Source organism: Dromiciops gliroides, chromosome 2 (assembly GCF_019393635.1).
Source record: "Dromiciops gliroides isolate mDroGli1 chromosome 2, mDroGli1.pri, whole genome shotgun sequence".
NCBI classification, from domain to species: Eukaryota; Metazoa; Chordata; class Mammalia; order Microbiotheria; family Microbiotheriidae; genus Dromiciops; species Dromiciops gliroides.
This window is the reverse complement of record NC_057862.1, coordinates 160,299,301-160,364,267: the sequence shown is the minus strand read 5'-3', so window position 1 is coordinate 160,364,267 and position 64,967 is coordinate 160,299,301. Positions and strand designations below refer to the sequence as shown.

The following is a 64,967-nucleotide window of genomic DNA, read 5'->3' as shown; positions in this document are numbered from 1 at the left end:
GGAGCTTTGAATTCATGAAGAGAGCAGAACCTTTAAGACCTAATGATTGTGTTTTTTCCCCCTTCTCCTCCCCCTTAATTGTAAAGTCCTTAAGAAATGAGTTAACCAATGAAACTGTTTTTAGCATATGAAATCCAGTGCTTAGCATAGTGACTTAGTGTTTGTTGGATTGAAATTAATTGATGGAAGAAAATGAATTTGATTGTCATTTCATGAAAACAAAGTATCTTTAGCCTAAGTTATAAGTTATTGAAGAAATAGAAAAAATATTTTTCATCTAATCTGACATATCTCTTCTATTGTATTCCATTTATTTAACCAAGTTCCTACTATGCAGAAAAGTTCTGTGCTAGGTGATATGCTATATAGATACTTAATCCATACATCTATGGATGCAGCAGAACTCATAAGAAGACAGGCTGAGATTATTTTCCAGCCAAAGACAGCTTACAAGCTCGACAGGAGAGTGGGCTCCTGTGCTGGACTGGAAGTAGAGTCCAACCACTCAATCACAACAACACGGGTGCAGCTCCAGGCAGGCTGTGCCAGAGAAACCCCTGAGCCTCTGAATCAGCTACAGCACTGGTGTCTTCTGGAACTAAGCTTATGGTCAGGTGAGAGGGCTGAACAGCTGGCCAGGGGGGAAATACAGGGGTGTCTGTGAGACCTAAGGAGGAATTCAGTAATCCTACCCCAGAGGGGAGCCAGGAAGAAATCTTGAGCAGTGGGAGACCCAGGTTGGGGAAGAACACAGGATCATTGGAGCTAACAACCATAGCACACAAAGTTTTGCTGCCTGGTTAATTTTTTTTAATCTTTTTTTTTTGAGGCAATTGGGGTTAAGTGACTTGCCCACGGTCACACAGCTAGTTAAGTGTTAAGTATCTGAGGTCGGATTTGAACTCAGGTCCGCCTGAATCCAGGGCTGGTGCTCTATCCACTGAGCCACCTAGCTGCCCCTCGCTGCCTGGTTAATTAGCAAATTGGCCTGAGGTTATCTATAGACCAGAGAACAGACCAGAAAAGTGAAAAACCTGCCCTTCCTTAAACCAAAGCACCTGGGACCCCCTGAAGCTTGGGACAGTGTAGCTTGGAAATAGGGCCCCACTGTAAGAAGGAGTTAAAAGTCAAGTAAAAGATGGGTAAGATCAAAAAGCAGAGAAAGTTGCGACCATAGAAAGTTTCTTTAATGACAAGGAAGATCAAGGTGCACCCTCAGAAGAGGATAGCAACATTAGGGCTCCTACATCCAAAGCTTCCAAGAAAAATATGACTTGGTCTCAGGCCATAGAGGCACTCAAAAAGGACTTTGAAGACAAAGTAAGAGAAGTAGAGGAAAAAATAGAAAGAGAAATGAGAGTGATGCAGGAAAGTCATGAGAAAAAAGTCAGTAGCTTGAAAAGCCAAATGGAAAAGGAGATACAAAAGCTCTCTGAAGAAAATAATTGCCTAAGAATTAGAATTGAACAAATGGAATTTAGTGATTACTATTGTTGCAATAATCAACCTTATGGGTTCATCGTAAGGAAATCTCTCTCTAAAGTAATATATAAATCTAGTTTAATATAAAAAAATTGATGAGCAAGATACTATCAGAAAGACCTGCATGAGCTGATGAAAAGTGAAATCTACTGTATACAAAATAACAGTAATATTGTGAGATGTTCTGCTATGAATGACTCAGTTATTTTCAGCAATGCAATGATCCAAGACATCTCTGAAGGTTTTATGAAAAATGTAATCCATCTACAGAGAGAGAACTGATGGTATTTGAATACAGATTGAAACATAATTATTTTTGTTAGTTACTTTATTGGAAACAACAAAAAAAATGACGAGTAGGATGCTATCAGAAAAACCTGGAAAGACCTACATGAATTGATATAGAGTGAAATATCATGTATACAAGACAACAGCAATAGTGTAAGATGATCTGCTGTGAATTACTTGGTTATTTTCAGCAATGAAATGATCCAAGACAACTCTGAAAGACTTATGAAAATTGCACTCCATATACAGAGAAAGAAGTGATGGTATCTGAAAACAGATTGAAGCATAATTTTTTTAATAATTCCTTAATCTGAAGTTTTGTTTTTGTCTGTTTTCTTTCACAACCTGATTAATGTGGATATGTTTTGCATGACTACTTATGTATAATTTATATCGAATTACTTGAATTCTTGGGGGATGGGGTGGGAAGGAAGGGAGGAAGAGAAGTTGGAACACAAAGTTTTAAAAAAATTGATGTCAAAATTTGTTTTTCCATGTAATTTGGAAAAAATTTCTGAATAAGAAAAAAGCATATTGTAGCTTTCAATCAAGATGGCTAATGAGGTTAATATTCATCACTGCTTTAGGCACTCATGAGAAATGATTTTAAAAGGCCATAAAGTATCCTGTAATCAAGTCAAGTTTTTAGGACATTGGATATCAGTCAATAGTCTCTGTCTTGTAGGATTAGAGATCACTCTACTATCCAAAGTTTCTATAAATTCAAACAATCCCAAAGTAGACTAGGCTTTCTTGGATAGTATTATGTTGCTTTTTACTAAGTCTTTAAGTGAAGTCTATGTAATCACTTATTGAGGATGTTTGGCCAGATCTGATTTAAACTAGATGACGTCTAATTGAGATTTAGTGATTCTATGATTCCAGATTCTTAAAGCATAATATAAATTTAAGTTGTTATTATTATTATTATTATTATTATTATTTGTAGGCCAATGAGGGTTAAGTGACTTGCCCAGGGTCACACAGCTAGTAAGTGTGAAGCATCTGAAGCCGTATTTGATCTCAGATCCTCCGGAATCCAGGGCCAGTGCTTTATCCACTGTGCCACCTAGCTGCCCCCTATTATTATTATTATTATTATTATTTAAACAATGTATGTATGTATGTGTGTATGTGTGAATATATATGTATATAATTTTTTCCTAAATAGGGTCATCCAAAAAGTCAGTATAGTTTTAAGCTCTTAATGCTTGAAAATGAATTAAGAATTTTGGAACATCTAGTGTATGTATGTGACTGACTAGATATAAGATAGATAGAGAGGCAGCTAGGTGGAGCAGTGGATAGGGCACCGGCACTAGAGTCAGAAGGACCTGTGTTCAAATCTGACCTCAGACACTTGACACTTACTAGCTGTGTGACCCTGGGCAAGTCACTTAACCCCAATTGCCTCACCAAAAAAAAAAAAAAAGAAAAAGAATCACCCCTATGGTAAATATCCTTTGTGGGTGGCTAAATGAGAGAGAGAGGGGGGGGGGGAAGAAAAAGGAAAAAGATGGATAGACAGATACAGAGAGGTATGTACATACATTCATGTATATATAATAGGGCCTTGAGAGATCACACATCAGATTAGTTTTTATGGAAGGGAGGGGAGGCCTATATCAAAGGTCAGAGAGGAGACCCCTAAAGTAATGGTCATCTACTTAACACATTTGTCCAGGGCTGCATGTGGCAAAGATAGTAAAGTGGTTTGTCATTTACTTCTCCAATTCATTTTACTGATGAGGAACTGAGGCAAGCAGAAGTAAGTAACTTGCCCAAGATCACACATCTCTAAGTGTCTGAGGTCAGGTTTGAACTCAGGAAGATGAGTCTTCCTGCCTGGTGTTCTATCCACTGCACCATCTAGCTGCCCCTAAGTATTTGACCTTAATTTTCCACTTTGATTATTTACACTGCCTTCATGAGATGTAAGGCAGTAATACAATGTGATCTACAGGCAGAGGACCTGGGTTTGAATTCCAGATCTGCTATTTACTAGCTCTCTGATCTTGGCCAAGTCACTTCAGTCAGCCAGGAAGCATTTATTAAGCACTTACTAAGGGCTTGGGAGTACAAAGAAAGGCAAAAAGTCATCCCTGACCTCAAGGAGCTAATAGTTTAATGGGAGAAACAAACATGAAAATAAGTAGATATGCCCCCCAAATAGACAAGGTCTATGAAGAGAATCTCAGAAGGGAAGACACTAACTAGCCCCAGGGGAAGCTGGGAAAGGCCCCCAGCCAAAGGTCTTTCACTTATCTAGCCCTCAGTTTCCATGTCTTTTTTTTTTTTTTTTAGTGGGGCAATTGGGGTTAAGTGACTTGCCCAGGGTCACACAGCTAGTAAGTGTTAAGTGTCTGAGGCTGGATTTGAACTCAGGTCCTCCTGACTCCAGGGCTGGTGCTCTATCCACTGCGCCACCTAGCTGTCCCAGTTTAAATGTCTTTTAAAATTAGGGGATTGGACTAGATGATCTCTAAGGCCCCTTCCAGCCCCCAATTCTATGACTCCGTGATTCAATTCGCAGACAATTGTAAAACATTCTTCTTTGTTATGTAAATATTGAACAAACTACTTTATAACCAGAAAATCCTAAGGGAAGGACAGGGGTGAGGAAGAATTTGTTTTAATCAACCAACAAGCATTTATTAAAGCATTTACTATGGGACAGGTACAGAGCCAAGGCTGGAGATACAAAGAAAAAGCAAAGACAGTCTTTGCCCAAAAGGAGCTTACATTCTAATGAGGAAGACATCAAATTTATAAATCAATACAGGGGCAGCTAGGTGGCGCAGTGAATAGAGCACTGGTCCTGGAGTCAGGAGGACCTGAGTTCAAATCTGGCCTCAGACACTTGACACTTACTAGCTGTGTGACCTTGGGCAAGTCACTTAACCCCAATTGCCTCACACCCCAAAAAAACAAAAATAAAAACTAAACAAAACAAATAAATCAATACATAGAATACAAATATAGAATAGATGGAAGGTAACCTTAGTGAAGAAGCAACTAGAAGCAAAGGAGAGCAGGAAGGCTCTGGAAGGAAGGAGTGTTTGAGTCTTAGAGTATATACAGCGAAATGTTTAAACCCTCTTAAAATTTTACGTCTGGCTCATGCTAATCTAGGTTATTCTTAAATCAGAGGAAGGCACCAAGATATGTAAAGGCCTTGTTCCATTTGGGGAGACAAGTCCCAGTTGGAATTCCATTAATTGTATCCCAAACCTGGTACTTTATGAACAAGTAACCATGTATACTTATGTATAAGTATGGACAAGTAATTATTTTATGTACAAGTAATTATTTCTGGGGCCCTATTGATAAAAAAAATCTCTTCATGCAGCTCTGTCTCAAAATGTTTGAGGGAAAGATGTAGCAAGAAATCCCTTGTAGAGCTGTAAAAGCCACAAGACTAATTATGTAATGATATAATTGTCAATGTATTTCTTATCATTAATGTTTTATGTTTTCGTGTCTATTTTTAACTGATAAATGCTTCAAGGTATATTTTGTTTGTGAGACATTAGGTAAAATTACATGGGATTTGGTTCATTGTCATCTTTGGAATTTTGAACACGATACCATTTGAAATACTAAACCTATGCTCAGGGGTCATTTTTTAAAATGGCACATTTTGAGTAATAAAAAGAAAAAGAAATGGAGGAAAATGTTTAGGGGCTTTCTCTTAATTTTCCAGCATACTTGATAGTTTTAACATATAACGTTTACAGTATTCACCTTCCTGAATTAGGGTTGGGGGTTGGGGTGGGGAAGGGATAATTAGCAGGCAATCCTTTTGGCTCTTGGCCTTTGCTTGTAAATGTTTTCTTTGGCAGCCATGCTCTTGAGAACAGGAAGTCACTCCCTTGTTACAGATTTAAGACTTTCTTGAGCCAAATAACAGAAATTTAGATTAGTTCCTTATTAAATGGAAGGAAAGTGTAGACTTTTTGTTTTTGCTTGAGATAAATGACATATTAACAATGAATTTCATTAATTCTTTCCCTCTATCAGTCCTAACACCACCTACCCAAAAAACAAAGACAAAACCAAACACAAACCAGTGATGCTTCCTAGGGGAAAAACACACCAAACTGGTTATGTTGAAATCCAATCCTAAATAAAAGGACAATTTTGGTTCAACAACTTGCGGTTGTAATTGTTATTGAGGGAAAAGGAAACTAAGACTTTTCAAAAATTTGACCCCTTTTTGTTTGGGTCATTTGTTATAAAATCTGTGAATCTATTTTGAAATCAAATATATTAAATAAAATTATAACAATGGTAATATACTTGTCTCATTTTTTTGTCGTATTCTCTTTATGTTAGGATTACATCTTGTCTGTAATATCAGGGTTTAAAATAACAAATAGCAGAAACTTCTAAGCAAAGCCTTGTAAGATTTTTTTAATGGTTTCACAGATATTTTTGAGGGGTTTTATGATTAATCTTCAAATAGTGTCTCCTGACCTAGAGTCAAAGTCTTTGAAGTCATTCAAAGATGAAGGTCTAGACTGAAGCAGAGGAATGAAGCAACTTGCTTAAGGCCACACAGCATTGCCTGAGACCTCATTATGAGGACTCTTCCTTCTTAATTTATCTTGGGAACCTTTATAAGATAAAGGTGAGGACAATCCTACCATATTTCAAATATATGACTTTGACCAGTGGATAATGACATTTCTATGGCACTCACAGGAATGTCTCACAAAATAAATGGTTTAGGTTCAATTATCCATTTCTACTATCTAGTGTTTTGAAGAGGGAACATTTATTCCTTTTTCTCAGGTTCACTTTTAGTGATATTCCTCTCACATCATTTATTATAGTTCGGTTGTCTGGCACAATTTGAACAATTTCACTTTTTACTGAATTCCAAGTTCATTACCTTAAAAATAACATTAAATTACTTAAAGCTGTCATTTGATTTGAAGCAAAAATGAAATTAAGCCTAAGACTTCTAGGTGACTGAAAACATGATCCAGTCCTATGAGATATGTCCCACTGTAGGAGTAACAAAGACTGATAAAGTCAGGAACTTAATCGGTCTTTGAAGGAGTTTTTAAGGGGGCTCCCTGCTTCTTACTTTATTGCATGTCAAATAATTCTTCTTTACATGTAAAACCTTAAAGAGATGCAGATGTAGCCAAAGAATGTATTTTTAAAATAAAATAAAATTATGGAATTTTAAGTGGAAGGAGACTTAGAGATCATTGTGTTTAACTCACTTAACAGATGTGAAGACTGAGACCCAGAGAAGAGAATTGATTTACCCAAGGGTCATAGAATGACAGAGTCTGGGCTAGATTCGAAATCTTTTGCCTTTGGGTTCAGTGGTCTTAACACTACAAAAAGGCACGAGATTAAGAAATTCCACCTCTCTCCATTGTCTAACCTAAAACAATTTGGGTAACTATTTTTTTTTTCTTTTCTTTTCTTTTTTTTTTGTGAGGCAATGAGGGTTAAGTGACTTGCCCAGGGTCACACAGCTAGTAAGTATCAAGTGTCTAAGGCTAGATTTGAACTCAGGTCCTCCTGAATCTAGGGCCAATGCTTTATTCACTGTGCCACCTAGCTCCCCCCCCACTATTTTTAATAGTATAGATGTAACTCCCTTTATCACATATTGAAAAATTTTTTTACTGCATAATTAAACATACACACTTTTTCTCAGGCACTTTCTCTAGCACATCACTCCTATAAGTTTTAAAGGTGTGTGGGGGAGGATTAACTACAAAATAAGGGTTGGGATAAAGATGAGGGATTCAAGCCTGGATCATTGTCATAAGATTTTCCTCATTGGTGGAGAGAATTTTGCCTTAATGTATGATGTACACGTGTGATATACCTGTGTGAGGAGCAGAATTAGTTTAAGAGCTTGAGAAGAAAGATTTATTTCTTTCCTACTTTGAGAAAGGACATAAGATTTCAGACTCTCTTCAGGGAGAAATATATGGAGGAAGAGAACAGACTTTGGAAGACAGACATGTTGAGGAAATCTGACCTCCCTAGAGACTTTGAGGAATGAGATGAGGGGAGATCAGAGATCTCTCTTTCTCTCTCTCTCTCTCTCCCCCACTCTGCCTTTCAATCTTACTCCTCCTAAGGTGAGTATTCATTCAATCTATGTGTTTTCTGGTAGACTCTAGTCTACATAGTATCCCTTTTTGCTATCTGCTTGAATAAATGTGTTTATTCATTGTTGGCTATTTGTGATGGTCTTTTGTGTAGCATTTGGTGAGAAAGGGGTCATGTCTTCAGATATAAGGTATACTCCTTCCTTTTTAAGGGAAATAGCTTGAACCTAAAATAATTTCCTCTATACTAACAATGTTTTGGGGAACAGATATAAAGCTAGCCCTATGTCCTGTCTCTGAGGAAAACAGATTAGTCAGCCTCAGGGCCTCTTCTGCTCTCCTCCAAGGAAAATCAAAGTCTCCTTTGGAGTGAGGCAGGTAAGAGTCCAAAGATATCTATTCATATCTCCCTGTGAGCCATATTTAGACAAACCCATATGCATGTATGTATACATATATACACATTTGTGTATATACATATATGTATGTATGCATACATATAAGCACATATATAATATACATATGTGTATATGTGTATGTATATGTGTGTATATCTATCTATATCTATATATATATATATACACACTTTTCTGGGCAATATATACATTTTACACATTATAAAAGCTTAAACATTTTATCTGTCCTAAGAATCATGGTCTGCCATTACAATTTCAACCATTGGGAAATCTTACTTAAGGATAAAGGATTGAATTGAGACACGAAGGATCAGATATACTACTCTCAGGTTGAATGTGGAGGATATGCCATCACACTGTTCATATGTCCTCTGGGTCATAATCTGTGTCTTGGATTCCAAGTATTGCAAAATCAAACCATGAACTATTTTATGACACCCTGGGGACACACAGTCATGGCACCCAAGTTCCCAACTGCCTGCTCTTCCAGAGAACAATATGATGTAGTGAAAACTACATTGTATTTGGAGTCAAAAGACCTGGTTGCAGGTTCTGTTACACTTACTGCTTATGTGATTAATATTTAATTTCTCCCAACTAAAGAATCCTCATCTATAAAATGATAACAATTGCTTGCCTCAATGATGATTTCATCCTCCAAATGTGGAAGAAATGACATGGGGAAATTATATTCTGGATCTGATTCTCACTAACATAGAAGGTCTGGTTGTTGGAGGGTAGAAATGATGGGAACCTGCAGAATCATTAATCTATCCTAACGTTTGTGATAGAATAGGGAAAACCTGGGGAATAGATTGACATACAATCAGATTTTAGGAAAGCATATTCCAAAGTGTTAAGAGGAAAAATAGGTAGGATTCCATGGAGTAAAATACTTTGGGGAAAGTCATACCATGAGAAATGGAAGGGGCTCAAGAATGAAATTCTGAAGTCACAAAGAGAAACAACTTCACTGTGCTGGTGGTTGCATTTTTCTGAAAAGACTATTGTATTTGCACAAGCATCAACCAAAGTAGATTTTTAAAATGAAATGTGAAGGAAATGGAAGCAAAGCTAAGTAAAAATAGAGTTTAAAAAGCTAATGCTCAGAATGAGCTGAGGCTGGTGAAGGAAGCTAATGACAACAACAAAAAAATTTTTTAAAGCTCTATCAGGAGAAAAAATAAAGATCAAAGAAAGGATACAACCTTTACTTGGAACAGATGGGATGATGGTAACTTACAACCTAGAGAAAATAGAACTGCTCAACTGTAATTTTCTTGGTTTTGTCTCCAAAGGAGAATGGCCTTTACACTGGAAATGAGAGAACAGAAATGACTAACAGGAAGTTATACTTGAGATGGGTATGGAGATAGTAAAAGCCCACCTCCCTTCCCCAGAAGAATTCAAGTCACCTGGCTCAGGTGAACTACATCTTAGGGTGCTAAAAGAATTGGTAGATTTGAGTGCTTATGTGCTGTTGATGATCTCTGAGAAATGATGGAGAACCAAAGAAGTACCACAAAATCAGAGAAGGGAGATCATTATCCTGAAATTCAAAAAAGGGAAAAAAACATAAATGGCAAACTTCTTATTTGTCCTTCATTCCCAAAGAGGGCTATGACATTGGAAGTGATGTTATAATTTGCAGGTGTGAGATTTAAAATTGGATATTAGATCATAAATCTCCCCTACTTAACTTTTCCCTTAATTTATCTCCCAGACTAGTAAATGGAAGAAGCTTCTGGTTTTCTAGATAGAGCCTTTATTGTATATAAGGTGTTGTTGATTAGAAGGATAGGAAAATAGAAATACAGTACAAATCGTCTTAAATCTAGGCTTAGTCTATATTCCTTATAAAAACTCACCAAACCGAAAAGGCCACCTTTGGAGTGAGGGAGACCGTCTGTGCCACGCCGCCAGGAGTCCCGCCAAGCAGGCAAAAAGGCCTACTCTCGTTCTCTCCACCCCGGAAGTCAAAAAACCCGGCAGGCAGTCTGACATGCGCAGCAGGCGGACTGTACCCGGCAGGCAGTCTGACATGCGCAGCAGGCGGACTGTACCTGGCAGGCAGTCTGTTCATCTCCTCCCCAAAAGGGTGGTCCTTGAAAAACTGGCGTCTTTCAGTTATCCTAACCGACTGTTAAAAACTTTCATATTTTACCACACAGGGAATTGGATTTAAGTGAGAGAGGGTTGTTTGAGGTCACCAACCTCACTCTCTCCTCCAGAGCCATCTGGATCCAATGGCAAGACATAGATCAGAATGACTAGAGATGGCCCTGAATGTTTAAGGCAACTGGGGTGAAGTGACTTGCCCAGGGTCACACAGCTAGTAAGTGTCTAAGGTGAGATTTGAACTCAGGTCCTCCCAACTTCAGGACCAGTGCACCATCCATTGCACCACCTAGCTGCCCCTGACAAACTATAGGCCAACAATTAGCCTTGATTCCTGGGGAAATTCTAGAATGGATCATTAAAGAGATGGTTGATTTAAGATCATCAAAGAGAAAGGGAAGTGGCGATTACAAAGAGCCAGCATGGCTCTCTGCTATACAAATTGAAGATTACAATCAATATCATGCCTCTTAAGATGAAGGGAAGGGAATGGAAGTAAACAAGAATTTGTATAGTGCCTATTATGTGCTAGGCATTTTTTTTTCAGGCAATGGGGGTTAAGTGACTTGCCCAGGGTCACACAGATAGTAAGTGTCAAGTGTCTGAGGCCGGATCCAAACTCAGGGACTCCTGAACCCAGGGTCGGTGCTTTAACCACTGAGCCATCTAGCTGCCTCTGCCAGGCACTTTTTAAAAACAAATATTGGGGCAGCTAGGTGGCGCAGTGGATAGAGCACTGGCCCTGGATTCAGGAGGACCTGAGTTCAAATTCGGCCTCAGACACTTAACACTTACTTACTAGCTGTGTGACCCTGGGCAAGTCACTTAACCCCAACTGCCTCACCAAAAAAACCCCAAAACCAAAAAAAAAAATTTTATCTCATTTGATCCTGCCTACTGAGAAGTAGGTGCTATTATGAGGCAAAGGCTTCTGGATCTCAATAGATCAGGGCATAACAAACTAGCCTTATTTTTTTTACAAGAATATTAAACTAGTAGATAGCAGGGTTGCTCCAGATAAAGTTCATCTAGATTTTAGCTAAGCTTTTGACAAAGTATCTCATGTTATTATTGTGGAGAAGATCGATATGGATTAAAGAATCATACAGTTGGATAGACTAAGAACTGGCTGGCCATACTCAAAGAGTAGTTGTTAAGGGTTCATGTCAATATGGAAAGAAATCTCTAGTGGAGAACCCCAAGGATCTCTGTTTGGCCCTGTGCTAGCTCTCATTTTTATCAATTACTTGGATAGAGGCATAGATGATATGTTCATCAAATTTGTTGATAACACAACTCTGGGATGTCCAGCTAACACACAAGATGACAGTTAGGATCCAAATAGATCTTGACAGGTTCAAACATTAGGGTGAATTTAATAAGATGAAATTCAAGTAGGGGAATATATAAAGTATATATAGGGTATAGAAAATTAGCTTCACAAGAATGAGATGAGGAAAACATTGATAGCAATTTTTTTTTTAGGGCAATGGGGCTTAAGTGACTTGCCCAAGGTCACACAGCTAGTAAGTGTCAAGTGTCTGAGGCTGGATTTGAACTCAGGAACTCCTGAATCCAGGGCCGGGGCTTTATCCACTGCGCCACCTAGCCGCCCCAAAATGTTTTGTTTTGTTTTGTTTTTTTAAGTGAGGCAATTGGGGTTAAGTGACTTGCCCAGGGTCACATAGCTAGTAAGTGTTAAGTGTCTGAGGCTGGATTTGAACTCAGGTACTCCTGAATCCAGGGCCAGTGCTCTATCCACTGCACCACCTAGCTGCCCCCAATAGCAATTTTTTAAACAAAAAACTGGGGATTTTTGTGGACTGCAAGCTCAATGTGAGTCAGCAACTTTATGGAGCAGTCAAAAAAGTTTCAGTCTTGGGTGGCATTGAGGGCCATAGCTTCCAAGGATAGGGAGGTGATAATCCCACTGTAACCTGCTATCATCTGAAGCATTGTGTTCAGTTTGGGACACAATGGTGTAAGAAGAATACTAATAAAATGGAGAGTGTCAAGAGGAGGTGAAGGGCATTAAACCCATGAATTATGTATAAGAGCTGGTTGAAAGAACTTTGGATGTTTAATCTGGAGAAATGAAGACTCAGGGGAGCTGAGATAACTGAGTTCAATTATTTGAAGGGCTACCACATGGAGAATAGAGCAATGGGTAGAAGTTGCAAATAGTCAAATTTAGGTTTGATGTCAGGGAAAGAACTTTTCTTAACAATTAGAGATGTCCAGGGGGCAGCTAGGTGGCGCAGTGGATAAAGCACTGGCCTTGGATTCAGGAGGACCTGAGTTCAAATCCAGCCTCAGACACTTGACACTGGCTGTGTGACCCTGGGCAAGTCACTTAACCCTCATTGCCCCACAAAAACAAAAAACAAAACAAAACAAAAAAACAATTAGAGATGTCCAAAAGTGCAATGGTCTGCCTTAAGTGGTGATGGGTTCCTTGGACCACAGGCTGGATAATCAAATGTGTCTGTTATGGTGGGGATTCCTTTTATGTATGAGTTCAAATAGATAGTCCCTGAGGTCTCTCTCAACTCTAATTCTGAGATTCTAAAAATGAAGGATGGGAGTCTCTGCTATTTCAAGTCCTTTTCAGACCTAAACACTATGATCGCAAGACTAGTTACAACAACCAGTGTCTAATACAATAACAAGAAGAATAGACGGGGGAAAACTTTGGACCACTGCAAATTAGTTGCTCAAAGCTTCTTGGAGTCTTACCAATTCAAGGCAACAAGCATTTATTAGGTACCTTCTATGTGCTAAGTGCTGGTGATAAAAAGAAAGGGAGGTGGTGTTAGGAAACCTAGTCCTTATTTTCAAGGAGTTCACAGTTTAATGGGAGAGATAATATGCAAAAACTTAGATGTATGGAAAATATTTGTAATTAACAATTAATAAAAATAATTAATTAATAGACAATTAACAGAGGGAAGGCACTAAGATTAAGGAGGATCAGGTAAGGCTAAGAAGCCTTTTTTTTCGTTGAGAAAAGAAGGTGGGTCTTTTTTTTTTTTTTGCAGGGCAATGGGGGTTAAGTGACTTGCCCAGGGTCACACAGCTAGTAAGTGTCAAGTGTCTGATGCCGGATTTGAACTCAGGTCCTCCTGAATCCAGGGCTGGTGCTTTATCCACTGTGCCACCTAGCTTCCCCTAAGAAGGTGGGTCTTTAGCTGAGACTTGAAGGAGGCAAGAGAAATCATGAGATAGAGATGAGAAAGGAGAGAGTTCCAAGGATTAGGGACAACAAGTGAAAATGCACAAAGTTGGGAGTATCAGGGGCAAGGAACAGCAAGGAGGCCAATGTTACTGAATCAAAAAGTGCAAGGCAGGGATTAAGGTCTAACAAGACCCCTTTCTCCCATATACTTCACAGAAAACCTCATTAAGACTGGTCTGACTCAGGAACACCACACTTTGGGAGAATGGGGGTTTTGATTGGGAGAAGAATCCTAAGATAATATTGGAGTAGGGGACACTTTGGGAGAGCTGGGCAACATTTGAACTTGATGCATGTTTGCTGAATTGAAATGAACGAGAGACCCAAGTAGACAGCCTTTGTCTAGTGGAGAAACTCATCCAGAAAGGGAAATAGGAGGATGCCAAAGGCAAATTGATTCCTCTTAAAATTTTGCCCAGCATTGCTCTCATCCCCAAGAAAGAAGTGAGGACATAAGCACCAAATACTCAAAAATGGAATTCCCAGTGTGGGAATTTCCTCCAGTGTGGGAATTTCCTCCACTGAAGCATATTCCATGCTGAAGGGGGCATAAAACTGGTTTGGCTGCCTACTCTATTTGGGTTGAACCTCTGGTACTTAGCCCTAGTGCAGGGCCTTTGCTGAATCCCTCTCCCACTGTTCTTTGCTAAGGCCATACTGCCCATCTCACAATGAACTCCCCTAAGCATATGCTTGTTGCTAGTACTAAGCACCAACTCTGAGACATTTGGGTGTCACATCCTTTTTTAAGTCATCTCTTCCCACATGTCTCTTATCATTTTACCAAATCTAACCTTTGATTTTAAATGAGTTCCAGTTCTCTTGCTGCTGACTTGAGTGACAAAGCTGTGCTGTCGAAGTCCCCCTGAATCTCCAACTTGTAGATGAGAGTGTGGAAGGTGGGGGAAGCAATCAGGTGTAGATGCCACTTTACTCCTTTCCCTCCTTTATACTGGGTCATTTCATGAACTGCCCCTGGTCTCTGGCAGTGGACCTAGAGAAGTTCCTGCTGGTGTCTCCCTCTGAAGGTACTGGCAAAAAAAAAAAAATAGAGTTCTTGCTAGATGGTTACAGAGCTATCTTCTCCCTTGGATTTCAGACTCTGTATCTCTTTCATTATACACCTCGGTATTGCTATGCTCTGGCTCCATGGAAGTTAGAGATTTCTCTCACCTCATTCTGTGCTCCTTTTCCTAGCTGGGCTTTCCTGAAGCTAATTCTAAATTTACTGTTTGTTTGTTGGAAAGCGTGTTTCTTTGTTTGGGGGGGGGGGCGGGGCGGGAGGCAATCTGGGTAAAGTGACTTTCCCAGGGTCACACATCTATTAAGTATCAGAAAGAGTGTTTCCATAAGAAAACTTCATAAATAGTGATTGGTCCTCTCATTTTTGATGGAAAAGGCACAGACTTTGGCATATAGAGGAGCTGGGTTCAAGATCTGCCTCACACTATGCTGTCTAGCAATGGACAAGTTACTTAATTTCCCTCTTCCTTTGTTTCCTCATGTTTTGAAATTAAGGAATTTGATTAGATGACCTTCAGAGTTCCTTTTAGCTCTAAATCTATAATCATATAAGTCACTACTACTAAGTCATAGATAGTTGGAAAATGCTTCAGCAGAGGAAATTCCCACACTGGGAATTCCATTTTTGAGTATTTGGTGCTTATGTCCTCACTTCTTTCTTGGGGATAAGAGCAATCAATGCTAGGCAAAATTTTAAGAGGAATCAATTTGGTTTTGGTATCCTCCTATGTCCCTTTCTGGATGATTTTCTCTACTATACAAAGGCTATCTACTTAGGTCTCTGGTTCAATTCAATTCAACAAATATACGTCAAACTCAATTATGGCCCAGCTCCCCTAAAGTGTCCTCCACTCCAATATTATCTTAGGATTCTTCTCTCAATCAAAATCTCCATTCCCTCATCTCAATCAAGATGAAAACAATTCTAGAAAATTCACACTATTCAGATGAATGACTCTTCTCCCCCCACCCCATTTAATTGCCCATGCATAGTTAGGGAAATAATGTTCTTAAGAGAAGACATTTGTGATTTCAAGTGAGTCTGATTGGTGGAATTTTAGACAATGTATCCAAATGAAGCTGACAAAAATGCAACCACTGTTGGAGAAAATATTTTTGACCAGAGAGATCATGATAATAGGTTAGCTTTGCCTAAGGTTTTTCTTCAAAACTGTTCCTGCTTTTCATAGTTTCTTTAATTATTTTCTTTATGACCTCATGAATGCCCTAAAAACTAACTCCACGATTTTTTTTCTTCACACAATGGCTCCCATGGCAAGAGAGAGACTCTGGTTGGCTATAAAGATTGAGAAGGAAGTTTATTTTTATGAATTGTTTATAATTTAGGGATTCAGGGATTGTTTGTATGTCATAATTTTTAACTGAATGGCTGTGATCTTCATGAGGTGGTTGTTTCTTATACCTTTGCTTTGTTTCTGATATAACCCGTGGTGATGGGATGTAGTGTACGGGAACGAACATTGGATCAGTATTAGAGGACCTAGATTCCAATCATTGCTTTGCTACTTAGTACCTGTGCAATTTTAGGCAAGTGACCACATCTCTGGGCTTCACCTTCCTCACCTGTAAAATAATAGGGTTGGACTAGATGGCTTTTAAAGCCTCTTCTGGCTCTAAATTTAGGTGGTACAGTGGATAGAGTACCAGGCCCAGGGTCAGGAAGACTCATCTTCCTGAGTTCAAGTCTGACCTCAGACACCCACTAGCTGTGTGAGCCTGGGCCAGTCACTTTAACCTTCTTTGCCTCAGTTTCCTCATCTGTCGAAAGAACTGGAGGAGGAAATAGCAAACCACAATTCAGTATCGTTGCCAAGAAAACTCCAAATGGAGTCAGGAAGAGTCAGATACAACTGAAAAACAACAATAAAAGTTCTAAATTTACAAGCCTATCTTTAACCTTTCATCACACCAAAACTTTAATGAGACAAAAGTCTTACCACACACAATCTGTCACATTTCTGAAAGGAAACACTTAATAGGGGCCTTCTTAAAATATCCTCACTCTCTCAACTGCCAAATGATCTCCTAATATATCCTGGGATAGAAGACTGGTGACTAAATAAAGCTAATCAATCTAAAACTCTGAAAAGAAAAAAGGAAGAAAAAATTCTCCTCCTCTAACTTTAATTTATTTGGCTGGAATTTTCTCACCGTAGTCACTGTATTTTTTTAGCATGGGCAACTGCCCCCTTGATTAATCCCATTTCCCTTAGTCCTAGTTTTTCCAACCAGCTGAGCAAACAAAGAGTCAGGCAGCCATTTTCACATGCTTCCTTTCTCAAACCCTCAGGGATAGACTCTCCGTTCACACTGTTCATAAAACAACTGCTTTAACACTCTCTGAAAAAGTAGTCTTTATGCTATTACTTGCAGTAAGAAGACTCTGTTAGGATTAATTTTAAGAGGCCGCAATATGTCATCTGAGAGCTGTAGTTCTGTTAAATGGCTTTACTATTCCTACTTGCTGATGAGGAGGGGGACAGGAGCTAAAAAACTTGAGTCTCTCATACCAAACTATTTATATAAGGAATATAAGAGTTTACTTTTCCTTTAAAATGAATACCCTTTATTACCTAAAGCCCTTGAGCTATGTAGTAAAAGGTTTATTATTGGAAAGTGAACCACTAGGAGGCGCTCTGCCTGATTACCTGATCATTTTCAGTGATGGGAGCCCAGTGGCACACCATGGTGGTTTTGTGTTTCATTCAACAGAGGAAGGTGGTTGCAGAGAAAGTCAATCTTTCTGGTTCTCAGAGTACTGCTCCTTCTATCCCCCTAGATTTTTCCCTTTAGTGATTAGATAGATGATAGATAGATAGATAGATAGATAGATAGATAGATAGATAGATAGATAGATAGATAGATAGATAGGTAGATAGATAGATAGATAGATAGATAGATAGATAGATAGATAGATAGATAGATAGATAGATAGATAGAGATAGAGGTACAGAGATACAGAGATAGATGAATAGATAAATGATTAGATAGATACTAGATAGCATTTATTAATTTCTTACTGTATGTCAGGCATAAGCACAGGGGATATAAATATAAGCAAATAAGACAGTACCAGGAACTTACATTTTAATGAAAGAAGACAACAAACAAAGGGGACCTGTAAAGGGATATGGGAGGAAGGGTTACCTGCATAGAGGAAAGGAAACTAGTAATAAGGAGGGGCAAACACAGAATGAGTTGATTTGCTATTGAGGTGAAGAGTGTCTGAGGCCCTTCCTGAAACATTGGTCCAGTTGTGGGAGTCACCAATCTGGAGAGCTGGAACTTAAGGTTGATATTTCTTTAGGGGCTAAGGCATGTGGTATGGGGGAAGAGAAGAATCCCAAAAAGTGAGTAGAATTGTGAATGAGATAAAGCATGGCTTGGGACCTTGTTGATCTAAGTAAGTGGAGGATCTAAGGAAGTAGAGAATTAGATAAATTTTGGCTCAAGCCCCCACTCACTAAGGAAAACTCTATCCTCTTTTCTTCTCTATTGTATTTGGTGGGGGGGGAAGGCAATGAGGGTTAAGTGACTTGCCCAGGGTCACACAGCCAGTAAGTGTCAAGTGTTTGAGGCCAGATTTGAACTCAGCTCTTCCTGAATCCAGGGCTCATGCTTTATCCACTGTTTACCTAACTGCCCCCTCTATTGTATTTCAATGAATGCTAATCATGTAATTATAGCATAATTGATCTGACCACATGTTTAGCTTAACTCTATAGTCTTTATTCATGACTGAAAAGTAAAAGAACTAAAATTAAAATATATTAAACAATTATTGCATGGACTATGCACCCACAGCTTCTTCTAGACCCAGGTTACCTTCAACCAGTTTATAGATGTTCCAGGTCTGCCTCTTCATTCTTATGTCCCCCGAACTTCTGCCTTACCAGGGTCATTGATTTTTTTTCTCCCTGAGATTTTTGATAGTTTCGGTCCTTTTTCCCCCTCTTTGGGCAGCTAGGTGGCACAGTGGATAGAGCACTGGCCCTGAAGTTGAGGACCTGAGTTCAAATCTCACCTTAAATACTTACTAACTGTATGACTCTGGGCAAGTCACTTAATCCCAATTGTCTTAAATATTCGGGGCCATCTCCAGTTGTCCTGATCTGTGTCTTGCCACTGGACCCTGATGGCTCTGGAGAAGAGAGTGAGGCTGGTGACTTTGTACAGCACTCCCTCATTTTACTCCAATTTGACCACTTGGAAGTTCTAGGAAGGTAGATTTTAGAGGCACTTCTTAAGAAGTAGAGCTGTTAGATAATGGAATGGGCCTCCTTCATTGGTTGTGAGTTCTCTATCATCAGAAATCTAGGGAAGGATGGATGATCACTTATTAGGGATGTGGTAGAAGACATTTATCAAGTAGAAGTTGGGATCCATGACTATTAAACTTTCCCAATTCTAAAATCCTGTGATTCTCAAGAGATTTTTTTCTCTTCTCCTTCTTCCTTTCTATATTTTCTTTTCTTTATTTTTTCTTTCTTCTCATATTTCTTTTTCCCAGTCTTTCCTCTCTATCTCTCTTTACCTCTATTATTCATTCTCTCATCATGGAATTTTAAAATTTATCTTGTACTTATAGAGAAATGCTGTGGTGTAGCTGAAGCAACAATGATAAATGGGCCTGGGTATTTGTTCCACCTCTGCACTTACTAGCAGATGTCTTTGGGCAAGTTATTTAATCTTTATGAGCCTCTGTTATCTAATCTCTAAAATGGGAATGATAATGGTGGCCCTGACTATTTCAAAGGATTCTTATGAAGATCAAATGAGATAATATATGTTAGATAATGCACTTTGGAAAGTTATAAATAATATATAATATAAAATATTGAAAAGTACTATTTATTTTTCTTATTTAAAATTATTACTTATACACTAATGTTCTGAATTTCTCAAAAAATTAAAACTTAATCCATTCTTTTTTTTAACAACTACTACAAATAAATATTATTTTTTACTTTTCTGTGACCCTGGGCAAGTCACTTAACCCTCATTGCCCTGGAAAGAAAGAAAGAAAGAAAGGAAGAAAGAAAGAAAGAAAGAAAGAAAGAAAGAAAGAAAGGAAGGAAGGAAGGAAGGAAGGAAGGAAGGAAGGAAGGAAGGAAGGAAGGAAGGAAGGAAGGAAGGAAGGAAGGAAGGAAGGAGATCCTTTAAGTTTGGAGGCTGCAGCCTTTTTGATTTTTGTAGCCCCAGGAGTTGTATCTCAGTGTTTCTATCCCCAGTATATTACTTTAAACATAGAAGGTGCTTAATAATTCTTCTTGTGATCCCTTCTCTTATTTTAACTAGCAAGTAGAAAAAAAGTTCCCCTTGACAAGTCTGAAAAATATTTGAAGACTTAAAAAGAAGCTTTTATTAAGACATCAAGGCAAAACCACTTACGTAGGGCAAATTCATCTGGGGGAAGGTGGCAAGTAGATAAAAGAGTCCAAAAATGATGCTGGGGAGGTGAGCACGAACCACTATCATTGCTGATTCTGGCTGTCTCCCATGGTACAAGTCTCTAGACCTAGTGGTATAATGTGGGCAGTTCATTCCTGGTTAGATGCATAAAGATATTCTGGTGCAGTGGTGGAGAAAGGTGGATCCCAGGAGAAGAGTGTGATGAGGACTAGACCCTTGTGGAAATGGGGGAGCAGGGCTCTTTGAAGGAGCAAGATCACAAGGAGGTCATGCTTGTCAGTGTAGGTTTGGTAGAAGACCATAAGGAAGAATCGTTATCTGTCCTCCACCCCATATTTGTGCACTAAGTCAAAGCCAGTTGCTTCATGCTAGTTATTGTTCTGCACTAGAATAAAACACCACAAAGCAATAACAGTTCAAAAAGGAAAATTTATAGGGAATAAATTTCTGGATGCCAGAAAAAGATCATTTAAATTCTAGCCTAAGTAGAATAGCATTGGTGCTCCTTTCAGGTTTAGCCAGATCCTCATCTTAAAAGTGTATATTGTTCAATTCTTCAAGCCTAAAAGATGATAGAATCCATTGTTGTTAAATATGCATGTAGTACTTTCTATCTGCCAAGCACTTCCTAAGCATTTACATAACCTATTTATATTGGCATCACCCAGATGTGAAACATAAAAAAGATATTGATCCACATGATGATAAATCAACAATCTGACCCATTTCAATGATAATATTGATGAAAATTGATAGCCTGGATAATTATCTTGGAAATTACATTTGCGGTGAGATCATTTGAAGTAAAAACTAGCAGTGTCAACTTTGTAAGAGTGAATTCTGATATTTACTCAAGATGAATCTCTTTCTTCACTGTGCTATTATCGTTCTTACCTTGCTAAATCTGAGTCTTGGATTATCCCCATTTTCTGCCTCCTTTCTCACTGTGCTGATATGTAGTGCTAGAAGAAATCACACAATCCTGGTGACTGGGCCACAACACATTAATGTTAATCGATTCCAACTAGGCCCTCAATGAAACAAGGCAATCCTTTTAACTTTCTCCTAGAATAATAATGATAGTAAAAAACCAGCATTTATATAGCATTTTAAGGCCTGCAAAATGTTTTACATATGTTATTTCTTTTGATTACATATATACATTGTTACATTGATACATTATTACATATATTCACTCATTGACTCTATTTCACTTACTTTGAGGAATTTTCCAATGTTTAGCACAGTGTTTGGCACATACTAGGTGCTTATCAAATGTTTATTGAATTTTCTAAGCTTTCTCCTCTCTCTTCTATTCTCCTATTTTATCTCTTGACCTTTCTCAACATAAGAACTGACCTCATATTCTATGAGGAAAATAGAAGCCATTAGTGAGAGCTTCCTCTGCTCTATTATACACCTCACCACATATTGATACTCTCCCATTCTCTATTCCTTTGTTCTACTCTCTGACAAAGAGGTGTTCCTTCCCCCTCCCACTCCCCACCAAGGCCAGCTTCCATATTTGTGCCCTCGATCTCATCGTCTCCTGTCTTTATGTAATATCAAATGAGGTAATATTTGTAAAGTGCTTAACATGGTGCCTGGCACATAGTAGGTGCTTCATAAATGCTTCTTTCCCTTCCCCTTTTCTTACTTAATCATCTTCCTTCTATGTATATTATTCAATCTCTCCCTGTCTATCCAAACTTACCTTATTGCCTACAAATATACCCAAGTCTCCTTCATCCTTAAAAAAAAAAAATAGAAAGCTTTACTTGCTTCTAATCTCCCTTCTATACACTATTTCTCTTCTCACTCTCACAGTCAATTCATAAAAATTCATTGCTTTAACTTCCTTTATTCCCATTTACTTCTCAGCTCCTTGTAATCTAGTTTTCATTATCATCACTCAGCAGAAACTGATTTCTCCAAGGTTACCAAAGATCTTTTAACTGTTAAATCCAGTGGTCTCTTCTTAGTCCTTGGCTAGACCCCAGCTCAACTTCCCTAGGAAAGCAGGGCAAAGAGGAGACTGGAGATAATGACAGAAAAGAAATATAAATAACTGATATGAAATAATTTCTTTTTCTTCCTTCCTTCCTTCCTAGACTAGACTAGACAACAGGAAGGAACTGAACACTTGTAGGCTAGATTGACACCTAGCAACCATAAAATGGAAGGAGGAGTCTCAATGACCGGGACCTGCCTGACTTCTGCCCACATATTCTTTTTCAAATACAGTAAGTTTTCTCATCCTTCTTTCATCTGAGAGCTCAGTTTCACCCATGTTCTGACACCAGTTAGGTGTCAGGAAGCTTCCTCAGGGACAGGAAGCATGCAACCCCCAGCTCATTTCTTATTACTGGTTCTCCTATGCTTGTTGGCCAATCCTTCTTCCCATGACTTCACCATGACTACTGCTCTCCTGTCCCTTTATTTTTACATATCTGTACAGCTGTGCAGGATTCAAAACCAGAATTCCATGGCTAAGTCTTTATCCACTGAGCAATATTGCCTGTTATAAGGTATCACCATCATCATTATAATTATTATTGTTATTGTTAGACTGGGAACACCTAAGGCAACCTTTTGTGATTTCCTGGTTTTGCCTAGTGTGACCCTGTTTACCTTCAATTGTGTTTGGAGAAATGGAAGTTGTTCCCAGAAGAATTTTCATCACCCAATCATTTGAGCATGTACCTTCGTGGGAACACTGTGGTATAGTGACATGAAGCAGGCCAACACAGCTTCCCTTGATTTATGTATTTTTTTTTAAAGGATCACTTCATCTTCAAGGAGCTCTGTTCTCAGAGGATTCTTAATCAAGGTAGCACCATTTAAGTGGCTTCTATTTTTCTTGAAAATGAACACTAAATAAAACCATCCAGCTTAAGCTCCATCCAGTTCTGAAATTCATTGTGACAGATGAGCATTTTAGCTCAATTATTTTGATATGGAATTTGATTTATTTAGTAGAGGTCAGCAGCCTGTGGTTTGTGAGCCCCATATCTTCTCAAACATCTGCACAGCTCAGCTGGAAACAGGTGAAACTAGCCCCATACAAGGTTCCCACTCTGCTTTCTTTATTCCCCCTGTTGTTCAGTTCCTCCAATTTATTCTCCTTCCCCAGATATTTCCCCTGCTGTTAAAAATCTGTGTTCCAATCCTCTGACTTTTATTTTCAAATGGGCTTTAAAAAAATTAATTTGTCTGTTTTCATTTGAAAGTGCATTTATTTCTTGTCTAGAGACAATCTAATCTAATGACACTCTGCTTTCCTTTTAGGGCTAAGTTTTTTTTCAATTTGGCAAGTACTGGGAAGAGTGGTGAGAGAATTGGAAGGTATTTGTACAGGGATCCTGTCAGGAACTCAGGGTAGAATTGTACATTTTAAGGACTTAAGCTATGTCAAATGTTAGAGATTCCCTAACATGAAAAATGACTTGTTCTTTTCATAGAGATTTTGTTCACTCCCTTCCCTCTTTCTCCCTCCTCCCCTCTCTCCCTCCTCTGCTCTCTGTCTCTCTTTGTCTCTGCCTGTATGACTCTCCCTGTCCCTTCCTCCCCCTTTCTCCTTTGTCCTCTCTCTCCCTCTCTCTCCCTTTCTCTCTCTTCTCCCTCCCTCCCTTTACCTCCTTTCCCCTCTTCCTTCCCTCTCTCTCCTCTCCCTCCCTCACTTTCTTCTCTCCCTCTACTTCTCTTCCTTCTCTTTCCTTCTCTCTCTTCTCTCCCTTCCTCTCTTTCCTTCCCTTTTGTCTCTCCCTCCCTCTCTCCTTTCTTCTCCTCCTTCCCTCTCCTCTCTCTCTCTCCCCTCTCTATTCTCTCTCCCTCCATCTCTCCTCTTTCCTTTCCTTCTCTCTCCTCTCTTTCTGTTCTCTCTTTCTCCCCCTCCCATAGATGTGTGTGTGTGTTTGTGTATAATGAAGTAAAGCAGCATGGCTTAGTCAATACTAGGCTGGCCTCAGAGTCAGGAAGGCCTCATTTGTTCTAGTACCTCTGTTACACAAACTGGCCATAGTCTTTGCCTTCAAGATTTTATGTGTGTGTGTGTGTGTGTGTGTGTGTGTGTGTGTGTGTGTGTGTGTGTGTGTGTATGAGGAAAGAAAATGAACAGGTTGAAACAATTAGATAACTGTTAATCCTGAACTCCATGACACTGACCCTATGAGGTTTGCAAATTAGGGATAGAGAGGAACTCTCTCTGATTCTTCATCTTTATAGTATATTTCAGAAATGGGTGGATAAAAACCTTTCCTTTGGCCTACTCATGGAAAAATGCTCACTATCAATCAGGTGTTGACAAGGTTTAAAATAGAGACCAGATGACCTTAGCAGGAAGCAGGAAAAAAGACAGGAAGTCCAAGAAAAGGGAGGACTTGAGGCTAGAGGGAGCAGTGAGGCTTCCTTGGATAGAGAGGGGAACAACAGGGAGCTGAGTTAGCATAAGAAGAGCTTTCTAGATTGACAGAATCTCAGTTCAGAAGGACTTCAGAGATCATCTGGTGCCAGGTTTTAAAAACCCTGGGGTCCATCAACTTAAAATATTAATATTTCAATATAATTGGCTTCCTTTGTAACACCATATATTTTATTTTACGTATTTAAGAAGATTTTTCTGAGATGAGGTCCATTGGCTTCACCAGACTACCAAAGGGGTCCAGGATGCACACAAAAATGGTTAAGAACACCTGTTTCTAGTATAGCCTGTACTTGACTAATCATCTCCTTGAAAACATCCCCAACAAGTAGACATCATCCCATGCTTAGATGCTTTAAGTGGGGAGGAAAACCCTTTACTTGACCAGGTAGTCAATTCTACTTTGTAATAGTCCTAATTGTTAGGAATTTTTTCCTTTTATCAAACCTAATTTTGCCTCTTTGAAAATTCCACCCTCTAGTACTACCCATTGGGATAAAAGAAAAAAAGCTAGTCCCTCATCTGATTTTTGATGATAGCTATCAAGTTCTTCCAAGTCTCTCTCTCTCTCTCTCTCTCTCTCTCTCTCTCTCTCTCTCTCTCTCTCTCTCTCTCTCTCTCTCACTCTCTCTCTCTCTGCCTCTCCCCTCTCTCTTCTAATTTAAACATCTCCTGTTCCTTTAACTAGGCTTTATGTGGTAACAACTTGAGGCTTTTCCTGATCTTGATTGCTCTGTTCTGGATGCTCTCTAGGTTATCAATGCATGTAAAACAGTGGTTTTACATTTACAATTTCATTTACAAGGCTTAAACAGCCTTGGCCACAAGGACCCAGGTGGCATTTGGAAAGACCCATATTCCAAGTCTTCAAGGCAGGCTGAAATGTCTACCTTTGTAAAGAGTAGAGAAATGACTGTGACTGAATGATTATTCCTTTGTCTCCTATCCTCAAGCGGGGAATTGTGGTTAGAATGATGTCCATCTACTACATATCAGATATTTACAGTCAAAGGGTATGATGAGCTTTTAGAGAGTCTATATAAATATAGGCTAAGCCCTCTATTTTTCATTTTTCAATTGTGTTCCACTCTTTGTGACCCTATTTGTGGTTTTCTTGGCAAAGATACTGGAGTGGTTTGCTGTTTCCTTCTCCAGCTCATTTACAGATGAGGAAATTGAGGTCAACAGGGTTAAATGACTTGCCCAGAGTTACACAGCTAGTAAGTGTCTGGGGCCAGATTTGAACTCAGGAAGTGGAGTCTTCCTGACTCCATGCCTGGCACTCTATGCACTCTGACACCTAGCTGACCAAGGTCACATTAGCTTTTTCTTTTCTTTTCCTTTCCTTTTTTTCCTTTGCTTTCCTTTGCTTTCCTTTCCTTTTTCCCTTTCCTTTCCTTTCCTTTTTCCCTTCCCTTCCCTTTCCCTTCCCTTTTCTTTCCTTTTCCTTTCCTGCCTTGCCTTGCCTTGCCTTGCCTTGCCTTTTTTCTTTTCTTTTCTATTTTTTTTTTGCTGTCTTAGCAAAATGTTGACTAGCATTAAGCTTGCAATGTATTAAAATTACCAGACCTATTTCATTTGAACTATTATCCAATCATAGAATAACAGACTTAGAGCTGGAAGGGATCTTATGATCTTCTAGTCCAACTACTTCATTTACAACTGAGGAAACTGAAACCCAAGGAGGTGAAGTGACTTGCCCAAAGTTCTACAGTTACTGTCTTCCCCATCCACTACTCATAAAGTTGATGTTTTTAATGCAAATATTAGACTTTCCTTTTATTCATTCTATCTCCTTCACTCCTCTCTTAGTCCTGCTCCTAACTCTTGGGACTTCTCATTCATGTTTCAACTGTCTTTTCACCTGGAGGATTCCTTTTCTGTAGCCTTCTACCCCTGAAAGATCCCTCTGCACCTGAGGCTTTCTACTCTCATGAATGATTTCCTCTTGGAACCTCGATTTTGAGGAAATGCCCACCCCTCCTCACTTCTTTCCTCCTCTCCTTTCTCTCCAGTCTTCTATACTATGGCCCTGGACCTTCCTCCCTCCCACTGTCCTTTTCATGTCTTTTTTTTTATATATTGTCTTTGGTCATTAGAACATAAGCTTGTTGAAGGCAGGAACTATCTTCTTTTTTTTCTTTTTTGCATTTGCACCCCTAGCACAGTTCCTAGCCCATAGTACTCACTTAATAAATGCTTGGTGACTTATGCCTATAAATTTTTGTGTGTGTGTGAGGCAATTGGGGTTAAGTGACTTGCCTAGGGTCACACAGCTAATAATTGTTAAGTGTCTGAGGTCGGATTTGAACTCAGGTCCTCCTGAATCCAGGGCCAGTGCTTTATCCACTGTGCTACTTAGCTGCCCCCCCAAGTGTTTGTTAATCAATTCATTGATTAAACTTTGTTAAACAAATGCTTTATTGTAAGATTGTCTTCCTCCTTTTCTATGTGTATTTGATTGTTGATATTAAGGTGAAAATATCATATCTGTAAAAAGTTTATTTACAATAAAATGATTTTAAGTTTATTAATTAAGTTTATAATATCACATTTATAATTAAATGTATAATAATTTTGGGGGACAGGGCAATGGGGGTCAAGTGTCTTGCCCAGGGTCACACAGCTAGTAAGTGTCAAGTGTCTGAGGCCAGATTGGAACTCTGGCCCTCTGAATCCAAGGCCGGTGCTTTATCCACTGCGCCACCTAGCTACCCCTATGCATGGGCAGCTAGGTGGCACAGTGGATAGAGCACCGGCCCTGGATTCAGGAGGACCTGAGTTCCAATCTGGCACAATGGATAGCGAACCAAGCCTGGAGTCAGGAAAACTCATTTTCATGAGTTCAAATCCAGCTTCAGATACTTACTAGTTGTGTGACCCTGGGCAAGTCACTTAACCCTGTTTGCTTCAATTTCCTCATTTGTAAAATGAGCTGGAGAAGGAAATGGCAAACCACTCCAGTATCTCTCCCAAGAAAGCACCAAACGGGGTCACAAAGAGTCAGACATCACTGAAAAATAACAACAACAAAAAAGTGTCTGGGGTCTGCTCACCCTAGATTAGTGCATCTGAAAAATGTTCCATTGCCCTTTGCCATTATCTAGGAAATAGAGAATGCTTCCCTACAAAGGCAGTAATGAAATGACTTTCTCCTTTCTCCATGAGACTTTGACACTAGGGAGATGGGGAGTGCTTCCCTATAAAAAAACGCATGTAGTATGTCAGAGAAAAACTCTTATCTTAGAGTATAAAATGGTAATATTAGTAACCATTGTGGATATTTGTACCAAACTTGTAGTTCTGGATTGGGCTGGCTTCCAAGTTAAGTCAAAAAACATTTTTAAGTGCCTACTATGTGCTAAACACTAGGAACACATAGAAAGACAAAAACTATTCTTGCCCTCAAGGAGTTCACAATCTAATAGGGGATACAACATGCAAATCATTCTATACAAATAAGATATCTATGGGATAAATTGGAGATAATCTCAGAGGGAATGGGGATCAGGAAAAGCTTCCTGCAGAAGATAAGATTTTCCCTGAAGGAAGTCAAGGAAACCAGGAAGTAGAGACAAAGGGGAAAAGAACTCTGCATGAAGAATATGCAGTGCATGGAGCTGGAAGATGGATAGGATAATCTAGGAACAGGATAAATGTGAGGTGTCTTTTCCCTATTGTATTTCAAAATTAGGACTCTAAAGAGAGCATGTGAGTGTGCCAGTGTGATAGAGCTAATATCCACCAGTGTTTCCCAACATCATTGGTTAGGCCCATGACACCTACTTCCCTCTCCCAACATGGTTTCATTTTCCCTAAAAGGAAACAACATTGCCTCTGGGATCTGATTGATCCATGTTTCCCTTGATGCATCTTCTTGGTCACCTAAGGGCATAAAACATTCCAGCTATATGGAATCTAGGTCTCTCAGATTTGGTGGGTGCCCAAGACCATGTTCTCTAAGGAATTGAGGGATGCTGAGTCTATCAAAGCTGAAGATAATTGCCACTCTATCCTTGTTACATGTCTGCTGTGTTAATGTGTGTTTTTGTTTTTGTTTTTTTATCCATTTGTTATATCCAACTCTTTAGTGTTTTCTTGGCAAAGATACTGGAGTGGTTTGCCATTTCTTTCTCTAGCTCATTTTACATATGAGGAAATGGAGGCAGACAGGGTTAAGTGACTTGCCCATGTAGGGACCAATTTTTAATTGGGGAGTGTTAGCTAGGTGGTTTGCCGCAATATTGGGGCAAGGAAGGAGACCAACAGCCTCCCTCAAAACAGAGCAGGATTTATTTAACAAGAATGTACTTTAAAAAAACATAAACAGGATCAGTAGGATTAAAGGAAAGGAAATAAAATGGGGAAAGGGAAGTAATACAACCTGAATCACACCACAGCCCAGGAATCAACTGAGAACACACAGCAGCACCGTGTCACCTTCCAGCTTCAAGCTACAATGGTGAAAAACCTCCCTTCTTCCCAGCAGACCCCAGGCTGACCACACACAGCCCCCAGCCAATTGGCTGGCCACTCTGACAGTTACATGAATGCCCTCACTGGGCTTCCAATCATTATAATTTTGCCAGGCCCACGCAGGTGTTGGCGAATGGTGATGATGTGAGGTGCCAGTGCCATGGTGATGGCTACAACCAGTGGATGGAGCACCATGCTGTTTGCGGAGCCCCAGGTAAGTGCACACGCTGAGATTTTAAAAAATTCTAGCCAAAAGATGGGGTCATAAAAACCTCAAATAACAATTAATTCTTTACACCCAAGATCACATAGCTAGTTCTGAAGCCAGACTTAAACTCAGGTCCTCCTGACTGCAGGGCAGGACACTGTGCCACCTCACTGCCCCCTTTTCTGTGTTAGGGCAAAGTAAACTTCCTTTTTGTGAGCTGTTCAATGATTTATAAATGTCTCATTTCTTCCTCAAACAAAAACTGAACTAAATGAAACTGAACTGGAATTAAGCCCACCTCTAACAGCCAGGGAAACATTAAGTGAAGAAATCTGGGTGAAAAAAAAAGTCACTAAAGTGAATGTGCCCTTTGACCCAATGATATCACTACTAGGCATATACCTGAAGAGATCAAAGAAAGAGGAAAAGGACCCATATGTATAAAAAATATCGATGGCAGCTCCTTATGTGTGTACAAAAAAATTATTAACTATAACTAACCTGGGAAAATTATAATAATTGTACTTATAAAAAATTTTGATTATATGAAAAATGATGTTTAGAAAAATTATAATTGGGCCATAAGTCCTGCTGCAGTCACCATTCGAATGTAAAAATATTTTTGATGACTAGCCTAATTTGGGGGCTAAAGTTGACTGGGGTACTAATCTGGGACTTTTGACTAACTGGCTAGGCTATCTGACTGGGTTTAATTCAATATGGGATGTTTATAAAGTCCCACCACACTGCTCCACTCCCAAATTGATAAGCAAAATATTAAGAAGCCTCTTACCTAAATAATCAAAGCAGAGTTTATTTATGAGATACTATTGAAAATTAAGAATACAGGGAAATAACATGTACAACCTGACTGCTTTCCTGTGGTCTCTTTCCGCTGCATCTCTTTCTCACCTGCTGCGCTTCGAACTTTTTTGATACAATAAGGGCCTTAGCCATCTTTCACCTCAGGGTACTCAGGCCCTTTATTCTAACTCCGAGCCCCTTTCACTTTGTAAATCCCCCTGCTTCTAACTTTCCTCTCCTTACTGCCACTGTTGAACTCCTGTGTTTCTCTCTCACAGACCCTCTGTCTGTCTGCTCCGTCAGTCTGTCCTTCTGCCTCTCTTCTCCCTGCTCCTAGTCCTTCTCGTCTTCTCCTGCGTCCTTGTAACCCCGTCTCTAGTCTACCACGTTCCAACCTTTCCAATCTTATCAGCCACCACTTGACCTCTTCTCCGCCTCGTCTTGTACATCCAAACCTCTCTAATCTCGTCAGCCTCTGTACCTTGTCAGCCCCCCCTGAGTCTAACCCCCAGGTCTATATATACCTTTTCTTCTCTCCACTCAAATCTCGGGGCTTCTTGCACCCATACACCAAGCTAATCCGCTAGCCAGGGCTGTGGCTGGTGGGGGGGCAGGGTGTGCTCGAGCAGCTCATGCCTCAGCACAGGCTATGCCAGAGTCCAGCATCTCTCAGATACCTCCACTCAGGTCGGCTTTTTCCCCCCAGCTGTCTGACCTGGTGTCTTGTACAACCCATGGGGCTTTTTGGCTCAGCTGAAGCTGAGGAGGAGGGGCACCAGCCCCTCCCACACAGAAGAGACCCTGAGGGCCTAAAGCTTTCTAATCTCAGCCTAAAGGTAGGGTCCCCAAATCAAAATAAATTTCCACATGTGATATCAAAGAACTGGAAACTAAAGGGGTTTCCATAAATTGGGGAAAAGCTAAATAAATTAAGGTATACAGATATAACGAAACAGTATTGCATCACAAGAAATGATGAAATGGACAGTTTCAGAGAAAATTGGAAAGACTTGTAAGAACTGATACGGAGTAAAGTGAATAGAAACAGGAAAACAATTGATAATGCTTTGTTGTAAAGATAAACAACTTTGAAAGACTTTAGAATTCTGATCAATGAAATGACAAACATCAATACTGGAGGATCTCTGACCAGGGAGGTGATGAAGTTAAAATGCAAAAAGCAACCTGCATTTTTGGACCTGGTCAATATGGGAATTCATTTTGCTTCTTGGTTATGCAAATTAGTTGTGAGGATTTTCTTTTTCATTTCAAAGTGTGAAAGCTTGGAGGGAACAAATTGGAAAATTAATAAAATTGAAATAAAAAAAAGGAATCTGAATGGGGCAAGTGTAGACCAGGTTTTTAAAAAATCTTGACATTAATTGAATTTTCCCATGGTAAAAAGCTCCGGTGAATTGAGATTTCAGAACTGACCAGGAGTGGCTCTGTTATTCTATACTTCTAACCTTGTCCTCTGTTAATTTTGACTCTACTTTTTATGGGACTATCACAGAATCATAGAATTTTAGGGTTGGAAGAGACCTTAGTGTAGTCATATAGTCCAACTTGGATCTAAGCAATGAGGGTTAGGTGACTTCCCCAGGGTCACACAGCTAGTAAGTGTCAGGTGTCTGAGGCTGGATTTGAATTCAAGTCCACCCGAATCCAGAGCTGGTGCTTTATCCGCTGCACCACCTAGCTGCCCCTGATGATTTTACTTGTTAATGTAATTAAATCACTCTGAAGCCATTTCTCTTGAAAGGAAATCATGAATGAATAACTGTCTGCTCTGGAGAGAAGACTGAAAAAAAGTTTTTGATACAGCCAGAATGTAAATCTTTTTTTTTTAATTTTTAAAAATTTCTTTTTAGTGAGGCAATTGGGGTTAAGTGACTTGCCCAGGGTCACACAGCTAGTAAGTGTTAAGTGTCTGAGGCCGGATTTGAACTCAGGTACTCCTGATTCCAGGGTTGGTGCTCTATCCACTGCGCCACCTAGCTGCCCCCAGAATGTAAATCTTAATACAATTACAGTTTAAAAGTTTCCAAGCTAGTGTAAGGAGGCTTTAGCTTCAAAAGCGAGTATGGTGATATGTAGAAAATGTTTTGTAAGCCTTGAATTGCTGTAGCAGTATCACATATTGTTGTTGATTTATCTGTTTTTCTTCCTCTTGCTGCTTTTCTTTCTTTTACTGTTTTGGGAGCTTTAGAGAAACTTATATGTTTGATAAGTACATTGAATGCTTCCTACATGTCACACTGAAACTGCCAAGTAGAACATGTATTAATAGAGATACAACTCATCAGCTTCATAATATTTATGCAGATAGTTGGATAATATGAAAATACTCAAATAAATCTTTGACTTCACTGATGGAAATGTTCCATTCAGCAAGGCAGATAACAACCCATTCATGTCTACCTTACCATATGGTGAACAGAGGACTTTCAATCATCCTGCGGGAATGTTCCTTGATTTCTCTTGACATCACAAGTACATTTGGGAGCATCCAAGCTGTGCAATGGTCACCACTGACTCTCACCATATGACCAACTCATATTTTTTGATTGTGTGTTTATGAAGCTAATGGCATATTTTACTGCAGGTTTTCATAGCTCATTTATCATCTGCTACAACTTGACTATAACAATATATTGTCTCTTGACTGCTATTAATGCTTGGACAATCATTCAACCAGGTTACCTTTGTTATAGCTTTTGAGGAATCTTGCATGATTTTGATGCATGTGCAAAGAAGACATCTTGTTGAAAGAGAACCATTTGAAAAATGCTCTCCATGGGGGCAGCTGGGTGGCACAGTGGATAGAGCACCAACCCTGGAGTCAGGAAGACCTGAGTTCAAATCCAGCCTCAGACACCTGACACTTACTAGCTGTATGATCCTTGGCAAGTCACTTAACCCCAATTGCCTCACCACCCCCCAAAATGCTCTCCACATTCAAAAAAAGAAATATGGAGTCAGAATGCAGACTGAAGCATACTATTTTCACTTTTGTTCTTGCTTTTTTGTTATTGTTCTTGTTTATTTTTTCTTTTGGTTTTTTCCTTTGGCTCTGTTTAATGTGGAAATATGTTTAACATGATAGTAATGTATAACCTATATCAAATTGCTTGCTGGCTTTGGGAGGGGGAGGGAAGGGAGGGTGGGAGAAAAAATTGGAACTCAAAAATATCTTTACATGTAATTGAGAAAAATTAAAACAAAACAAAAAGAGTTATAATATTTTTATAATAAAAATAGATGTGGGCAAAAAAGAAAGAGAACCATTAAAGTGGCTCTACTGAATCAAAAGATATATATTATATAATATATATATATATACACACACACGCATATATACATACATACACAAACACACACACATATGTATACACACATATTTATTTAACAAACAATAATCACAGTGGAATCTAGTACTCTATCTTCTAGTGAATTGTATGATGGTCAAGATGTGATCCACTGTAGAATATTGTTTGCAAAAGCCTATTTCTTACTGATGGTCTCCATGGAGGATGCCTTGATATATGTATAGATTTTTGTCATAAAAATTTATACAGATTGGAAAATAGGGGGAAAAAATTGGTGCTTGTTCTCTATATCACCTTTTTTGGGGGGGGGGTAATTTTTCTTTATGTCTTTTCTACATTCTGTTCCTTTGGCTATCTTGTAAATAAATTGTGCAAAGCCTTCACCATGGTGCTGTCTCTAGCAGATGGCCTGTATCTACATGTGGTTTAGTACAGATGCTTTTCTTTTTGTTCTCTATATGCCATTTGTACCTCTGTGGTTTTAGAGATTAAGTGTGATAGCTCCATTTTCCTCAATGGTGAAAAGTGTCTCTTATAAAATTCTTTGCAGACTTTTTTCATCTTTTAGGTAGGAGCTGCTGTCCCAGAATCTACCAGCTACAGATGTTTAGGAAGTGTGATGCTTGGGCACGGCTATGTGAAGTCTTGTAGGACTGCTTTGTGGAAACATCTGGGACAAAGTGTGGAGAAGTAGGTCAAAAGTTAAAGAGTCTTTAGCTCTTCCTGTTCAGTAGCCAATAAATGCTTCATCATTTCAAAGGGTACAAGAGTGCTGAATCACATATGGCAGCAGGGAGCAGTCCGGGAGTTTATCATCTTTCAAGTTCAAAGCCCACTTAGTGTTGTCATACCCAAGGGGTTGACCAGAAGCAAGATTAGCTTTGTGCATGCCCTGTTACACTTGTAACAACTTGAATCTTTGATACAAATGATTATTTGTGAAACTTGCAATGTGTTCACATTCCCCAAGAGGCCACATTTTAATCATCCAAACATTGGTTGTGATCTCTTTGTGAAGAATCCAATACAATTCTCCCATATTTTATCAGTTTCAGTAAAAACAATTCCATCCATTAATTATAATAAAAATATCTCTTGATATAGGATTGCTATAAATAGATTTTTAAAGTCAGAAATCTCCAACATCGGTTTCAACAACATAGCATAAGATATAATTGAATAAATAGATTATATCTTTTACATCATCCACTTAAAATGAAAACTAAAAACACTTTAATTTCTCAGTTAAATGAATACAAAGGTCTTCAGTCATATGGCCAATTCATTTTTCCATCAAATTACTTGTGGATTTATATGTGATTCACCAAACATTCCTTTGAATATGAATAGATATTAAATAGCTTTACTGTTTTTCCTTTCGAATGAGGTTTTTTTATACTTAGCAACTTTGTAATTCTTTTGATGGTACAGATGTGGGATCTGAGGTTTTTGCTGGTTTTGTTATTTATTAAAAGCATTTAATTTTCTCTGGAAAGTTCTCTTTTCTTGACAATGAAGTTATAATGTATATTTTCTTCTTTTTTAAATTAATAAAGTATTTAATTTTTTTCTCCTTACATGTAAAGATAGTTCTCATCTTTTGTTTATACAAGCTTTACAATTTCAGATTTTTCTCCCTCCCTCCCCTCCCTTCCCCCTCCCCTAGACAGTAGGTAATCTGATATAGGTGTTATATATATATATATATATATATATATATATATATATATATATATATATATATATATACACATACATATACACATATATATACATACATATATATATACATATATACACACACACACACATATATATACATATACACATAATAACATTAATCCTATTTCTGCATTAGTCATGTTATAAGAGAAAAAATCAGAGCACTGATGAAAAACCTCAAAATAGAAAAAAACAACAGCACCAAAAACAAAAGAAATAGTATGGTTCATTCAGCATCTATACTCCGTAGTTCTTTTTTTTTTTTCCTTGGATTTGGAGATCCTCTTCCATCATGAGTTCCCTGGAACTCTTCTGTACCATTGCATTGGTGAGAAGAATATAGTCCATCACAGTAGATCAACACTCAATGTTGATGATACTGTGTACAATGTTCTTCTGGTTCTGCTCATCTCACTCATCATCAGCTCATGCAAGACTCTCCAGGTTTCTCTGAACTCCTCCTGCTCATCATTTCTTACAGCACAATAGTATTCCATTGTATTCATATACCACAACTTGTCCAGCCATTCCCCAATTGATGGGCACCCCCTCAACTTCCAATTCCTTGCTACCACGTAAAGAGCAGCTATAAATATTTTTGTACATGTGGGTCCCTTTCCCTGTAATGTATACTTTCAAGATTCCACTTGTCTTTTAGGCTTCATGCTATCAGTTGTTAAAGCATTCATTCAAAGCAAACATAGCCATCTTTCTTCTTCATCAATAACAGTTCTTGTGAATGAAAATAAAAAATAAAATAGATAATTTTTCTGGATTTCTACTTCATGTTTCTATATTTCTACAACTTAAACTATCTTTACTGCCATTATTTGTACCAGTTTCCTGCTCTAGTAGATTTTTTCTTCAAATTGGTTAGATTATCTATCATGATAGAACATTATTTAACTTTTTAAAATGACCATAAAGATTTTAAGACAATTCTATTGAGATGTAATTGCTGGAAATTTCAGTTAGCTATGATTGTTTTTAATTACTTTTTACAAAATATTTTTTAAAACAAATTATTTTATGGTCTTTTACCAAAATTAATGACATTGGGAAACATAACTGTTAATATCTATTCATAAAATCATTCTTGGAATATTATAATTATCATTCTTCCTATACCTTTTGAGTTGCTTTCTACTGCCCTTGGTGTCTGAACTGAATTCACACACTCAGCACCAGCTCTTTAGCCTCATTGTAAGATGGCTAGGGATGAAGCATACCCACAACATACCTATAGCACATGAAACAAAGACTTATCTCTTGATCTCTGAGTCCCTAGAAACCCAGAGCCTCAAACACTTTGAGACTTGGGATCTCTGGTGGAATTATTCAGCATCTCTGATGCATGTGAAGCCTCTTCAGTCCTCTAGACACTCTTCCACCTTTTCAAAATATCTAACCCAAAAGTAGATAGGGCCATTCACAAGTCATAAAATTAGGAGACACCAACAAGCAATCTTGTTATTTAGGAGTCACCTCACTTACTCTTTTTCTGTACTAGGGACCATGTCTTTATCTTAAAACATGTCCCCTTGTATGGGCACACTCCACCCTATTTATCATTATGAGGGAGTACAATCCATCATGTATAGTGCCACCCAGTTCTCATAATGCCACAGTGCCTGTTTCTCTCTGGATAAACCTTTAGTATAGCTGTTGGTCCTCACTCCACTCCTGCTTCCAATATGAGGACAATTGTAGCCCCAAGGTATTCAGAAGAGGATGTGGGCACCTGCTTTAACACCCAGAAAAACCATCAAAATACTCTCATTTACCAGACTTCCTTCAAATTCTAGAGGAGAAGTCATGAGGTCATTTGTGATGCATAGGCAAAATCCAAAGGGTGAACCTAGGTGATTTGGTCCTGTTGCCCCAATCCTATTGTGAGAAGTGCTTTGCCAAGTCTTTAGGTCAATCATCAGCTCCTGTAGATTTATATAGCATATTTATCTGGATGATTTTCAAATTTATATATTCAACTCTCGTCTCCATGTTGAACCCTAGTATCATATCATCAACTCCTTGCTGGACCTCTCCACCAGGATATGTCCCATTGGCATCTCCAATCCAACATATTCAAAGTGAAGCTTATCATCTTTCCCCTATGCTTAATTCTTTCTTCAGACTCCTTTATTTATGTAAAGGGCACTACCATCCTCCCTGTCACCAAGCTTGTAGACTCAGAGTCATTCTTGATGCTTCTCTTTCAATATTCCCTCATTTTTAACCAATTGCATTCCTCTCCATAATACCTCTCAAACCCCTTCCTTTCTTTCTGCTTGCCTACCAATCTAGTTTAAGAACTCTTGGATAATTATAATAGCCCACTGAATTGGTTTCCCTGTTTCCAATTGCTCCCCTCTCCAAACTGTCTTCCATACAGCTGTCAAAATAGTTTTCCTAAGGCAAAAGTCTGGCCACTTCATTTTCCTGATGAAAGTCTACTAATATTCTAATTTTCCCTCAAGACATAAACTCCTTAACCTGGCTTTTAAGTCTGGCTTCAATTAATCTTTTCAGCCCTTTCCTCCTTCAACCTTACCTCTCTCTTTCATACAATTTCCAGCTAACCTAATTACTAGTATGTTGTTCCCCTTACTTGTCATTCTTTCATATACTGCTTCACACATTTGCATCAGCCATTCCCCCCATTGCTGGAATGCCTTCCTTTCTTACCCATTACTCTTGGTATCCTTGCATATCTTCTTGGTAGCCTTCTATAAGACTCAGCTTGGGTATTATTTTTTCCATTGTTTCCCCTGATCCTTCATAGTTAAGGTTGTTTCCACAAATTACCTGGTATTTAACTGTTTGTGCATTTGTTATACTTCTTCAGTAGAATGTAAAACTCTCTGAGGCCAGATAATTTTTTTTTCTCTCTTTCCTAGCATAGTGTGAAGCCTAAAATTCTAACTGTGATGTCTAAAAATCTAATGAGTGGTCACCTTAAATTAGAAACATATAGCACCAATCTTTGGGCATTAAGTATTTATTAAAGTATATTAGGGGGGCAGCTAGATGGCGCAGTGGTTAAAGCACCGGCCCTGGATTCAGGAGTACCTGAGTTCAAATCCGGCCTCAGACACTTGACACTTACTAGCTGTGTGACTCTGGGCAAGTCACTTAACCCCCATTGCCTAAAAAAAAAACAAAAAACAAAAAACAAAAATAAAGTATATTAGGGGTTAGTAAAGAGAACATGTGGGAAAAAAAAAGAAAACCTCATTCCCTGCACCTGAAGCTGCTCCTCTCACCACCTCCAATGAAAAGAAAAAAGGCCCTTCTCTCCAGCGCCTGCTGCCCTTACTATACCTTTGGTTGGGTTACTTGAACATGAAGCTATACTTACAAATTTAACTTTGGTAATAGAACAAGTTTCTAATTCTACTGCAATAGGGTTACAGGAATTGGAAGAGTGCTCAAACTCTCTGGTAAATGTGGTCCTGGACTGAGGAGTCTATATGGTTCAGAACACCTCCTGAAGGTTGAGCTGCCATACAGGTTACCAGGATGGCTGAAACTCATTCACAACTGCTTGCTTCGTCCAGTTTTTCATGGAACTCTTAGATTTATTTTGTATTAGGGTCCCTGTTGCCCCTTGGTCTGTTTGTAAATCATTTGTGTTTTGTGTTGTGGTTCTTACATTTCTAACTCGAGTTCCTAGATCTCCCTCAATTCATAAACCCACTGTGGGCCCCTACTTTGTCCCCACTCAGCAGGAAGTAGTAACAGAAGAGATGATCCTTGTCCTTTTTCCCAGGGTATATGAAAAGGTGGGGAATGATGTAGGAGATGAAAAAGGGTTAACAGAAAAACCTAAGACCCAAGCTTTAATTCAGATGTTAGCTCCAAAAGGGAGTCAGACTGCAGTTAATGGATAACTTACAAGTCAGGATGCTAGGTTCTCTTACCCACAGAAATCAGTACCCATAACGGGAATAGAGGGAGCTAGACCGGGAAGGCCTAAGACTATAACAATGATAAAATTGACAGACACTAGAAATAGTATTAAGAAATAAAAGAAAAATGTGAAACTAGCCATGAGAATCAGAAAGAGACATGCACAGAAAAGGTCAAATTTCTCCCCAGATTCACCTTATGATGTGTAAACCCCCAAAACACACCTCCACTGAAAAAGGTACCTGCCTCGGGGGTTGACTTAGGACCCTAGGAACTCCAAATTAGGATAAGTCCTCCCCTGTACCTCCCCAAGGTGGAGATTATTATAATAGACTGATAATCAGTTTATCCATACTGTCTTTTCTTTCACTATTCGAGAGATACTTTTCCACTTTTCTGGTTCTCTCCCTGTGGTCACTTCCAGTATTGCAAAAAAACTTGGGAAACTGAGTCACTGAGTCTTATAATTCTTTTGGGATGACTCATGATCAATTTGACCCCAAATTCCATCCCACATCAATTTACTCTCCTCTTCTCCCATATAAAATGTTCTATTTGATGTTCAAAGTCCTTCATAACATGCCCCCTTCCTATCTTTTTTTTGGGGGGGGGGCAATGAGGGTTAAGTGACTTGCCCAGGGTCACACAGCTGGTCCCTGTCAAGTGTCTGAGGTCAGATTTGAAATTAGGTCCTCCTGAATCCAGGGCTGGTGCTTTATCTACTGCACCACCTAGTTACACCCCCCCCCCCATCTTTTCAATCTTATTTATACCTTACTCCCTGCCAAGAACTCTGGAAGGAGGAGAGGGTGGGAAGGGAAGAAAAAAATTTACATGATAACTATTATATATTTAAAAGGAATAGCAAGTTCTACTCAATAGATCTGCAGTTTCACGTGCAATCATCTTTTAAAAATTATACTATGTTATGGAAATGCTTGTTTTATTCCATAAATTAAAAATAAAATTAAAAATTAAAAAGGAAACATTCTGATAGTTGTCCTAATCAATGAGACTTGTCCAAGGTCCCATTAGAAATGGGAGCTGAAACCAGGGTTTCAGGGGCAGCCCACCTACCACTATATCATGCAGTCTTTGTGACCTATTTATTCTCTGCATGTGCTCCTAAATTCCTTCTGCCTTAAAATCACTCTTGTACACATTTTTAACACGGACAAATGTATCCAATGCTTTTGAGACAGGAATAGCCAGTGCTGGTAATACACCTTGTCACAATGGGAAGGAGATGATGATCAAAGGGTACATCCATGTAAAATTTCCAGGGCCAGCATTTGACTCCACATGTTTACCCCAGGGTAGCAGAGGCTGCCTGCATCAGGTAACCCTTTCTAGGCCCTCCGACATGCAAACGGACAATGAAGAAAGAGCTCTGGGTTTGGCGTTTGGGGACTGGGTCGCATCCTAACTCTGATCGTGACTTTGGGCTAGTCGTGGTCACTCCCTCTCTCTGGGGCTCTTTTATTTTATTTTTTAATCTGTAAAAATGAGGAGGTTAGACAAGATGACGTCTACGGTTCCTTCTAGCTCTAAATGCAACCAAGCCATCCTAACTCTGGCCCACGTGCATCACCACTCCCCTCCGCCCCAAACAGCGATCCTTAATTGACAAGCCAAACCACAATTCCAAAGCATTCCCGGGAGCCGCAGGTTCACAGGGCTCGGGTGGGCCGGATTGCGCCTGCGCGTCTTCCTTTCCCATCCTTTCCCTCGTCCCGCCTGAGTTCTCCCGGGTTATTGGGCTCTGTCCGTGTCCCGGCCCTAGTTATAAATAAAGTTCTCCAGCTATTGAATCCTATGACAACTTCCGGTAAGATGGCGTCCCCCAGTGAAGGGGGCGACTGGTGGCCGGCAGACTGGTAGCTTCGGCGGGCTTGGGTAAGTGAGCGGAAGGCCGCAGGCTCTCCGCCTGGCTGACGTTCTCTCCGGCAGGATGTCGTCGGCGTCGCCCCGGAGTACTGAGGACCTCCGGAAGCGGACCCTCGGAGAGCTTCGGGAGATGCTGGCGCGTCAGGAGAAGCTGCTGCGGAACGAGTGAGTGCGGGTCCGCGAAGGGGAGGGTCCTGGCTGGGGAGACCGGAGTGTGGTGCCACCTGCTCCCTCTGCTGACCCTTCCGGAAATCGGGTCACTCCCAATTGTCACCAAATGGACGGCGAGGGGCGCTGTGGCTGGGGCACTGGACCTGAGTTCAAATGGGGTTCCAGACATTTTCTAGCTGGGGGATCTAGCGTAAGTCACTTTACCAGTCTGCCTCAGTAGTATATCACTGTAAATAAAGACGCCATAGTAGCACATGAATGCTTATTGCCTTTCCTTCCCTACCGCTGCTTGGAGCACTGGACCAGAGTTCAAACCCAACTTCAGACATTTACTGCCTGGGTGACCCTTGGGCTTAACCTCTCAGCCTCAGTTTATTCAACAGTAAAATGGGGTTCATGATAGCACCCACCTCCCAGGGGCTTTTTTGTGAGAATCAAGTGAGATGATATTTATAAAGCACTTTGAGAACTTTTATTTCATTATTCTATACTAGTAGGGGGAAATCGGGTGTTAGAAAGAAACACCTGGACTTCACGGCCTCTGCCTGCAGATAGAGGGGGTAAGAGGTGGTGATGGGGGTAGATAGTTTACAAACGGGAGGACATACGTAGGAGGAGATCTAGAACATTGCCAAACAAGAAATAAATGATGAATAATAACGGCTCTCTCTCAAAGTTCTCGTAAGGATCAAATGAAATAATATTTGTAAAACACTCAGCACATGTTAGCTGCTATTATTATTAAGTACTTCTTGATGTGCCAGGGAATAAGCTAGGTGCTGGGAAATTGTAGAATCATAGCTTTATGATTTGAAAGGATCTTAAAGACCTGTTGAATCCAGTTCTCTTATTTTCAAACAAGAACAAACTGAACCCCAAACTGGCAAGATTTGAACCCAGGTCTTCTTTTTACAAAGACAAAAGTGAAAGTCCTCAAAGAGCTTTCATTTTATATGCATACATATAAGTATATCTGAAAGACAGGTAAAATGAAGTCTCCCCCCCCCCTCCTCCCAGCTCAGTGTAAGTGGGAGGGGCGTTAGCAAGGGCAATTGGAAAAGAATTCCTGTGAGAGTTGGTGTTTGAGCTGAGCTATGAAGGAAGGTAGGGATTCCTAGAGGGGGTGAAAGAGTATATATTCCAGACCATGTGGTTCAGCTTGTATAAAGGTATGGAAATGGGAGGCAGAAAAATGTGTTTGACATGCTGCAAGAAGGCTAAGTTTATCTGGACCCAAGGAATACATGAAGTCAGGAGAGTAATGTATAAAAAAGTTGGGAAAGTAGGTTAGAACCAGGTTGTAAAGAAGTTAAAATTCACAGGAAGTTTGTATTGGACCCTAGAGCTAATGGGGAAACCAGGGGGTTTATTGAGTAGAGGAGTGACATGGTTCAGACAATATGTGCTTTAGGAATATAGAGGAAGAAGTGATTACTAGCTTATTACTATTGGGATTATTTAGCTGGGATGTTCAGAAATGGCTTTATGGAAAAAATGGAATGTAAGCATCGCCTTTAAAGGACATGGAGAATTTAGATAGATTGAATGGAAGGAAGGAGAATGAATTTTTTTTTTTTTACCTTTAAACTCTTTAGCTAGAGAGTTAAACCAAGAGTAAGGAAGACCTGGATCTATCTGACACTTACCAGCTCTGTGAACCCTGGGAGAGTTACTTAATCTCTGAGCCTCAGTTTCCTCATCTTTAAATTACAGCTAATAATATCACCTGCTATTACAGAGTTGCTGTGAGGATGAAATGGAGGGGGGGAAGGATGTTCAGGTACTTTATACAGAGGTCTATAGAAATTTTTCACTCTTATCACTAAAAATGGATAATTGTTTGGGTCAGGAATTAAATAGAAGAGTGAGCTAGATTGCCTTTGACAATTTGAACAGTCCTTTAAGCTAGCCTTCTTCCTGAAGCAAAGGCAAATCCTTTTAACGTGAGTATTCTTCCTGCAGTGCTAGGATATGTTCTTTCCTGCTTTTAGATGAAGTATTGGAGACAGCTATGGAAAGTTCTGTAGCTTGTCCATCTAACTCCATATCCAAGTCTGAACAATAAGCATCCTTCATCCACTTGGTTTTCCTGTGGGGATAGTTAGGGTGAACTCTTGCTTGTTTAGGAGGCTGGGCAGTGTTTTAAGGGTTTGATACAATCGCCACAATGTCATCTATAAGTTTTAGATAGCTGTAGGACCTCATCATCTCTAGGGAATGCTTCTTTGATGTGGACTTTTTGCTGGCCAATCTTTATAACATAACAAAACAATTCCTTTTGTGAACCTGTCTTGTTTTCTGCCTTGCTTAATTTAAAGTCGAGGTCCGTTGAACAAAGGGATCTTTTTTCAAGGAATCTTATGATTTTGACATGCATGGAAGACACTTTACTGGAGGATAGCCAACAATGATACACATTAAGTAGGATTTTGTATTCTCTACTTACACTTTTAGCTAACTTCTGTGACTATTCAGATGTGGAGATATTGTGCTATAGGAAAGATATTTGTGGAATCCTATCTTTTCTAGTCTTATATCTTCATTAAGGATGGGGGTGGGGGTGGGGGTGGGAGAGAGGGAGAGAGATTGAGTCTCTCTTCAGCTTTTACAAAAGAATATTTACTGAGAAGATGAAACAAGAAGAAAAGTTACAAATGGTTTTCCCCCCAACACTCTGGAAGCATATTTTCTCTATCACCTTGGCCCCTAGGGAGAGTAGGCTCAAACTTAATGCAGCATTTGTTCCATTATAGTCACTTCCCGATTTGGCACAGCTGATAGTTGTTCCCATCCTCTTTTTTTTTTTTTTTGGCAGGGCAATGAGGATTAAGTGACTTGCCCAGGGTCACACAGCTAGTAAGTGTCAAGTGTCTGAGGCCGGATTTGAACTCAGATCCTCCTGAATTCAGGGCTGGTGCTTTATCCACTGTGCCACCTAGCTGCCTCCATCCTCTTAAGGACCCAGCACTGGTCTGGGGTGGTGAACTGAGCCTGGCTGGGCACAAATTCTGACATGGTTTCTGACTCCAGGACCTCTCATGGCTCACCATTCTGACCTTTTCAAAGCTCTCCAAGTCCTGGCTGGTTTTGGTACTCTTTCTTTTAAAAGTAAGAAAGAACAAATACTGAGTCTTACACCATGTCTCTCTCTCTCTCTCTCTCTCTCTCTCTCTCTCTCTCTCTCTCTCTCTCTCCCTTTTTTTTTTTTTCCTGGCGGGGCAATGAGAGTTAAGTGAATTTCTCAGGGTCACACAGCTAGTGTCAAGTGTCTGAGGCTGGATCTGAACTCAGGTCCTCCTGAATCCAAGGCCACTGCCCCACCTAGCTGCCCCACACCATGTCTTTTGAAGCCAAATGCAGCTATGCAGGAAAGAGGAGGAGGCTCACATTGGCTGCACTCTTCCTCATGTAAACAAATTGTCCATATTCATGAAAACTGGTGGGCTTCGTTTTGAAAACTGTCCTTCTCTCTAATGCAGAACCATTGTATAGACTGAATAAACACCATCCTTTCATTTTCACACAGAAGAGTTTAAAAACAGTCACTGACACTAATACAATGTATAAATAAAAATCACAGTATCCTCCAAAGACAGAGTTATTTGTATTCAACAAACACGGATCATTTCCAAAGTTTACCAGAAATTATTTCTTGCTTAATACTTAACAAGTGCCTTTTTTGGTGCTTGAAAATGGCTTTCCTCCAACACATGGCTAGGCAGTAAAGAAAAGGATGAAACAAAAGGCTTCCTTCGCAGAAAGCTAGTCTTGTCCTTACTTAGCTTCCTGTACCATGTGGATTTTTCCTCCTGGGCATTTAGGACCTGGGGATCAGCTGGAAGTCATTTCCTCACCCTCAGGTAAGAATCCAAACTTGGTGCTTGCAGAATGGCTGGGGCATTTTGCCTTCTCCTCTTGTGCTAGTTCTCCCCTCCTACCCCCTAACTCCCATTGACAAGAAAAAGAAAAGCAAGCTTCTCTACTCCGAAGGAAAACTTAATCCCAACAGCAATTCCAGAACATGTGGGATTTCTCATAGATTAGGGACCAGGGTTGGTTAGAAGCCACCCCTTCACCCTTTAGGTAAGTAACCAAACTGCCATGTGTGAAAACCCTTAAATGATTCCCTCAGTACATAAGACTGTCCAGCTGAACTCTGGGCCAATTGTCCATTGTCTCTGTCTCCATAGAACACATTTAATTTCTCCAGGTTCCATTTAGGAAAAGTGTTTTAGAACAGTTTTGTGGCATTAATACAGTTCCATGTATGTTGCTTCCAAATACAGAGTGATTTAGTTTCAGTAAACAAAGAGCATTTTCAAAATACCATAAGTGATCCCATTAGAGGTCCAGGAAAATTTCCTCCATGTGCCTATACTAAAGGCAACCCAGTTTCTCCAACGAATCCTTGCCACTGCAATCTTTTTGGTGGTAATTGATTCCCCTCCCCTCAACATTTGGTGTCCTTTCTTTTATATTGTGATAATCGTTCTTTCACTGCCCTATTTAGAATGCCAGATTCAGCCAATAATAGGACAAGTAGTTTCAGATACTTAAAAAAAACAACAAATAAACCCCAAACAGTGATAAAATTCCTAAGAAAGGGGATTAAGCATTTAGAATTGATTAATTGGGATTTCTAGGACAGCTGGTAAACCTTATATTATGCTATTGTGGTCCTTAAGGGTCTCACAATAAGACAGTCAATATCTATTTAAAGGCCAAAGGAAAAAAATATGAATATTTATTAGCTAGGTACCAGCATTTAATAATGCACAGTCCATTTCACATTTTCCTTGATATCAGTACTTGCATAGTATTACATTAGTACTTGAATATGCAACAAATGCAGAAATTTTCTCTAAACAAACTGATCTGGATTGTAAGAGAAACAAACATCAGAAGAAATGACTGTAAAATTACAAGTAGAAACAGAGAAAAAGTTATGTAAATTTTTTTTTTCTGGTAAATACTCCATACAATAATAGGGTTTACATTAATGGAAATCCTAAATGGAAATGATCTCCAGGGAGACCTTGCATATAGAAAGGTCACATTTAATTCCAGGTAAGGCCCTAGGTATAGCCTTAATAAAAATTTCTGTGACTTCCAATACTAACTCACATCTCCAGAGCCAGGGTATATAGAGGCCAAGAACTTATTTTGGGGGGTGGGGTGGGGATGGAGGGTGTATTGTATCTCTCGGGTGTTGTGGGTTATTCTCTAATGCTCTTGGCTTGAACTTCCCATTCTAGTTCTCCCCTGTGTTAACTACCAGTGATTAGCAAGTCATCATTTAATCATCTGACTTCAACTGATTTTTACAAAAGTTGGTATCTACTGAGATGATATAGCAATAATAAAAGTTAACAACCTTTTCCTCTCAATATCTACTTGTACATTTTTCCCTTGTATCATGTTCCCTGGGGAAAGTGGACTCAAATTTAAAAGTTTCTCCAAAGCATTTGCTCCACCACATTCACTTCTAAATTGAGCATAGCCAATATATGGAATCACTCCCTTGCTTCTAGGTCAGGGCATTTGCTTGCTGGGGTCATTATACTACTGGATTGGGTTGGTTTTCTGGGCTTGGCTGGCCACAAATTCAGCGTGGATTTCTGGTTCTGAAGTGGTTAACCATTCTCATGGTTTACCATTCTGACCTTTTTTAAAAAAAATTATAAAAGTATAAATTATAAAAGTATTAAATGACTTGCCCAGGGTCACACAGTAAGTGTCAAGTGTCTGAGGCTGGATTTGAACTCGGGTCCTCCTGAATCCAGAGCCAGTGATTTATCCATTGTGCCACCTAGCTGCCCCTTCAACATTTGTTTTTTATAAGATTTGAGTCCCAAATTTTTCTCCTTCCCTCCCCCATCCCCAAGACAGCAAGCATTCTGATATACATTATATATGTACAATCACATTAAACATTTCTGCATTAGTCATTTTATGAAAGAAGAATCAGAACAAAAGGGAGAAACCTTAAAAAAGAAAAAAAAGAACAGTATGGTTCAGTCTGCATTCAGATTCCACAGTTCTTTTCTTCTGGATGTGGGGAGCATTTTCCATCATGAGTCCTTTGGAATTGCATTCTGACCTTTGTAATCTGACAAGATCATAGTTGTCTCTTACTCCTTCACAAAAAAAGAAGACAAGAATAAATGCAAGGTCAGCCCCAGGTTAGGGAGTGGATGTTGAGGCCATTCCCCATCCAAGGCTTACAGTATATCTCTCTCCATAGTCAGACACGAAAAGGCAAACTCTGTGTGTTAAAAAGATTTTTTTACTTTTTATAAATATGGCAAAGTAGGCACATGGATTGGAAGTAATCTATATTTTCTTGGCTATGTTTTTTTTTCTTTTTGTGGTGGTAATTGATCCTCTTCCCCTCAACAGTTGGTGTCCTTTTATATTGTGATAATCATTCTTTTACTGCCCTAAAAATTGTTTTACCTCAAGCCTAGACCAAGATCTTGTTCTAGTCTATCAGTTCTTTCCATCCTTTACTTACTTTTAGCTTTCTTCCTACTAACAGTTCATTTTGTTTTTTTAATTTCAAAAAAAGTTTGTCATATCTGACTCTTCATAACCCCATTTAGGGTTTTCCTGGCAAAGATATTGGGGTATCTTTGGGGTGGTTTGCCATTTCCTTCTCCAGTTCATTTTACAGATGAGAAAACTGAGGTAAACAGGGTTAAGTGACTTGCCCAGAGTCACACAGCTAGGAAGTGTCTGAGGTCAGATTTGAACTTGGGTCATCTTGACTTCAGGCCTGGTGCTCCAGCTACTGCACCATTTGTAGCTGCCCTAGTTTATGTTTATAGATGGTCTAATACCTGTTTGGTTTCTAGCAGTACCCTCTGCCCTCTTTTCATCCATCTCCCCACAGACAGGAGCTACCCAGTACTGAAGGTCATTTTGAATTTTTCTTTGTTTCATGGGTTATCTTGGCCAGATACATTCATTACCTAATGGCCAGACTATTGGTAATAATTTTCTTTGTACTTAATTAGGGTGGTTCTTAGTTATTAGACATAAGTCTGTGACTTGTATTATATTTAAATTCTTTTCAATATGGTAGAACCTTTCATTTCCATTGTCATTGATTTGAAAAAAACAGCAGAGCCACAATGGAGTAAAGGACTCTTTCTAATGCCCTTAAGCATGGGTATTTCTTAAGGTTTGGTCTTTTACTGCCTTTCTTTTTCTACCTGTTCCCTTGGATAGTCTCCTCCATTCCCAAGTACAGACAATATCCGCAACTATATCTGTCTTTTACTTACATGAACTGATACAAAGTGAAATGAGCTGAACCAGAAGAACACTGTATACAGTGACAGCAATATTGTATGATGATCAACTGTTGATGACATCTATTTTCAGCAATACCATGATCTGACAGTTCTGAAGGACTTATGATAAAAAATGGTATCTATCTCTGGAGAAAGAACTGGATGCAGAGTAAAGTCTTTTTAATTTTTTTGGACTGTTTTCTTTCACAACATGATTAATGCAGAAATATGTTTGTATGACTGCATATGTATAATCTATCAAATTGCTTTGCTTTACTTCTTTTTTTTGTTTGTTTTTTTGCTGGGCAATGAGGTTAAGCGACTTGCCCAGGGTCACACAGCTAGTGTCAAGTGTCTGAGGCCAGATTTGAACTCAGGTACTCCTGAATCCAGGGCTGGTGCTTTAACCACTGCGCCACCTAGCTGCCCCTTTGCTTTACTTCTTGGTTTTTTGTTGTTGTTGTTTTGTTTTTGCAGGGCACTGAGGGTTAAGTGACTTGCCCAGGGTCACACAGCTAGTATCAAGTGTCTGAGGCTGGATTTGAACTCAGGTCCTCCTGAATCCAAGGCCAGTGCTTTATCCACTGTGCCACCTAGCTGCCCCTTTACTACTACTACTACTACTACTTCTTCTTCTCCTCCTTCCTCCTTCCTCCTTCCTCCTTCCTCCTTCCTCCTTCCTCCTTCCTCCTTCCTCCTTCCTCCTTCCTCCTTCCTCCTTCCTCCTTCCTCCTTCCTCCTTCCTCCTTCCTCCTTCCTCCTTCCTCCTTCCTCCTTCAAGTGAGGCAATTTGGGTTAAGTGACTTGCCCAGGGTCACACAGCTAGTAAGTGTCAAGTGTCTGAGGCTGGATTTGAACTCAGGTACTCCTGATTCCAGGGCCGGTGCTCTATCCACTGCGCCACCTAGCTGCCCCCCTTTACTTCTTAATAAGCGGGGAGGAAAAGAAGAGAGGAAGAGAATTTGGAACTCAAAACAAAAGGAATGTTAAAACTGTTTTTATATGTAATTGGGGAAAAGTAAAATATTAAACATATCTCTTTTTTCTGAGTTATGCAACTCTGCATCACCATCTGCCTTCTGGATTTTCCCCATCTTCATGGGGACGTTTAGCCTGGAAAAAAGAATTTGGAGGAACATAATAATTCTCATCAAATATTTGAAATACTCTCATGTTTGGGTGGAATTAGTTTTTTTTCTGTTTGGCACCAGAGGGCACTGGGATGGAAGTTGTAAAGAGGAAAATTTAGACTTGATATTAGGAAAAACTTGGTAACAATTGGAGCTTTTTAAAAATGGAATGGTTGGGGGCAGCTAGATGGCGCAGTGGTTAAAGCACTGGCCCTGGAGTCAGGAGTACCTGAGTTCAAGTCCGGCCTCAGACACTTAACACTTACTAGCTGTGTGACCCTGGGCAAGTCACTTAACCCCAATTGCCTCACTTAAAAAAAAAAAAACCACAACAACAAAAAAAAATGGAATGGTTGATCTTGAGAGCTAGGGAGCAGTATAACACAAGTACAATCAAAGTTGCAAATGTAGTGCTATGTGAAATCTAAAAGGTTCCGGGAAGGCTTCCTGAATAAAAGGATGTTTGAATTGTGCCTTTAAAGGGCAGGGGGAATTCATCAGATGAAGAAAAGGTATAGGGAATAATGATATGAACAAAGACATGTTTTGGGCACAAAGGATAGTCTGGAGGGAAGGTAATTTAAGATGAAGCAGGAGAGTGAGAGAGCGTGAGAGAGAGAAGATTCAGATTATAAATGGCTTTGAGCTCCAGGCAACCAATTTTAAACTTTATTCAGAGGACTGTTGGAAGCCACTGAAGATTGCTGAGTAGATTTATGGATTGGGCAAATATTTCTGCAGTGGTATAAAACAGTTAAATGGAGGTGGAAAGATGTGTTAAGAAGAGATTGCTGTTTTGGATATGCTGAGGTGTTGGTACTTATTAGGTGGAAGTGCCCAATAGGCAATTGGAATGATAATGGTTCTGGGAAGTAGGTGGAAATAGAGATGTATGTTGGAAAGTCATCTCTGCGGAGATAACTCAAGACTTTGGAGTAGATGGATGAAGTTGTCATGGGAGAGGGTGTAGGGAGAAAATAGAAAAGGACCAAGGTCAGAACCCTAATGAACTTTCATTTTTTAAGGGGTGGAAGGATGATGATGTGACACAAGGAAAGAGTGGAAGAATGGAAGTCTGGTAGTAAAGACATGAGTTAGGATGTTATTGTAGTAGGCCAGGTATATTATGGTCCTCAGAGGTCTGATCGACCTAGGAGGATGGCTCTGTAGGGATTTGGTGATGTCACTGGAATGAAAGGTTACTTCTTGTGTCTGGAGTTGAGGGAGGAATAGGAGATAACTAAAAGTTTTGAGAATAGTAGTATCATTAACTATAATAAGGAAGTCAGGGTGGAAAGTTTGTTTTTGTGTTTAAAGCAAAGACTTTGGTTTTAGATATGCTGAGTCTGAGCTGATGGGGTATTTAAATGGAAGCATCCAGAGCACAGAAACTGGTGTTCTGAACTATTTGTGAGATTGAGTCCTTAATCTAATTAATGTGATAATGATAAACTTGAAATACTTTGATTATCTGACTGAGGCCTCCTCCTTTATCTTGTGCCTCCCTTCTCTACCCCCAATATTTTTGTTGGAAGTCTCAACAGTTGTTGCCCTACTCAATTCTCCTAGTTCTTGGCCAACTAGAAATTAATCCTTTTACCTAAACTTTCAGTTTACTCACCCCTATGCTTTGATATAATGTCACTTTTTTGTTTCATGATTTAAAAAATTTTACAGCTTTTAATAATATATTTTTATCTTTCTGTTTCCTAGGAAATTTATTCGCAGTTTACCAGATGGAGGGAAAAAGATCTCTGACTTTGTTGAGAGAGTAAAATTAGCCATTGCAGAACATGAAGAGCTCAAGAGAACTAACAGATTGGACTTTGATTCAAAGCAAACTTCAGCACATGGAATAAATAATTTAGGTGTGGATAAGCCATGGACTCCTGACCAGAGAAGGGAAACATCATCAGTTCTTGATTCTTCCCCTGCAGTTAGAAACAGGTCATCTAAAATAGCCTCAAGAAATCAGGGAATTGAATCTACCATGGAAAGATCTGTTCCCCTAAGTCATGATGAAGCTGGAGAGTCAGAAGGTGACACACAGTGCGACAAATGGATGTGGAATAACAGTAAAGGTGTTGTAACTTTGCCATCAGAAACAAATGAACAGTCTCACCAACTTGGTTTTCTAAATCATTCAAGAGACATTTCAGGAAGCACTGATGACATGTTTATTGATTGTTTACAAAGGATCACAATTAATGATGATGAAAACCAGTCAGAAGACACAAACATGGATCACTTTTGTACCTTTCACAGTAACATACCCAAAAAACCTCATTACGTGGAAGTGCTGGAAATGAGAGCAAAGAATCCAGTCCCTCCCCATAATAAATTTAGAACTAACATGTAAGTATGGCAGGGAAACTCATTTCTCAGTAAAAGCTCAAAGACTTGGTGAATGTGCTTAAAGTTCAGTTTGATTTTTTTTTTAGAAGAAAATCTATATTTTTAAAATGCTTTAGGTAATATCCTGTCACTAATGCATTGCCTACAAGGGACTTGAATTAAACAGCTTAAAATAAACTATAAATGAACACTACTTGAATTCCTAGTCACTCAAGTGTGTTCATTGCTAGTATGTTTACTGCTAGTTTAATTCTTTATAGCCACCAGCAATATTCATTTATAATGGGGAATAATATGCCTTCAGCCAGTTTCTTAAATCATGTAACTTTTAGCTTATTTCAGAACTTGACTCTGCCTCTCCTTGGGTGTGTACTTTTGAGGAAAAGAAAATTTCTAAAGTTCTTTTAGTATTGTTTGTAGTATTTAGAACTGGAAGAGACCTTAGGAATTATCTAGTCCATCTTCTACTCTCCCCCCCCCCCCTTTTTAAAAAACAAAAACCAAAAAACAAATTAGGCAATTAGACCAAGGAAGAAAAGTAACTTGCTCAGGGTTTCAAAATAGTCACTGAGTAGTAGACTGGAATTTGACTATAGGTCATCTGACTCCATGTCCAATGTGCTTTCTATTGTAAGTTATAACTAGTTATTATTTAAAGATGTATTGTGGAATTTGTAAATTATATAGATTCTTATTAAATTGCCTAGTTTTTCTTTAACTCTTGGTTTTTTAGCTAGTGAAACATCAAGAGATCAAATTCAAATAATTTCAAATCATTTCATAATGAGATGATTTGTTTATTTAGCAGATTTGGTAAAAGGTTTTAATGAAGGGGGAGATGAATTGTTGATTGAAAAGAGATTTTAGGATTGAATGAAAAAATATCAAGAACTCATTTTGTGCAAAGAAAAGCGCTAAAAGTAATACAATTAGAAAATGATAAAGTATCAGTTTTCAAGGATTTCACACTCTAATGGAAGGAGAAAACAAGGAGTGTGCGGCTTCAAGGAAGATAACACCCATTAATCCTGGAGTACAGTGTCCAGGAAAACCACTGGTAAAGCCCAGGAATTTGACTTGAAAGTAGTCCAGGTTAGCTTGACACATTTTTTAATTATATTCTAGAATTGGATACTCATAATTTCTTAGTGAGATTTTTTTTTCCCCCTCAGTTACAGTTTAACATTCTATTAATGATTGAAAAGCAGCAGGCCTACAGCAAAGCCAGTTTATACAACAAATATTTAATAGTTACTACAGACAAACTGTTGTCAACTGTTGGAGGTAAAGTTGATTTATGAAAAAAGTACAAGAAGTATAGGAGCTTATAATTTAACAATAAAAATAGAGCAGGTCATTAACAGTGGAGGTATTAAGTGACAAAATAAATGTATGGATAGTAGATGCTATAGAAATTTAGGCAATGGAGAAAGCAGTCACTCTTTTTTTTTTTTTTTTTTTTTTTGCAGGCAATGGGGGTTAAGTGACTTGCCCAGGGTCACACAGCTAGTAAGTGTCAAGTGTCTGAGGCCGGATTTGAACTCAGGTACTCCTGAATTCAGGGCCGGTGCTTTAACCACTGCGCCATCTAGCTGCCCCCAGCAGTCACTCTTGAAGTAGCCATTGAAAGGTTTCTGGCAGGGCTCTGACTTGACCAGGATCATGATGCAGAGGGATGACTTGAGTAATATGAGGGAAGAGAGAATAGAGTGAACAAAGACTTGTAGCCAGGAGTGAACACAACATGTTTAGGGGAGAGTGAGATTTTCTGGTTTGAGAAAGGGGCTTGTGTTAGAGAGTAGTTTGGAGTTATTGGAATGTGTTGAAAAAAGTACAGGTGTTTCTGTAGATTACCTTACTAAGATTTGTTCTTTTTCCACCCAACTTATTCTCAAATCTTTAAAAGAGAATAATCTAGGGGCGGCTAGGTGGCGCAGTGGATAGAGCACCGGCCCTGGAGTCAGGAGTACCTGAGTTCAAATCCGGCCTCAGACACTTAATACTTACTAGCTGTGTGACCCTGGGCAAGTCACTTAACCCCAATTGCCTCACTAAAAAAAAAAAAAAAAAAAGAAAAGAGAATAATCTACACTTGATGTACTTTATTCCGCATTACCTATATACACAACCAACATGCCTTCTCTCACTGTACTAAAACAGCTCTTTCTGTGATCACTGACTACTGATTTCTGGACCAAAGCACCTTTTCTTTTTTTCTTATCCTCTCTGTCAATACTGCAGCATTTGGCATTGTTGACCTCCTCTTCTCCTATATCTGACAGTTCCCTTTCCTTTATTGGCTTATTTTTCTTTCTGCTTTAAAAATAGATGTTTTCGGGGGCCGCTAGGTGGCACAGTGGATAAAGTTCTGGCTCTGGATTCAGGAGTACCTGAGTTCAAATCCGGCCTCAGACACTTGACACTTGCTAGCTGTGTGACTGAGCAAGTCACTTAATCCCCCATTGCCCTGGGAGGTGGGGGGGGAAATAGATGTTTTCCATAAGGCTTGCTCCTTGGCTTTACTATACTTTCTTCCTTTGAATATTCATCCATTTTAGGACTTCAGTCTTTATTTGGATGACTCCCAATTCTCTATCTCTAGGCTTACCTCGCCCCCAATTTCTAGACCTATTTACACCTACTTATTAGACATTGTTAATAGTATTTTCCACTAGTATCTCAAGCTGCTTGTTCAGTCATTTCAGTCATGTCTGACTCTTAGTGATCCCATTTTGGAGTTTTCTTGGCAAAGCTACTAAAGTGTGGTTTGCCATTTCCTTCCCTGTCTCATTTTACAGATGAGGAATCTCAGGCAAACCAGGTTAATTGACTTGCTCAGGTTCACAGAGTTTTTAAGTGTCTGAGGCCAGATTTGAACTCCGGAGAATGAGTCTTCCTGACTCGACCTGACACATTTTAGTACAAGCTTAGCACATCTCGAACTAAATTCATTTCACTCTTCAAATCTTACTCCCAGTCGTCTTGCTTTTTGCTGATGATACACCTATTAGCCCAGCTAGTCACCCTTGAAACTTTGTTCTCCCCCATAGTTAATCAGTTCCTATCGTTAGATTTTGTTCCCATGATAGCTCTCTTATGGCCTTTTCCATTCCCATGGCCACTACCTTAGTTCAAGCACCCTAGTTACCCCTCATCTGGGCTATAGCATGACCTATGTCTTTACTGTAGTTCTTCCTTCCTAGCAATGCCAGAGTAATCTCAATGTATTATTGATTATATCACTTCCTTGCTCAAAAATATTTAGTATTTGTATATTCTTTATAGAAAAAAGTGCAAACTTCCCAACCCTACATGCACCATACTCTGGTTCCAAGCTTTCTTTCCAGTCTTTCCTCTTACTACTTCTTTTAAGGTATCCTCTGCTCCTGCTAAACTCTATTATTCCCTGTTCTTCACATGTATTTTGCCTTTCATGCTTTGTGCCTGTGGTGAGTAAAACTCTATGTGGTCGCTTTCTTTATTCTCAGCATTCTTTAATCTAGAATGCATCCAGTTCTTCTCCTTCTCTTCCTATTGAAGTGCTTTCCATTCTTCATCCAGTTCAGCACTTCCACAAAGTATCCCCTGCAACCCCCACTATCTCTATAACCCCCGAAGGATTATTTCACGGCACTTGGTTGTACTTCTCTCAAGCACTTATATTTTCATTTTAGTTCCTGTGCTGGAGTGGAAACTCTTTGAAGACAAGTTTTTGTTGATCTCTGTATCCCCTAGTGGTAGACATAACAGTGTCTGCATGTGGAAAGCACTTAATAATCATTGGTGGAATGGAAGTTTTTGTATTTAAAAAAAAAGTTTTTACTAGTCTGAGATCTTTTCCAGAGCTGGTTTTGGCAAACAATTATTTTCCCTAATTTTTTGATTTTTGGCCTTTAATGTACAAAATACTGTGCCAGGTTATATAGGGAGGGACACATAGGAGTGAAGGGGACCCATTCCTTTTAGAAACTTAGCCTCATTGGCTAGATCAGACTTCTTTACATAAAAAAATAACCTTGTAGTCATTTTGATGTCTTATAACAAAAATGTAAGGAATTTGAATTTCAAGTCAGCTGTCTTTCTGCCAAGGGACTCGGTTCCTCTCTTCTTCAGTTTCCTCAGCAACAATTATCTCCAAATAAGTAAAAAGTTGAAGGGTTTGGACTAGATCAAGGGATTCTTAAACCCAGGCATACAGACCACCAAGAGATCCAGCATAGATAGTTAGGAGAGAGTCCATAAATTTCCGTGAGAAAAAAAAGTACATATTTTTATTAACCTCAGCTGAAACTTAGCATTTCCTTCAATTTTTAATTTAAAAACAAATATTATTTGGAGACAGGATCCATGGCCACTAGCAGACTGCTAAAGGGGTCCTTGACATAATAAAGTTTGAGAGTCCCTGGATTAGAAGGTTTCTATAGTCCCTCTCAGCTCTAACTCTATGATCCTAGATTGTAACAGGATCATTTAAAAAGAAAAGAAAAGAAAAGAAAAAGCCCATCGTCTGACCCCTTCTACCTCAATAAGCCCTTAGAAAAACAGAAAACGTTTTTTTTTTTTAAATCACTGCCTCTTGTGTGAACAACTGTCAGATCAGAATAGAAAAAAGCAAAAATCTGCTTGTATGAAAATGTAACATCAAAATGTTTGCAAAAGCCATGAGAAGCAAACATCTAAGAAGCAATACTTCCATTTGTTAAAGAGCAATGCTTTAATTGAAGAATTAGTAAACTAAAAATATTATTGAAAGTATTTGCTATAAAAAGAAAATGGAGTGTACAGGCTTTAAAAAAAAATAATTTTTTGTGTAGAAAGCCAAAACATTAATTCCCATATTTTTGTCATTCCTAGTAGAGATGTCTTAAAGAGAGGTTTATTTTCACAAGAATAGGTGTCAATAAATATAGCAAATCATAGGACATTTTGGTTTAGATATGCCCAGGACAAGTTAAAAAAAAGGGCCTGGGTTCTTAAATGAATAATAACTCATATTTATATAGTGCTTTCAAGTTTGCAAAACACATTATACATATTATCTGTAGCTCAATGTCAACTGTTAATGTGGCATCTAAAATAGCCAATTCAGACTTAAGCTACTTTAGTAGAAATAGTTTGTGAGGAGATAATGCCACTTAGTATCCAGGGGATGGATACTCTCCTCGGGTCTGACTGTTTCTATAATATTGAATCCAGTTCTGGAGTGCCACGTTGACAAGCTGTAGAAGCCCAAAGGAGAATGGATGACCAGGGAGACAGTGGGATTTGAAAACCATGCCATACAAGGATTGGTAAAGAAACTTGGGATGTTTTAATGTGACAGAGCAGTTGGGGGAGGGGAGAGCACAGTAGAGAGTATTCCATCCTCTACTATGTGAAGGGTTGTCTTTTGGAAAAGGGATTAGATTCTTTTTGGCCCCAGAGAGCACAGCTAGGAAAAGCAGAGCTACAGGGAGGCAGGTTTCAGTTAAGCATAAGAAGGAACAATCAGATCTATTCAAAACAGATTTTCAGTTCTATCATTAAATGCTTGTCCTGTGCTCTATACTCTGTTAGACTGCAGTCCCTGCCCTTGAGGAAGAGCTCATTCTCTTAGGGGAACTAAAGCACGACTCGCTTTCATGGGAGGGCTAGTTCTTGGAAAGTAGATTCCTATTCCAAGTAAGGGTTGGACTAGAGGACCCCTGAAGTTCCTTAGAGTTTCAAGACTTTATGATGAATTCTTAGACGTGTATTTCTATAATAGGGCCAATTGTCAGAGGGGGGAGGGAAAGGTAGAGTAGGAGATATGGTGAAAGAGGATAGATGAGAAACGGTGTTCAAAAGAGGAATCCAGAATTGTTGCTTCATTCGAAAAAAATGATACAGCTACAGAGAAATTTAGTTGTTCAGTTGTGTACAACTCTTGTTGATCCCATTTGGGATTTTTTTGACAAAGATACTGGTGTAGTTTGCCATTTCCTTCTCTAGCTCACTTTACAGATGAGGAACTAAGGCAAACAGGGTTAAGTGACTTGCCCAGGGGTCAAGCCCACAGCTAGGAATTGTCTGAGGCCAATTTCGAACTCGGGAAGATGAGTCTTTAAGCCTGCTAGTCTATCCACTGTGGCACCTAGCTGCCCCTCTTTTATAGTGAAACTGGCTAGCACAGTCTATGATAGTAATCCGAAAGGCACTGAAGGCTAACAGTGTCCCTGGCAAGTGACTTATACTCCTGAAAGCTCCCATTAAAGTGATCATAAGCTTCCAGGGGCATCAAAAGTAGGATAACTGGAAAGAGGAGAAGGGAAGGCATTCAAAATCTCACTCACAGGTTGAGTTCAGAGGTGAGCATTAGAAATACTTCTTTGGTCATAGCCTGTTAATTCATTTGGATTATGGAGATATCAAGTGGTTATCTCCAAATATTACTTCCTTCTGAACTGAGAATTAGATTCTTTGTTTTCAAACTTCATAACTTATTTGGAAGTTCTCTTTTTTTTTTTTTTTAAATTCTTGAAGACATATGTGGAAGGGGTGGCTTAGAACAATAGCTTGAACTTTGGAAGCTTTGGAACTTTAGAAGCTTTTATAAAGCTTTGGAATTTTAGAAATATTGGTCATGCTGTTATCCAGGTCTGTATGTTACTGGTTCCTATGATTTTCATCCAGTGTCTTGGTATAACTGTTAATCTAGAGATTCGGAGAACCTTTTAGGAAGAAAGTCTGTTAACACAGCTATTCCGCTACTTTATCTAACCTCCACAGTCAGCCTTAAGTAAAATAGTCATTTGATTTCCTGGAAGAGGAAATTGCTCTCTAGGCTGTGCTGATCTTAATGTAGTTGCCAGGATGAGATGGAATTAAATTGAGGGCCAGATTTGTTTTCCCTGCCCTCTTTGTAGACCGCTTTTTGCAAGGCAGGATATAAAGATTTGGCCCATCCAACATAGCTTCCCGAACAAGATTGCCAAGGTGGTATTCTTGCCAGCTGAATCATTCCTCTAGGATAGGTTATTGTCACAAAAGTCTTAAAATCTTTTGAGATTTAAATGTTTTATATGTGAAGTAATAATAATAATAATACACTTATAATACTTCAGTGTTTGAGTTATCACATTAGCTCTTATTGGTTTATTATATGAAGTAGATACAATTTAATTCCATAAACATTTATTAAGCTTACCTTTTTCTTAGTTTTTTTTTTCCCTTGTTTTTTTGCAGGGCAATGAGGGTTAAGTGACTTGCCCAGGGTCACACAGCTAGTAAGTGTGAAGTGTCTGAGTCCGGATTTGAACTCAGGTCCTCCTGAATCCAGGGCTGGTGCTCTATCCACTGTGCCACCTAGCTGCCCCCTTTCTTAGGTTTTAGAGGACCAACTTAGGCTTAAAAAATTATTAAGCACATGATACTTGGGATATTAATGTTTTGAAAAAGTTCTTGCCTTGAGCTCACAGTTTAGTGGGAAGGTAAGGCATGTGCACAAATACCTATAATACAAATACTATAATAAGGACAAAGAAAAAATCCAAAGTATAATGATGATGGCCTATATTTATTAACTCTTCTGGTCTTCATGACACCCTATGAAGTAGGGAATTCATGTTTTATCCCCATTTTACATATGAGAAAACAGTTGTGCCCACGATTACACAGCTAGTGAGTTGAGATGGGAGAAAATCTAAAGACAAATAAAGAACTTGGTACCTATTCCATCAACATCATTGGCAAAAGTATAGTGCCTGTTGTCTGTGGGATGCTGTCCCAAGCCCTGGGGAAACAAAGAGAAAATTAACATAAAGTTGTTCAGTTGTTTCAGTTGTGTGTGACTCTTTGTGACCACGTTTGGGGTTTTCTTGGTGAAGGTAACTGGACAGTTTGCCTTTTCCTTTCCCACTTCAATTTTATAGACAAGGAAACAGACAAACAGGGTTAAGTGACTTGCCCAAAGTCACATAGCTAATAAGTATTTGACCCAGATTTGAATTTAGGAAGAGAGGTCTTCCTGACTCCAAGCCCAGTGCTCTATCCACCATGCCATCTAACTGCCCACTTAAGATACCATACATGCTTCTAAAGTGTTTACAGATTGGTTGAGGAGATAGGGCTTTTGCATAACATAATGATACAAGGCAGTAGATGGTAAGTGTCAAATGAATAATGGGTGATAAGTTCTATAGGAATTTACAAGGAGCTATCCCGAAGGGCTAGTGATGCCTAAAGAGGGATGCATAAAGGTGAGACTTATTCTGGGCCTTGAAGGATTTAAATAAGTGGGAAGCAGGGCAGCTAGGTTGGCACAGTAGATAAAACCCTGGATTCAGGAGGACCTGAGTTCAAGTCTGGTCTCAGACACTTGACACTTACTAGCTGTGTGACCTTGGGCAAGTCACTTAACCCTCATGGCCCCCCCCCCCCAATAAATAAATAAATGAATGAATGAATAAGTGGGAAGCAGGGAAAGGAGCTCATTCCAAAGAAAGTTATGAGTCAGTAAAACTTGGAGGTAAGAATATGTTGGGTATGTTCAGGAAACACTGAATATTGAGTAGATCATTTTGGCGAGGGTGGAAGGTACTATCCAAAATCAAAAAAAAGATATGGAAGTAGTCAGGGGGCAGAGAGTAGAAGGCCTAAAATCATGTCTAAAACCAAAATCATCATTCCTCCTAACCACTTCTTTTTCCTCTGAACATTACTGTAAAGGAAGGGGTTGGACTAGTTGGAATCTGAAATTTCTTCTGGGATCTATGATCTTTTCCTGCTCATCTTAATAGGACCATCTCAGTGTCTGTTGGAATGCTTGTCTGATTCACATAAATAAGGAAGTCCAGAAGGGGAGGAGCTGCTTTAGGAAAAATCTGATGCATTTCATTGTAGATATGTTGCAGTGAGGTGCCAGGACAGCTAGTTGGAGAGGGTCAGCAGAAAGTTGAAGATTCAGGGCTGAAGAGACACCAGGACTAGAAATGTGGAGTTGGGAGTCATTGGCAAAGTGATAGTGAGAAATGGAATGAAAAAGCATTTAGATGAATTTACTGAGGAAGAAAGAGAGCAAGCAAGTGGAGCAGAGGGCCCAGGGTTGAGTCTTGAGGCCTGCCCACATTGAAGGGATGGGAGGAAGAAGCAGGAAGGGACAGGAGGAATTCCCTAATTTCAGTAGAGAATGCCACACTTCAAGTGAAACCTAGTCATCAGCTTGATTAGGTTTAACCTATTCTTGATCTCTCATATCCCTGGCCAGGTAGTAGAGGACAGGCATGGCCTCCCCATTTGTGCCATACTGTTGAGGAGAAGGGGCTGAAGTAGCTGCCTATTTCTCCTAGGTTAAAGATGCTTAAGTCTCAAGGCTTTAAACTTCAAAGGAAATTCTGGGTATAAATGCGACTTGACTTACTTTAAAAATCTTTCTTTCCATCGTTTCTCTGACAAGCTCATATGTGATTGGGTTGCCTTGTTTAAACCAATCTTTTTCTCCAAATCCCTAATCAGCCCCCTATTTTTCAGTCATGGGAGGAATTAATATGAAGGAAGAAAAAAAATGTTAGCTCTAAATTCCAGTTCATTTTCACCATTTACCTTGTTTTAGTAAGGGGAGATGAGGGTTTCAAAGATGAATAAAATGCTGGCGAAATTTATGCAGAGTATCAGGTAAAAGGAGGGGAAATCATGCAAATTATTGTAACATGGAATTAATTCATTTTCTGTAGTCATTGTTAGGATATCTTCCTCTTGGAAATAGAAAATTTCCTAACTTTTTGATAAATTATTTGTTAATATTTAAAACAAGATCCCTCTAAAATGTAGCCTAAATAGGTCTAATAACTTGTCCAGTTCTAAGTCTGTCATGTTTTCTCTTTAGGTTACCTTCAGAACGCCATGACTCACCTAGTCATTCCCCACAGAGAAAAGAGTCTCCAGTTTCAGTGGAAGAAAGGAGATGTAGGGATAAGAAGCACTTGGATGATATCACAGCAGCTCGGCTGCCACCACTTCACCACATGCCTGCACAGTTGCTGCCTATGGAAGAATCTTTAGCAATTCAGAAGCAGCAAAAACAGAATTATGAGGTATTAAGAATGTTGTTTTTGTTTACCAACTTAAATGCCTGATTGAAAAATTGAAAAATTAGCATCTTGAAAACTGTATGAAGGGTATACTGCTTTGGGCTGCAATCAGCCATGTTTCTTTAGTCTGCATATATGAAGCATAAAATTTTTTTAACAGTATTTCTAATAAGCTTGGAAAATTGGGAAGTACAGTGTTGACAAACATGTTTGAAGGGCAGAGAATGATGGAGGTTGGAAAAGAGTCATATGGGCAAACACTATAGTATATTGTGGTAGCAGCACATTTCCAATGAGATGCTATAGGGGTATGTTGCCATTAAAACTAGCTGTTCCATTAGCAGTTGTAATATTAAATTGACTGCATGCAATGGTACATTTTCAAGGTCTTGTCCTCTTTAAGAAAAAAACAAAACCTTTTTCTTCAAATACTTTAGTTTTTCCATAAGGGTCCTGCCTGTGGAGTCAAAGAACCATGTGTTCTAAATTGTCTAGTTTGCACTGGACACCTGCAATAGCTAGCTTCAGTTTATTGTTTTTTTCATCTACCATGTTGAGAATTCTGCTTTTGAAATTAAAAAAAAAAATGTTAAATGAACCACCTCAAATGGGAATTTACTACATTATTTTTAACTACTCATTACAGTATTGTTTGCTACCAATTTGGCTCCCCTTTAATATGTAGGGAGCCGGATGTTGGGTAGAGAGCCAAGTGACAAGGGGTAACCATGAGTGTGAAAGCAGTAATGAATGTGGCCACCAGGCTCTAGCAGGTGGTGACATAATCCTTGGGTGAATGTAATCAGATTTGCCAAGATGTAAGATTTATAAAGACAGCCTGGCCCTTTCTCTGGAGAGACTCTCTGAACAAGCACCTTTACACACAGCCATGTCAGGGTTGGTCTACTCATTTTCATTGTGGCATTTGACACTCTTAAAGCTTGGTTTTCATGTAGGAACTTCTGTCTGTAGGAGAATCAATACAGCACTTAGAGTGATATTGGTGTGTTAATAACAAAAGTTGCTGACCAGTATACTTCTTTAAAAGTCCATCAATACTTATTACTCTCCAAGTTCTAAATCCAGTTATTCAGTTCTTACCAAGATCTGGTTTATTTCCATATATTGTTGATTGTCAGTAGAAGTTAAGTAACTGCCAGTGTAGCCTGATTGCAGCGCTCAGGGAAGTTACATTGTTCTGTATGGCATCATTTCTGCTCATCAGGCTTGTAGGTGGAAAGAGCTGTGAGTGCTCAGTTGAGGTGAGAGGGCAGGTATTTATTAGTGGATCCAGTTGGCACAGCTTTATGACATCAAGGTCTACCTCATGAGATAGCCTACTCCCTAGACTTGTTCAGACAGCAGGGGGTGGATGTCATTGGTTGGGCATGTTGTTTCCTCTCCAGTAGAAGACAAACTCCTTGAGGGCAGGAACTGTCTTCATGGTTGCTTTACATAGCAAATTACATAGTAATTATATAGTAATTGCTTAATCAATGTGTATTGAATTGGAGAGGATTTCTGCATTGGGCCAGACACTCTAAGACACTATGACTTAGGGATGTTTTTGTGAAAAGGGCTGTGTAGATGCTTAGTAGAATTTTTTAAGGAATAAAAATATTGCGTGAGGAAAAATATAACAATTTCATGTTGCTCTGGTTTTTTTTCTTTTAAAGGAAATTCAAGCCAAGCTTGCTGCACAAAAACTGGCTGAAAGACTGAATATTAAAATGCAGAGCTATAATCCTGAAGGTGATACATCAATGAAGTACAGAGAAGTGAGGGATGAAGACGATTATCATTCTTCTGAAGATTAATCCTGAAGAAAGATGATTGAGTAGCCTCTTAAATTCTTCACTTCTGAAATTCTACTTCATTACATTAGACTCTTAGGCTCTGGAAGATGTTTTATTTTTGCATTATTTAGACCAGCAGTCAGAAGTAGAACTTTACAGTGTGCATAAGAGTGCTGCTTAGTCATACTGTGAACCATTTCATGGGGTGCTCGCTATTCAGAAAACTTAAAAGATTTCTATTAAGGATATGATAAATCTGTTATGTTTATATAAATAAACTTTTGCAGCATATTATCTTTGATTACTCTAATTTAATTTTAGAAAATTATTTAGCTTTTTGTTCTTTCATTTTTTTCTAACATCTAGAGCTGGAGGAGACCTAAGAAATCATCAAGTATAGCCACCACATTTTATAAATGGGGAAACGAAGGCACGGAAAGATTGACTTGCTCAGGGCAACACAGCTATTATCTGTTGGTAGCAGAATTTGAATCTCATCTTCCTGTTAAGCTAGAGTCAAGAACTCTAACAAGGCCCTAGTTAACATTAACTAGAAGTGTAATAAAAGAACTACAACTATGGCAAACTACTGTGAATGCTCTACCACAGTGAAATAACATTTATTTAGTTCTATTTCTGCTGTGCTGCACACTATCCTTAGAAAATTACATAGACATAGTTTCTTGCCATTTTAGATTGAGGCAATCTTGGGAAGTTCTCTGTTTATATTTGAATTAATTCAGTTTCTGATTAGTCTGGGAAGACAACATGGAGAGAGGTGGACTTTCAATAGATGCTAGAATAGGGCATTCCAGGAGACCCATAAAAGGGAGGAGCATTTAGCAGATTTTCTCAGGTGGTCCTGAAGATTAGGGAGAAAAAAAGGAAGCAAAGGCTACTGACTGAAGGAAGCAACTGTTCTAACTAAGCTTTGACCCCCTTAAGAAATTAATCTGTTACTTTATAGGAAATAAAAGTTTTATTATTGGGGAAAATTAAGTTTTAAAAAAAAAGAATCATGCGGGGTAGCTAGGTGGCACAGTGGATAGAGTAGATAGAGAGAGAAACTAACTCAATTAGGCACCACCCACATCAAAATCTCAACGTTAATATTTTTTAGTTATTCAAACCAATATTTCGCTCTTCTTCCTAACATCATTTAAAACGTAACAAAATTAGAAAATAGTACGTCATATAGGCTGTGGGTAAACAGCTCTCTTAAAAACAAGTATCGGGGCGGCTAGGTGGTGCAGTGGATAAAGCACCAGCCCTGAATTCAGGAGTACCTGAGTTCAAATCCGGCCTCAGATACTTAATACTTATTAGCTGTGTGACCCTGGG

General features: G+C 39.1%; 1 protein-coding gene across 1 annotated transcript; it reads left to right on the top strand.

Moving 5' to 3' along the window:
• Window positions 1-40,736: 40,736 nt before the first annotated feature.
• POLR2M (RNA polymerase II subunit M) lies at window positions 40,737-63,927 on the top strand. The gene is made up of 4 exons (XM_043980107.1): window positions 40,737-40,998; window positions 51,143-51,784; window positions 61,626-61,833; window positions 63,507-63,927. The coding sequence occupies exons 1-4, from the start codon at window positions 40,898-40,900 to the stop codon at window positions 63,645-63,647; spliced, it is 1,092 nt and encodes a 363-aa protein (XP_043836042.1). The 5' UTR covers window positions 40,737-40,897; the 3' UTR covers window positions 63,648-63,927.
• Window positions 63,928-64,967: the final 1,040 nt, after the last annotated feature.

Bases quoted from the DNA above. Each gene is read 5' to 3' on its own strand.
- POLR2M (XM_043980107.1), top strand. From the start codon at position 40,898: ATGTCGTCGGCGTCGCCCCGGAGTACTGAGGACCTCCGGAAGCGGACC. The intron at 51,785-61,625 runs GTAAGTATGGCA...TTTTCTCTTTAG, and splicing joins AATAAATTTAGAACTAACAT to GTTACCTTCAGAACGCCATG. The intron at 61,834-63,506 runs GTATTAAGAATG...TTTCTTTTAAAG, and splicing joins AGCAAAAACAGAATTATGAG to GAAATTCAAGCCAAGCTTGC.